The 72,089-nt window shown below is 39.7% G+C and overlaps 2 protein-coding genes across 5 annotated transcripts; both read right to left on the bottom strand.

Annotated features, from left to right (window-relative positions):
• Window positions 1-24,465: 24,465 nt before the first annotated feature.
• LOC131220798 (DEAD-box ATP-dependent RNA helicase 53, mitochondrial-like) lies at window positions 24,466-43,261 on the bottom strand. Of its 4 annotated transcripts, none has more exons than XM_058215644.1 (8): window positions 42,738-43,261; window positions 36,619-36,746; window positions 36,071-36,482; window positions 34,370-34,468; window positions 33,961-34,185; window positions 28,736-28,897; window positions 26,404-26,945; window positions 24,466-24,950 (listed from the first exon to the last, which is right to left on the bottom strand). In XM_058215644.1, exons 1-7 carry the CDS (start codon window positions 43,140-43,142, stop codon window positions 26,415-26,417), a joined length of 1,962 nt encoding a protein of 653 aa, XP_058071627.1. In that variant the 5' UTR covers window positions 43,143-43,261; the 3' UTR covers window positions 24,466-24,950; window positions 26,404-26,414. The 4 variants fall into 4 exon arrangements, with proteins under 4 accessions (XP_058071627.1, XP_058071624.1, XP_058071625.1 ...); XM_058215641.1 differs by lacking the exon at window positions 24,466-24,950 and adding an exon at window positions 25,057-25,360 and having other exon boundaries at window positions 42,738-43,259; XM_058215642.1 differs by lacking the exon at window positions 24,466-24,950 and adding an exon at window positions 25,368-25,501.
• Window positions 43,262-67,110: 23,849 nt separating this feature from the next.
• LOC131220797 (patatin-like protein 6) lies at window positions 67,111-69,688 on the bottom strand. The gene is made up of 3 exons (XM_058215640.1): window positions 68,658-69,688; window positions 68,269-68,331; window positions 67,111-67,753 (listed from the first exon to the last, which is right to left on the bottom strand). Exons 1-3 carry the CDS (start codon window positions 69,609-69,611, stop codon window positions 67,463-67,465), a joined length of 1,308 nt encoding a protein of 435 aa, XP_058071623.1. The 5' UTR covers window positions 69,612-69,688; the 3' UTR covers window positions 67,111-67,462.
• Between the last annotated feature and the right edge of the window lie 2,401 nt (window positions 69,689-72,089).

Here is a 72,089-nt window from a genome sequence, read left to right as displayed (position 1 = left end):
CTTATTTATTTCAAGCGTGCGAAGCTCCCTTATTCTGTTCGATCTCTATTCCTTTTTCCACATTGGCTGCACGTACCATACCTCCTGATTAATCTTTTGGAAATTTTAAACACAAAATTCCTCAGGAGTTGATATTTTACGAAATAACGCTTCAGCGATAAATAAACGGATAACTATAAGAAGGTACTTTTTGAGTAAGAAAATTACAAAAAAAAGTGCTCAAGAACTGTTTGTTTCTCAAATTAGTGAAAGGTGAGACGCATGGGCCCTCATGGTATGTGTATTACATCCAATCCATCTAACATATGCACCCAACCGCGGTGACCGCAGGAACTAAAATATAGGCCAATCGAATCATTAGATGGGCTGCACTTGAATTAGTGATGTATGTTATTTTTATAGATTGCCCACCTTGTGATCTGATATCCAATATTTTTGGTTGGCCTAATAATCATGTTGGTCTGCATCTGTTAGATGAATGGATTGGATGCTGCATATAAGTAAGCCCAATAATTATGGATTCTCCACTTTATAAAGAAAATAAAAATAAAATAAAAAATCAATGGCAGGAATATAATTTCTCATTTGAAAATAGAGTTGTACATGAGCAGAGTTAGCTCGGTAACTCGCTCGACTCGGCTCAAAAAAGCTCGATTTGACTCGGATCAAAACTCTGTTTGAATCAAGTCGAGCTATTTTTTGGGAGCTCGGAATATTTCGAGTCGAGTCCAGGCTGAACCTAGCTCGACTCAGCTCAGATCGAGTTTCAAGTGAATATATAAGAGTTTTTAAAAAAAACCCTCATTCACCCGACCCTAGTCATTTCGTCCAACCCAACAACCCTAACCCATTTCTCCCTCCCTTTCGCCCAAATCATCCGACCCTAACCCATTTCTTCCTATCTTTCGTCCAAATCAGTTGTCCATTCGCCCAATACTCTCGCCATTCTCCATCGCCCAGTGACATTCCTTCTTCCAACGTCTGTCTAGATCTCATCTTCCAAACTGAGTCATCTCTTCCACTCTCTCTATTTTTTTCGACGAGTAGTGTAACACCCCGGGTTTTCAGGGACCGTGTAGGAACTCGGCTCCCGAATTCTCAGGTGCCACGGGTGCCCTAATGGGCTTCAAATTTTAATTACATTTGGATGATCTCATAAACAATGGAGAGTTTAGCAAGGCATGAAACATAAGTAAGTCATAAAGCAATATCAAGTGTCACTAAATATAAAAATATCCAAACCACAAATCTCAAATCATCTAAATAGGGAACTAGTCTCACCCATACATGACCCAAAGTGACTAGAGCCCTGGCCCATACCCCGTGGTAGCCCGAACTCAGACTAAAAGGATCCGTCGAAATTCTGGAAGCAGGGAAGCTCCTCTTCCTTATCCATGCTCACCCCACTCGGCTCGTCGAGCTCCGCCTCACCTGCATCTGCTAAAGGGTCTAGTTGGTGTTTTAAAACACCGTCCCAGAGTGGGAGTAAGTAGCTAACTCAGTGGGTGTCATTAGCCATAAGTTACATTAAATAACAATTTCATGATGAATTTAATGAAAAACATAAATTCATAAATCACTAACTAGTCTTTATTAATGCGTATGCATGAGTTATGTATGATGCATGACCTCACCCGCAACACTCCCTCAAGCGACTTCGTCTCACGGTCGCGCATGACCAACACTCCCTCATGCGACCTCAACTGTCGAGTCACCAAATATTAACTAATGCGATACATGAATAATGTTAACCGAGTATTTAGTTAATTCCGTTCATCTAATAGGTTGGGGAAACGGGTACACCCTAACGATATCAATGCCCTCATCCATTTGCGAGGTCCGGACCCCTCAACGCGCGAGGCCATGACCCCGCGATCCTTGATCCCATCGGGGTCCTCACTCCCGATTGCAAGCACGTGAGGAGTGCTGAAAAGCAGGATCGCTCGCGGTCATTACGGGGAGGCTCGTCACCCCAGCGTAGACCGATAGCTAGGACACAGTATCCCATTCTACCATGTCTGGCTCACGAGACTGTGGATCAGTTTTCAGCTGTTGTCAGTAGCCGAAGAGTGTTCCAGGTTCCAAACATGTGTGAGCAAACATGGTTAACAAGCATATTTGGTCAGTCGGTGGACTAAACTGCCCAAGTTCAGGTGAACACGTAACGCACGATATTAAGTGCAAGCAACCCATGTAGTCCCACTACTGTCGCCCATTCGTGTCCGCCCAAATTAGTCAGTCTGGTCACAGGGCGATCCAACCAACGAATCCACCCTCACATTTCTCAGTTCCTGACCAACACAGGGAATGGGTTGTATTCAATATCACTTCAATAATTAAGAGTTCATCTTATAGCACAAGTGAAATCATGCGCACAATACATCGAGCATGACGTTTCAAGTTGTTAATATAAATACAACTACTCTTAATAGCATGAGTTAGACGTGTGTGCGTGTGGTGCTGGATTACCAAAGAGACCAAGGACAACACACCACTCATAGTACAAGAATACAACAAAAAATAGTACAATCATACATGTTATAGGGAAAATCATGTAAGAATCAAATATGAGATGATCATGCAACACCAATTTCATGCTAAAATATGTTGAAAACCAAACAAATAACAATTTATCATTGTATGGATGTTGGTGGACCTAATATGTAGGTTTCTAGCTAAATTTTTCTCAAATCACTCATGCACATCACTCTAGCATTCAAAATCATTAAATTTATTTTAAAATTGGTACTTGGCTACTTAGGGATAATGGTCCGCACCTTGTGACGAACCGCTCGATTCACGGTGCCTGTAGGGTTAGGGTGTTAGGAAATCATCTTTGAAAAACCTAAATAAGCATACAAGCTTGTAAGAATTGAAAGGAATTAAACACAAGACCTAAACCTACAAACATAATTCAATACTTACCTTCAATTATCGCTGAATCGACACCAATGAAGAATAATGTTGCTATAGAGGAAATGAGAGGCTGAAGGTGCACAAACCCTCATACTTCCAAGTTTTCCCTCTCTCTTTCTCCTCTTTTCTCCTCTTTCTCTTCTCCTTTTTTCTCTTGTTGAAATTCGTATGGGAGGAAAGGGTGCCCAAATGAAGCACTTATATAGTGCCAGATTTGGTGTAAATAGCCCCAAGGGCTAGGTTTTTACTATACTAGCCATATGAGAGGATCTTTCTAACCACTAGGGCCCACTCTGGGGCATACATATTAATATACACCGTAGGATGGTTAGCCTTAATGATGATCTACGTATGGACATGATCGGCCCGCCATTTGGATACGCCGATCAACAGATGTGATTAGAAGTCTGTTTAACGGTCACCGATGATCGATCGAGGCTACGGCTATACGGATATGAGTAGGGAAATATCCTTACTCTACATGTGAAGTTTGGTCGTAAATCGACGGTCCGAAATTCTCAACTGCGCGTAAGAGTGAACGACCCAATTCACTTAAATTTTAGCTTATTCCTTTAAGGTATTTGCACTTCTCATGCACTTGTTCTTCGGCTTAAGTTGATCGGTTCTGGACACTAGCCAGGTCTGACTCCCGCAATGGACATCGAGCCCAGTAAGACGGACATTATTCTATAATTTGGAACTAGTTGCCTACTAATGAGTGGTCTAGAACTTGTTCGAAAAATCGGGGCATTTCTGAAATGAATTAGGTATTGATATTTCTCGTGGGCAATGATCAAGGTTTGGATTAACTATGTTCACAGTGTGGCCTATTTATAACTAGTGAAAGTGAAGATTTTGTCATGATTACCCTAAACCGTCAGTTTTAGGCTAAAAGAGTAACGAGGTTGATTTGGTCTATTAGTCAAGATCCAAGCCTTACCTGATTCGGCTTCGGTTAAATCTTTAATTTAGTTATGATTGTCTTGATTGATTAACGATGGGTCGATTAGATTTGGGCCCTTTGTGAGTAAATCATGGGGCTAAACTTGATATTCAAGTGATCGGGCGGATTCGTTGGCTTCTTACGATTGATTAATCGGACTTGTGCAATTCTTTACTAGTATCACCCGTGTATAAACCAACATTGAGTGCTAATGGTTAGTAAATGATAATATAAGTTAATTACATTAAAAAAATTCAATGGGCCGTGTAGGAACTCGGCTCCCGAATTCCCAGGTGTTACGGGTGCCTTAATGGGCTTCAAATTTTAATTACATTTGGATGATCTCATAAATAATGGAGAGTTTAGCAAGCCATGAAGCATAAGTAAGTCATAAAGCAGTATCAAGTGCCATTAAATATAAAAATATTCAAATCATAAATCTCAAATCATCTAAATAGGGAACTAGTCTCACCCATACATGTCCCAAAGTGACTAGAGCCCTAGGCCATACCCCGCGGTAGCCCGAACTCAGACTAAAAGGATCATCCGAAAGTCTAGAAGCAGGGAAGCTCCTTTTCCTTATCCATGTTCACTCCGCTCGGCTCGTCGAGCTCCACCTCGCATGCATCTAGTAAAGGGTCTGGTTGGTGTTTTAAAACACCGTCCCAGAGTGGGAGTGAGTAGTTAACTCAGTGGGTGCCATTAGCCATAAGTTACATCAAATAACAATTTCATGATGAATTTAATGAAAAGCATAAATTCATAAATCACTAACTAGTCTTTGTTAATGCGTATGCATGAATTATGTATGATGCATGACCTCACCCACAACACTCCCTCGAGCGACTTCATCTCACGGTCGTGCATGACCAACACTCCTTCATTGCGACCTCAACTGCTGAGTCGTCAAATCCGAGCTAATGCGATACATAAATAATGTTAACTGAGTATATAGTTAATTCCATTCATTCAACAGGTTGGGAAAACTGGTACACCCCAACGATATCAATGCCCTCGTCCATTTGCGAGGCCCAAACCCCTCAATGCGCGAGGCCATGACCCCGCGATCCTTGATCCCATCGGGGTCCCCACCCCCGATTGCAAGAACGTGGGAAGCGCTGGAAAGCGGGATCACTCGCGGTCACTACGGGGAGGCTCGTCACCCTAGCGTAAACCGACAGCTCGAATATAGTGTCTCATTCCACCATGCCCAGCTCACGAGACTGTGGATCAGTTTTCGGCTATTGTCAGTGGGCGTTAGTAGGCGAGGGGTGTTCCACGTTCCAAACAAGCATGAGCAAACATGGTTAACAAGCATAGTTGGTCAGTCGGTGGACTAGACTACCCAAGTTCAAGCGAGCACGTAACGCAAGACGTCAGGTGCAAGCAACCCATGTAGTCCCACTACTGTCGCCCATTCATGTCCGCCCAAATCAGTCAGTCTGCTCACAGGGCGGTCCAACTAACGGATCCACCCTCACAATTCTCAGTTCCTGACCAACCCAAAGAATAGGTTGTATTCAATATCACTTTAATAATTAAGAGTTCATTTTCTAGCACAAGTGAAATCATGCGCACAATACATCGAGCATGAAGTTTCAGGTTGTTAATATAAATACAACTACTCTTAATAGCATGAGTTACATGTGTGTGCGTGTGGTGCTAGATTACCGTAGAGACCAAGGACAACACACCACTCATAGTACAAGAATACAACAAAAAATAGTACAATCATACATGTTATAGGGAAAATCCTATAAGAATCAAATATAAGATGATCATGCAACACCAATTTCATACTCAAACATGTTGAAAACCAAACAAATAGCAATTTATCATTGTATGGATGTTGGTGGACCTAATATGTAGGTTTCTAGCTAAGTTTTTCCCAGATCACTCATGCACATCACTCTAGCATTCAAAATCATTAAATTTATCTTAAAATAGGTACTTGGCCACCTAGGGATAATGGTCTGCACCTTGTGACGAACCGCTCGATTCACGGCGCCCGTAGGGTTAGGGTGTTAAGAAATCATCGTCGAAATACCTAAATAAGCATACAAGCTTATAAGAATTGAAAGGAATTAAACACAAGACCTAAACCTACAAACATAACTCAATACTTACCTTCAATTATCGCTGAATCGACACCAATGAAGAATAATGTTGCTATAGAGGAGATGGGAGGCTGAAGGTGCATAAACCCTCATGCTTCCAAGTTTTCCCTCTCTCTTTCTCCTCTTTTCTCCTCTTTCTCTTCTCCTTTTTTCTCTTGTTGAAATTCGTATGGGAGGAAAGGGTGCCCAAATGAAGCCCTTATATAGTGCCAGATTTGGTGTAAATAGCCCCAAGGGCTAGGTTTTTACTATACTAGCCATATGAGAGGGTCTTTCTAACCTCTAGGGCCCACTATGAGGCTTACATATTGATATACACCGTAGGATAGCTAGCCCTAATGATGATCTACGTATGGACATGATCGGCCCGCCATTTGGATGCGCCGATCGACAGATGTGATTAGAAGTCTGTTCAACGATCACCGATGTTCGATCGGGGCCGCAACTATATGGATATGAGTAGGGAAATATCCTTACTTTACGTGTGAAGTTTGGTCGTAAACCGACGGTCCGAAATTCTCAACTTCACGTAAGAGTGAACGACCCAATTCACTTAAGTTTCGGCTTATTCCTTTAGGATATTTATACTTCTCATGTACTCGTTCATCGGCTCAAGTTAAGCGGTTCTGGACACTACCCAAGTCCGACTCCCGCGATTAATTTCGAGCCCAGTAAGACGGATATTATTCTATAGTTTTGGAACTAGTGGCCCACTAACAAGCGGTTTAGAGCTTGTTCAGAAAATCGGAGCATTTCTGGAATGAATTAAGTATTGATATTTCTTATGGGTAATTATTAGGGTTTAGATTAACTATGTTCATAGTGTGGCTTATTTATAACTAGTGAAAGTGGAGATTTTGTCATGATTACTCTAAACCATCGGTTTTAGGATAAAAGAGTGACGGGGTTGATGTGGTCTATTAGTCAAGATCCGGGCCTTACCTGACTCAGCTTCAGTTAGATCTTTAATTTAGTTATAATTATCTTAATTAGTTAGCAATGGGTCGATTAGATTTAAGCCCTATGTGAGTAAATTATGGGGCTAAACTTGATGTTCAAGTGATCGAGCGGATTCGTTGGCTTCCTACGGTTGATTAATTAGACTTGTGTGATTCTTTACTGGTACCACCCATGTATAAACTAACATTGAGTGTTAATGGTTAGTAAGTGATAATATAAGTTAATTACATATAAAAAAAATTTAAGGATTTTCGAAAATCCAAAACAGTGAAAATACAAGACGTTACAACTAGCATCCGTCCGAGTAGTGGAACACATCCGACCAGCGACCACTGGCCGAACAAACCCATTCGATCAGCTCGACTCGAAAACTCAGCTCGAACTCAACTCGAAAACTCAGCTCCAACTTGGCTCGAAAACTCAGCTCGAACTCGGCTCGAACTCAGTTCGGACTAGACCGAGCTACTGGCCGAGCCGAGCACGAGCTGTTGTTCCAAGCTCGAAGGCCGACCCGAGCCAAGCACAAGCTAAGACTCAAGTTGTCTGAGTCGAGCACGAGCTAGGCAAAGCTCGGCTTGGCTCAACTCGTGTACACCTTTATTTGAAACTCACAAAAGGAGAAACTAGCTATTTGATAAAATCTAAACAATAAAAGCCTTTAAAAAAACCTTTATTCTTTATTTAGTGGATATTATGATATTATTATTATAAGTAGTGGACAATTAATTGGTGTGACCCACTTTTTGTAATTAAGAGACCACTATAACACTATGGAAGGAGGGGGATCAAGTGGCCAACCTCTAAAGTCCAAGAATATAGATTTTAAGGAAAAAGTACTATGAGGTCGACCTCATGGGAAGCTTCATATAAGGTTAAGCTCTATGGGCCCGTTAGGATTTCTCTTGGACATCCACCCCATCAATCAGATGCACCCTTCTATGGTGTACCACGGGCCTAAAAATCAGTCCATTCAATGACTTACGTGGGCCACTCCGAGACAACAATTGAGAGTAGATGCCCACCCATTGAAATCTTCATAATCATTTATAAGGCTCACTAAGTGTGGTTCCGACATCTGACCCATCTATTGTGTTTGTCCCACTTGAATGTGGGGTCGCACTAAGTTTCAATAATATTAAAAACTTAGGTGGGCGTCTTCAAGTTGAATTAGATTTTTTAGAGACAATTTCACATAGTTTAAGATGATATGTGTCTCACTTGAGTTTTGGATACAGCTGACTTTTCATATATCCCACAACCTAGAGGGGACCGGCAATTGCACCGGGTGGATGTTTAATATAGATTACAATGGTGCTTGCAGAGCTCGACCCCATGAGAGGCTCCCGTGAAGACTGATAATATCATTTCCCTAGATAATGATAGATAGAACTGCCATTCATTTAATGGACAATAGGCCCCAAAACCATAGTCGATTTCGACTTCCTAACCTTCTTCTTAGATAAACATCGATGCAACCCAAATCCTATGTGAGATTTCCGTCCATCACAAGTAAAAACATATCTTTTATCAAGATGCTTTCTTATTTAAAATAGTTCTTAGTTTCATTACAACTTTTTAAAATAATAGTTTCAATGATAAAATAATTAAATATTACAACTAACCGAAATGAATTTTCTATTGATATCATTACATAAAACCTTAGTAAAGCGTGTTAAAATCTCCCACTTGGCTATGATGGTGGAATACTTAACATGTTCAAATGAGCTAATACCAAAAATTATTGTTTTTCTCATGTTCGCCGCCGGCCATTATCGGAAATTGGTTTTCGACTCATGATGGTCGTTGAAAAGTTTACTCTTTTTCTTCATCAAAATACTCACACAAACATATTTTATTATTACGAGTTTTTACTCTATTGTGATTAATTCCATGTTGACGACCAACCACATGGACAACTCCCATTAATCACATGGTTTTCACGTGTAAACGCAGCTGCCTAACATTTGCTTGGCAATTTCTTAGCGGTGGCTTCCACTACTTCCAAATAATAATTAAAGACAAGTAGCTCTTGATGAATTAATTGGGAAAGGTACTAATGAGGTTGAACGTATGATACGCTTTCCATGAGGTTGAGCTATGTAGGCGGACATCAACCCCATCAATCAAATACATCCTTCATGGCTATAAATTTTTTGGGTCCTTGTTCTTGCTCGGGTGGTCGACTCTTAGGAGTTTCAACACCTGGTCAAAGGGTTAGCTTACCCATAGGTGGTGAAATCCCACTACTGCTTGAGGGTGTGGGCGGTGTGTGTATGTATATTATTAAAAATAAAATAAAATAATAATAAATAATAATAAAAAATACATTCTTCCATGATGGCCCACAGGCTTAAAAAAGCAAGTCAATCCATGACTCAAGTAAGCCACACTACAGACAATAGTCAAGAATGGATGCTTGCTTATTGAAACATCCATGATCATTAATATATTGCTTATTGGAACCTTCATGATCGTTTATAGTTTATTAATTTATGGATCAGATATTTAGTCTATCCATTGCATGTATCGCACTTATACGAGGGTTCACACCAAATTTCAACCGTATTCAAAACTCAAGTGGGCCCCACCAAGTTCTTTCGGATGTTTTAAGCATGATTTCACATGATTTCAAATGGTGTGACCCCACTTGAGTCCCAAATAAGGCTAATTTTTAGAATATCCGATAACCTAGAATGGACCCACTAAATTTACATTGTGGATGTCCAATACATATCACAGTAAGGTCCACAAAGCTCAACCTCATAGTATCATTTCTCTACTTAATTTTGTATCAACCATATCTTGAATATAATAATATTTAATGTCAATAGATTTTCGTCTTAAAATATTGGACTACTTTTATAGAAAGATAGTGGCTCAATTATCATCAAGCTAGCCTAGACTAGGTCATAATCCTACGTAAGAAAAAAGTAAAATAATCAATGGTTTAAAATAATAACAATCAAAGGCTTTGTTTGGCCGACACCTAAACTTGTATTTATCTCATTTTAGTTAACAATAATTATATCCGATAGCTCTTGGATTCACATACTTAACTATTGTTACATAAATATACAGGATAGTGGAGATCAAATCACTACTATAAAATTACTTTTAACAAAAATGAGATGAATTGCATTTTAGGTATTTGCCAAGCATGGTTTACAATTTTCCTTTTGTATTGGGTATATTTTTCAGTCGACGATGAGCCTATTACATGAACGGTTTGGATCATTGAACCAGGAGTTTGGATTCAATGATAACAAGTGTCTTTGAACTACACATGTACATTGAATGAGAGCCTCTTGGGATGTGTTTAAAGCATCCATTCTTTTTAAAGACGGTGGCCCACTTGATAATTCTACTTGGCAGGCATGCCAACCCATTCATCACTGTCCTAGATTTCAAGGCCGGGTCGTGCCCTGGGGTTGGAATCACAGCCGTTCGTTCTAAATCATTGATTTAATTTGCTGACTTCGGCTAGCATATCCGATGGTTGTTTTTACCTGAGGAAATTGTACAACACGTTCAATGGGGTGGTTTGGGTGGATCCCTAACTGTGGGGCCCACTGTGATGTATGTGTCATAAATCCCTACTGTCCATCCATTTTGACAGCTCATTTTATGATATGAGCCCAAAATGAAGCAGATCAAAATCTTAGGTGGACCATACCACAAGAAACAGTTATGATTGAATCCTCACCATTAAAAACTTCATGGGGCCATCTGAATGTTTATTTTCCATCCAACCTGTTGATATGGTCACAAAAACTTGGATGAAGAGACCACACAAATATCAGCTTAATATAAAACTTTTGTGGCCCACAAGAAGTTTTTAATGGTCAATTAGCACTGTTTCCTGTATTATGGTCCACTGAGATTTGGATCTTCTTCATTTTTTGAAATCGTGATCTAAAATGAGTTTTTAAAACGGATGGACGGCATGGATACAAGACACATGCATCACTGTGGGCCCCACGGTCAGGGACCCACCCACCTCTGTCACCTTCATGCATTTTGAATTGTATGAGTGTGGCTCATCTCATGGTTTAGTAATTTTTAAAATATTGAAATGATGGGACCCACATGGATGGCCCATTCATTGAAAATCTCCAAGATCAGAAAGATCCTAGCCATCGAATAAGTAGCCGGTTATTGGTGCAATGAAAATCGTTACTGCTTTTTCTTTCTTAACCGTTCATTTGTTTGGCCACCATTGAAAATTTTTAGGATTTTTCCAATACAAGAGATTTTTTGGTGCACCAACTGTTCACATCGGGCCTTAATATCAACGGTTCATATCATTTAATTAAAAATGGGCCTCGCTTGCACAAACGGGAGGACGCAACTTGCATGTAACCCAAACCTCTGTGGAGCCACCAGGATGTTTGTGTTATATCTGCTCCATCCACCCGTTTCGTTAACTAATTCTAGGGCATGACCCCAAATGCGAGAGAGATCCAAAACTCAAGTGGGCCACACAAGTGAGATTGAATTCCCACCGTTGAAACTTTAGTAGGGCCATAGAGATTTTATATTAGGGTTATATTTTGTGTTTTCCAATCATCCAGGTGTGAGTCACCTTATGAACCGTTTGGATGGCATCTAAACATCACGTGGAAGGATTCGAACATTTCATGTAGTGTGGCTTAAGAGTTTTGGATCTCACTTGCGTTTGGGCTCATGTCTTAAAATGAGATGAAAAAACAAATGTCCAAAGTAGATATATATAACACAAACACCATGGTGAACCCTACAGAGATTTGGGTTGGCATCTGATTGCAGTCCCAAATTAGGTATGACACTATCTCAGCTGTGTGCATTCAATTCTCATTATTTAGCTGACTTGGGTTTTGGATCTGCCTCATTTTCTAATTCATGTCCAAGCATGAGTTAAAAAAATAGACGCACATTGTAGATTTTTCACTAACATAATTCTCATCTAGCTTTTTACTACACAAGCTTTTTAGGGTAACATTGTAAACTTTTTCATAGAAGCTCTGTGGCCTCACAATAAAGTGTATGTTTTATCTATGCTGTCCATCTATTTTACCAACTCATTTTAAGGCATGAGCCCAAAAATGAGTCAATTCCAAATCTCAAGTGGACTACACAAGAAACAATGGCGATTAGTGGTGACTGAATGCCCATCATTAAAACTTCTAGGGCCCGCTATAATATTTATTTGCTATCAAATCCCTTAATTAGGTCACACAAATTTAAATGAAGGGAAAACATACATCAGCTCAATCAACTTTTGTAGCCCTAAGAAAGATTTCAATAGTTGGCTGTCATCACTATTTCCTATGGTGTAGTCAACTTAAGATTCGGATCTGCTTCATTTTTTGACTGATGTTGTGAAGTTAGTGTGGATGGATGGATGAAGGGGCCACAGAGTTTTGACAGTAGCATTAAACGATGGGGTAAGATGTGATTGAAAAGCATGTATGAAAGCTATTTTACCCGTATATAGGGGTGTACACAAACTGAGCTAGCTCAGTTAGCTCACTCAACTCGACTTGAAAAGCCTTGATTCGGCTTGGTTCAAAACTGTGTTCGAGTTGAGTCAAGCTGATTTTTTGAACTTGAAAATGAGTTCGAGCAGGCCCCAGCTCGACTCGACTCAGATTGAACCCAACTCGAATCGAACTAGTTCGGTGACTCGGTTACTTTGATATTGATGTTGCTCACCAAGTGTTTGATGAAATGACTCACAGAAGTGTAGCTGGTGGCAAGAAAGGTATGTATATGAAACAAACACCCTTTTTTTTCTTGATTTTTATGTTGCTTATAAGGTGTTTGATAAAATATTTGTAAAACCATTGCTACTATCTCAAATACATTGAGATTTTGAAAGTACAATCCATGTATTTATGAAAATATCTCAATTACGAACTCGGCTCGATCTTAGCTTAAACTCGGCCCAAGCTGCTAACCAAACCAAGCCAAGTTGGCCAGTCAAGCTCAAGGACCGAGCTGAGCCGAGTTCAAGCTGAGGCCAGCTAGTGGTCGAGCCAAGTCGAGCTTAGGCGAGCTCGACTCAATTCGGCTTGATGTACACCCCCTATCCGTATAAGCTTGACTTATCCTTCATTCCGGACAGCAGCCTGTAACCAAATTAAATATGAACGATAAATAGCTAAAAAATATCAACTACCCTGCCTTTCTTATTGAGAATGATATCAAGTCCACTTAATTGAACCTCAAGGTGTACGGTCCACCTTGTGGACAGCATCTAGCATATTAAGTTCATGTGAAATCTAATTTTTCCAATAGGTTGGTCCCACCATTTGAACCACCTGTCACAAAAAATAAAATATAAACCCACTCAGCAAGTGGGCCACGCCATAGGAAACAATGTCTACCCATTGATATATAGTAAAATGCAAGTGTACTGGTCCACTCAATGAACGGTATGGCTAATTTTGGAAAAGTCATCCTCGTAATAAGACTGACCTACTGGACGGGTTGGATGACATACAAACATGGAAGTTAGTAGTAACTAGCCAGGAGGACGTTAACTTACAATCCAGCCGGTTGGACCTGAGACCATGCGTTGGATTAGTTGAAGAACTGTACGTAGATGAATTACATCATTTTCTGGGATCCGCGTAACAGAACTTGGAAAATTAGGTCCGTCGAGGGACTTTTGCTACAATACATCCCCACCTATTGCAATAAAATGCCTAGGGACTTTGGCCTTCTCATCCTGATCCTTTTCAATGATCAAACCCGTTCATATGATGGGCCACATTGTAGATGAGGATAGTGAAAAACTATACCTTTTGTAATGAAAATTTCAACCCTTACGCTGTTGAAGGATTAAATAGACCGTTGATATTTAAATTAAAAGAATTAGATGATAATAGGGTTGAAATATTTTCAATTTAAGAGATTTATTTTTGTATCAACCATGCAATGTGAGGCCCATCATATAAGCAGTTTGGATCATGAAAATATGACCTCAAATCAAAAGGCTAAAGGCCCAATGTATCTTATAATTAACAATGCAAGGGTATGTATTCTAGCAAATATCTTTTTGACTGAGTATAAGCTTATTACTAGTGTAATTAAGGTTTGAAATTTTCTTCTTGGACATGACTTCAATGAACCCAGTGCACACAGAGAGTTGGTGCGCACGTATCCTTGCAGCAGTTGAATAAAATGACAATAAGATACATTGGGACTCTAGCCATTAGAATTGGGCTTTTTATTTTCCAATGATCTAAACCGTTTATTTGATGGGCCTGTCCTTGGATGGGGGATTCCCAAAGAAACTTAAATTGAGTAGTTCAGCCCTCAGATTATACAAGATTATGGTGACCGTTCATGTTCAAAGCAAAAGAGCTAAGTTACCCTAGGGTTGAAATAATCGAATTGAGAGCTTTAAATTATTAACATTTCCACCATAAAAAGCGAGCCTCATCATATGAACGGTTTGGATCATTCAAATGTGACTCAAAATTAAAAGTCAAAACTCTCTATGTATTGTGTTGCAATATGTAGGAACGTATTGGAGGCAGCAAACCTCATTTTTCCAAACCCATTTTAAATCGTAGCGGATTGCATTGACCGACACAGAGATATTCCTGTGGAGGGGTTGTGTGGGGCCCACATATGCCCTTGACAAATCCATTCCGTCCATCTGTTTTGAAATATCACAAAAGGACATAATTCTAAAAATCAGGCAGACACAAAACTCATGTGGGCCATACCACACGAAACAACGGGGATTGAACACCTGAGTGTGACAGAAATTTTGTATTAGGATGACATTTGCTCATGTAGTTTATCTGAGTGGTAATAACCCTCTGAATGATTTGGATGGCATATAAACATCATGGTCAGCTCTAGGAAGGTTTCAATAGTGGACTCTTCGAATCCTACCTTTTCATTAGTGTGGCCCACCTGAGTTTTGAATATTCTTTATTTTTAGAATCCTATCCTATTATAGTCTTTCAAAATAGATGGACCAAGTAGAATCTCTTTGGCCCACACAATCTCTAGTATAGTTATCTCTCTGTTCCCATGGTCACAAGCAATCCACTTTCATTTTAAGTGTGATAAAGTCCCACCATCATAAATGATTTATGTGCAAAGTCCACACATTTTTTTTAGAAGACTCTCTCTCTCTCTATCCATCTATCTCTATCTAATGAGGATCACACACCAAGAAAATTAGGTTGATCAAATCATCAAGTGGGCCATAGATGTGCTTTAGACGTTTTTTAGATGGCTTTTGTCAATTTGTTTTCATGCCTACTTTCAATGTATTTGGTCAGTTGTCCATTGTTTTCTATGGTATAGTTCAGCTGATGATTAGATTAGCTTGATTTTTCCACTAGGTGATTTTGATGATGGGGAGAACATACACCATGCATGGTTAAAAGGCTCGATAAATCAAATTAATTCATTCGGTTTTGAGACGAGTCGATCCAGATGGCTCAAGTCAAGCTCAGACGAGTTCGGTTGAATCACCTCCAGTCTCTCAATTTAGGCAACTATGGGGCTCATCGGGATGTCTTTGTCATCCACACCACTCATTTATAGCGTCCATGTTAGGATGTGAGCTAAAAAAATCAGGCACATTCAATAATCACATGAGCTAGCATGCCACATGAGTCCTATGTGCATTTCAGAAGGAGAAAATTTTGCATATGTGGTGAATAAGTAATTTAAATTAAACTGTCCAAATTGTGGGGTCCTGATTTACATCGTGATTTAAAATTAGAGAACTTGATTCAATTGCATATTCATTTAGACGGGCCAACTGACCTGACTCACCTTGATAGTTAATAACTAAATTTAAAATAGTAAGGACTGCATAAAGTATTTAAATTAGTTAATAAAATAAGAAAATAAACAAGCAATTGTTGCATGGGAGTGGATTAGGTGCACCCAGCCTTACACAAGATGGTGTGCCCCTTATAGTGGGGCCCACCATGATGTATGTATTCTATATCCATATTATTTATTTGTTTTTCTAGATCATTTTAGGGCATGAGACTGAAAATTAAGTAGATCCAAGTCTCAGAAGAACCATACTATAGGAAACGGTGGTGATTGAACATAGCACCATTAAAAACTTCCTAGGGCCCACCCATAATGTTTATTTTCATCCAACATGTTGATAAAGTCTTAATAACTTGGATGAATATCAGCATAATCTAAAACTTTTGTGGCCCGTAAGAATTTAATAATAGTCCATCACCACTTTTTCCTATGGTATGATTCACATGAGATTTGGATCTAGTTCAATTTTTTTTAGATCATGCCCTAAAGTTATATGGAAAAATGAATGGACAATATAGATATGAAATACTTATATCATAGTGGGCCCTACTGTATGCAACTGGGCCACACCTAATCCACTACCTTGTTGTATAGCCTATTGGATGAGAGCTTTAACTCTTTGGAGATTATTGCGTTGTTTGATATTGTCCATGTTTTTTTTTCCCTCACCTTTGGTCGTGTAGATGTTTAAGAATGCAAGCGGATCGGCCTAGGTTAGAGGGAGTCTTGTTGAATCAACTGAGTTAGTGAGTCGACTCAATGAGTTTCACTCTAACCACGCTGAGTCACTTTCAGATTTAAGTTTCATGGATATCATCGACATAATCCTAAATATCCGTATGCTTCATATTGTGAAAAATTATGGTCATCATCGAATTGCTCCTGCGTTCTTCCTACCGAACGGCATGACTTCATAGCATCCCCCATTGCGTTTGAGATCCTCCAAGGGTGGGAGGGCCCTCATCGATGTTGATTGAGAAAGAAATCTTAGAGTGAAAACCTATATCTAGAAGTGAGAACTCCTTGACGCGGATTATCCATCTCTAGACTCGGCTGGAAATCAGACCTATTCAAATTGACTTGGCAGACTTTAGAGTTGAGTCAGCCAGTTTTAGAAGTATGGTTTAGATATATCATGAAATGAACATTGAGTCAAGTAACACCTTAGTTGGATAGTTAAAATTTTGAAAAGGTCCTATGATTTTATTTCAAGATATAAATATTAAATATTAGGATTGTTCAACCAATTTGATTTTGGGACTGCAATGACTTCATGCCATTGGTTCCATAAGTCAGCCCATGCTTATCAAGCGTCATTCTCAACCAGAGTATCCTACCGCTTGGAGCGGGTTTGGTGTTGCCCGAGTAACACCTTAATGGGTATTACCCCTATTGTGGGGTTCACCTTGATGATTTGTCGTAAATCCACACTGTTCATCCGTTTTTCCAGTATTTTTTAGGACATGGTCCCAAAAATTAAGTAGATCTAAGTTTTAGATAGAGTACACCACAGGAAACAGTGGTGATTGAACGGTCACCATCAAAAGCTTCCTAAGGCCCACTGTAATGTTTATTTATCATCTAACCCATTAATTAGGTTAACCAATTACCTGATGGAGATGGAGGGATAATATAAATATTTGCTTAATATAAAACTTTTGTGACCCACAAAAAAATTTTAATAGTCGTTCACCACTATTTCTAGTGATATGGTCCAACTGAGATTTGGATATGCTATTTTCTTTTTTTAATATTACGTCTTAAAATGGGCTATAAAAAATGATGGACCGCATAGATATACAATACGTTCATCAAAGTGGGCCCCACATGGTAAGGGTAACACCTAATCTCCTCTCTCAACAACTGACACCACCGAACCTTTGTGGTGTGTTGATGCGCCATGATTTATGGGTTATATCCACACCGTCCATCCATTCTAAGGCCCACCTTGATGCTTATTTGCCATCCAATTGGTAAGGTTACCCAGACCTGGATGAAGGGAAAACATAAATATCAACTTGATTCAAAACTTATGTGGCCCCTCAAGAACTTCTCAATGGTAGGCATTTAATTCCCACTGCTTGGTGTGGTGTGGTCCAATTGAGGTTTGGACCTATGTCATTTTTGTTTTCATGCCCTAAAATGATATTGCAAGATAGATGGACGGTGTAGATATAACACTCACATTATAGTGGAGCCCACATAAATTTGCCACATCAACACACTACCGGCCTGGCACACACCACCCAATCTGCTTCCCAAGTAACTCCCTTTTAGGAGGGGAGCCAATTAAGTACGGATATTGATGCATGTATGCTGTATTCACGTAGTTTATGTGTTTTTTCATCTCATTTTAGAAAATGCTTCCAAAAAAATAAATACAAATTTCAGGTAGAATAAATTATAAAAAAATAATAATAACAGTGACTGACCATAACAATTTATAATGAACTACGAAAATTTTGGATCAAATTGATATTTATTTTTTAATTCACTCTGGTATATGACCTTATCAATGGGTTGGCATAATTATATAATATCAATGGGTTTGAGTTATTCAATCATCACTGCTTCCTATAGTATAATCTACCTGTGATCTGGATTGGCCTCATTTTTTGGCTCGTGCTCTAAAATGATCTGCCAAAATGGGTGAATTGATGGTGTGGATATACAAAACACATCATTAAGGTGGGCCCTATATTAGGTGTAACACCACTATGGTGTTACCTGGGTAACACATAATCCGTTGCCTCATGGAAGATGCTATAAAGTCAGGAAATGGATTGTGTGGACATCAATCATGCAATAATTGCATGGATAAAAAAATAAGGTAGATTTAAAGCTCAAGTGAACCGCATCATAAAAAAGCAATGTGGACAATGACATCCATGATTGAAATTTTATTGGGGGTCACAGAGATTTTGGATCAAGCTGATATTTTTGTTTTACCATTGTCCAGGTCGGCGTGACCTCATGGACAGGTTAGATGGCAAGTAAACATTATGGTGGGCCCTAGGAAGGTTTCAACATAGCATCATTGTTTTCACTGTTTTTCACCTTAGGGTCTGTTTTAAGCTTTGAATCTTTCTCATTTTGAGGCACATGTCAGGAAATAATCTTACATGAATATCACGTCTATATAACACATACATCATATCGGGGCCCACGCAACCTGATAACAGCAACACACCACTGAGGTGGGTGGTGTGTGGCACACGACGCAGTCCACTTTCCGCCACAGCATTAACAAATATTTGAAAGAGAAAAATCTAAAGGAGAGTTTTGAAAAGGCCCATTAACATGAGCTAGTTCTGGGCATGCCTTGACTTGAAAGCAAGACTTTAATAAGATGAGCTTCTAGAAAAATGAAAAAGGATAAAAAAAAAGTCTTACCAATCTAAAAATGGCAAATAACATTTTGACCAAAATGCTCTTAGGTTTTTTTTGTTTTTTTTTATTTTGAAAAAATAAAATAAAATAATTAACTATTAAATAGAGAATTTACATTCCACTACTTTTTCAAAAAGGGCTTTCAATAAGCTCCTTCTTGTTAGATTTCTTAACCATAAGCTCCTTCTTATTAGATTTCTTAACCACCGTTCGATTCATATGCAAGCAAATGGGTTGGCAGATCAGGTGGGCCCCACCCTAATGTTTGCATGAAATCCACCCTAATCACTAGGTTTTTCACTCCCAGTTAGGCCCAGGGTCCAAAACTCAGCTCTATTTGTGATTCAGGTGGACCACACAAACTATTTCCTTTAGTGTTACACACTTGAATTGAGTATGGGCCAGATTTTTGAGCCCTAGGCCTAAATTTTGGTGTGGCATTTAATGGTTAGAGTGGATTTCATATAATCATCACAGTAAGCCCTGTAAAATCAAGAGTAGACATCTCTCCCAACTAGTTCGTTCGATATGGCCCCCTTAAATAATGCATCAGCCTGATTTTTTGAGCCTACGCCTAACATAGAATTACACATCTAATAATCAGAGTGGATCTCACATACAAATCAAGGTGGCCCATAAAAAATCAAGGGTGGGTGGCTCATTATTTTTTCATAAATAGGTGGAAATATCTATTTTGTTGGTAACAGTACATGAGGAGGTACCAGCAACATCGATTTTTACAGGCCCACCTTGATGCCTTGATGTGCATGTGAAATCCACTCCGACCACTAGATGCATAATCCCACATTAGGCACATTTGTAAAAAATTCAGATTGTCTTGTGAATCATGTGGACCACACCAAATGAAATAGTTGGGTTGGGAGAGACATTCATCATTAAATAATTTTTAGAGGGTCCATTGTAATGATTATATGAAATCCACTCCAACCATTAATTGAGGAAAAAAAATTAGGCCCATATATGATTCAAGTGAGCGACACCAAACGAAACGGCTTAGATAGTGAGTTTTGGGCCATACACCGTTTCCAATCGGGACGCGGATTTCCTGCGAAAGCCTTTCGCAGGAAGTTCCTGCGCAAGTATATTGGGTGGGGCCCACTACAAAGTATGATAGAAATTCATTCCGTCCATCGGTTTTGAGAGCTCATTTTAAGATGTGGGACCAAAAATTAGGTGGATACAAAACTCAAATGGGTCACACCAGAGGGAAAATTGGGAAAAGAAATTCCTACCGTTGAAACCTTTCTGGACTCCATCTTAATGTTTATACGCTATCCAAACCGTTTATAATGTCATTCCGAATGTGATGAAGTGAAAACACCAAAAATATAGCTTGATATAGAACTTTTATGGCCAAAATAATGATTCAACGGTTCTCACTGAATACCCAATGTTTCCTCTCGTGTGGCCCATATGAGTGTTATATAAATCTATTTTTGGGCATCACGACCTAAAATGATCTCTCAAAACGAATGGACGGGGTGGATTTTACACAAACATCTCGGTGGGTCCCACGCAGCATCCTTGCGCAGGAACTTCGTGCGAAGGCCTTTCGCAGGAAACCCGCGTCCTTCCAATCGTATGATCATCTTAATCAAGGATGGAATTGAGTTTTGGAACTTGGATGTAACAAGGGCTAACGAACCTGATGGTTGCATAATTATCACAGTGGGCCCCACCAGAGCCGCTGACCCTTTACATGTCACAGGCAATTTTTGGTATTGATAAATGAACAATGTTTAAAACCTTGACTTGGACCATTATTTCAAAACTCAGTGTGTCAACTTGAGACTCTTGCTGGAGTAGACATGAAATGACAATGAGCCAACCGTATCCTTACCAACATGATGTATGTGTTAGATCCACACCGTCCATTCATTTTTCTGAATCAATTTAGGGCACAATCCAAAAACTAGAAAGATCCAAAGCTTAAGTGGACCACACCACATAAAGCCCAACATCATGATTATTTGCATGTAATCTGTTCATGAGGTCACATGGAATGGAAAGAAGGGAAAACACAAATATCAGATTGATCCGAGCCTTCTATTGCCTCAATAAGTTTTCAACAGGCGTACAATTACCACAGTTTTTAATGGTGTGGTCCACTTGAAACATGTTTATGGGCATGTGCTCTAAATTAAGCTGGAAAATTGATGGACAGGATGGATCTAACACATACATCATGGTGGGGCCAATGGAAATTCAACCAAGTCAAAACTTCCGGCGCATTCCATTTCGAGAGAGAGGAGAATTGGAAGTTTTGCTGCGTGGAATTTCGGTGGGCCCAACATGATGTATGTGTTACATCTACCCCATCCATCCAGCATGAGATCCAAAGCGAAGGTGAACTTGGCTACTTCTATCTCTCTCTCACTCTCGTCCGTCTCTCGTATTTTACCTATTTGTCTCCTTTCTTTAGTTTTCTTCTCTCGCCTTAATTTTCTCTCCAACAGTGTAACATGTGTTCATTTCTCCATTTATAAGAGAGGGGATCATGATCTTAGTAAGGGGAACGGATTGGCTCCTCCCCCTGCCACCTGCAAATGCCTGGTGGTCGGTGCTATGTGGACCCCACCATGATGTATGTATTTCATCCATGCCGTCCATCTATTTTTCTAGATCATTTTATGGTATGAGACCAAAAATGAGGTATATGCCAATTTAAAATGGACCACATTATAGGAAACAGTGTTGTATAAATGTCGACCATTAAAAACCTTTTGGGGGTCATAAAAGTTTTGGATCAAGATGATATTTGTTTTTTCCCTTCATCTGGATCTTTATGACCTAATCAACAGATTGGATGTCAAATAAACAGCACAGTGGGCCTTAGGGGGATTTTAACGGTGGATATCCAATCACTATTGTTTTCCTGTGGTGTGATCCACCTGAGATTTGTACCCCTCTCATTTTTGGGATCAAGCCCTAAAATGATATGTAAAAACGGATGAACGGAATGGATGAAACACATACATCATAGTGGGGCCCACATAGCACCGAGCTGGTGGCAGTGGGAGTAGCCACTAGCCAATCCGTTTCCCTTAGTAAGGTGAAAAGTAGGCCAGATGCCCATCTATTTCTCCCTTTCCTCCTCTCCCTGCTGTACTCAGGGGGTTCGTTTCTTCCTTAAGAGACTTGTTTCCTGGCCTAATTCAGGTCCACAAAATTCAAGATTGCCTGATCAAGACAATTAGGTATCTTTGGGATTAGCTTTTATTGATTCTTGGAGTGTTCAAGTGTAGTTTTATTAGGGTAATGTATGGGTGCAATTTTATTTTTTGCCCTGATTTGGGTTTCCAAGGTTGGAGATCTTTGGCAAAACAGATGAACTGCGTGGATATAAAACACATACATTACTGTGGGCCCCACAGACACGGATCCACGTCCAAACATACTTTGACTCGCATCATTCCCATGGGTGGGCCCCACCACGATGTTTATGTAAAATTCACCTCAACCACCAGATGTGTCACGTCATGTTAAGCCAAGAGCCCAAAAAATCACAACCATCCGTTATTTAGGTGGACCATATTATCGGAAACAGTGTACAGGACAACTATCTACCTCCAAACTATTTCCCTTTGTATGGCCCACTGAATACAGGTGGGAAGCAATGTACAGAACAACGGTTCACATCCAAACTGTTTCCCCTTGGCACGGTCCACCTAGAAAACAGATGGGCTGATCTTTCTTCCACAAGCCTAAATTTTGGTTTGTCATCCGATAGTTGGAGTAGATTTCACATAATCATCACAATGGGCTTCAGAGAAATCAAGGGTGGATCTCTTTCCCAATTATTTTCTTTGGTATGGCCCATTTAAATCACAAGTCAGCCAGAGTTATTGGGTATGGGCCTAATCTGCGATCACACAACTAATGGTTATAGTGGATTTCACAAACACATGGTGGGGCCCCCACCAAAAGTCAAGTTTTTAATGGAAGGAGCATTCAATCACCACTGTTTTCAATAGTATAGTCCACCTGAGATTTGGATCCGCTTCATTATTTGGCTCATACCATAAAATGATCTGCAAAACAGATTGATGGTGTGGATATAGAAGAACATACATTAAGGTGGGCCCCATGGCAATGGCCGTACCTTCTTGGGTGAGGCCGGAGAAGACCCTGTCCTTACATGCCGCCCTCAAGAAGGGAACGTCTAACAGACATTGATTGGGTACTGCACCCACCCATACCAGGCAGGGAAAGGTGGCAACGTGGCGGGTGATGGGTCCTGGTGCTCAACTGTTCAATTTTCAAACGTGCTTCCTCTGTCTCACAAAAACCTGCTGCTCAATCAAATCCTACCATATTTGCCACTTGTCTCTGTTATGTCCGAGTGGTGGTACCTGATTTGAGTCCCCATCTAACCACCATAATTTTATTATAAAATGGCATGCCTTGAACTTCCAAGTACTCTGGCATTGACTGTGTAATCTTGCCTATCAATTCCAAGGCCCTTCTCACCACTTCTATCTGGTCTTTTCAAGCCCTTCAACCCTATTCAATGTTTCACTCCTTAAGACGAGTCAAGCCCTGAGAAATATATTACTTGCCTGAACTTTGGGTTTTAAAAGGGAAACGTTGGAAGGAGTTTCCCATTATTTGGGTCCTTCAGATGTCTCCGTCTTCAACTCCACATAGCCCAAACCCATTCTCTCTTCTCTGCATGTAGCCCAAACACATTCTCTTCTATCTGCATGCAACCTGCATCCACCCTCTCTCTAAAGCCTGCACCCTCTATTCGAAAACTCTCCAATCTCTTCCTTCCGCCACCTGCAACATTGCACCCTCTATGCGGAAACTCTCTCCAATCTCTTCTTCCTCCTCCTGCAACACGGCACCTACTGTTCCCGTCACAACACAACTGGAAATATGGCGACATGTTCACTGCTGAAATTAGCTTCCAATATCTAATTTTTTGTTTCCTTATCAGTCTGTCTACATGGATTTGGCAAATGACAAACAGATGACTTGCATTGCATGGATGTGGCCAACGCAAACAGAAAAATTTTGGGCGACACCTTTTCCACCTCAGATGCAAATCAGGACCCTTCGCATTTCCAAATGCAACAAAGATCAACATGACCGTACTGCTCATCTACAGCTCAGACACCCTCGAAAGGGGCATTTGTGGCAGAAATGCTGTTTCAGCCAAAACCTGGTTTGTTTGTGCATTTGGATAAACTTCCACAAAACGTCTTCTGATCCCACAATCGATGAAATAAGCACTAAATGACCCACTCGCCAAAAAAGCGTGTCAACCAACAAAATTACAGGAAACCACCTTTCGCAGGCAACCCCTTGTTGTGGGAGTTGCATCCAAACAGGCCCTAATCATGTCCTCACAAAACCCAAGTAATAGATATTTCAAATTTCAGATTTCAAACCTCCAATTTTGGTAGAAAACTACTAAAATGCCACAAAAGCATTCAAAGACAGCCCACATCGTGATAATTGCCACTACCTAGCACAGAGAAATCCCTAGAAACAAATGGCCATCCGCAGCTAACCTTTCAATCGGAGTATTCAGCAGACTTCAAACGAAATGCCTTCCACAAGATGATGGTGACCATAGACTTCACCAACCTGCTCAAAAACAAATCTGCTTGGCGGGCCACAGTTCCTAGTGGATTGCGATACCCAACACCTAATCTTTTATGGCCATGATAGAGATTCTGAACATCTCCCCAATACTTTCTAGCACCCAACCTAAGCAAACCACAGTTTTCCACGACCAAGACTATACAAGTGAGGCCCATATTTATGTGATCCAGAACGTTCATTCAGTAGACCCCAACATCGAACTGCCATCCTCCAAAGATATCTATCAGACAGGTAAAAACACTCCGAAGAAGAAGAATACTAAAAATATATGGAGAGAGAAGCCGATTATACAAGGAAAATTCCAGAAAAAGAAGAAAATAAAGGAGCTGCTGCCAGAAACAAAAAATTACAAAGAAAGCCCCAAAGGCATATAAAGTGGACAGAACAACAGGGACTTATTCTTTTTTCTTTTCCTACTACTACATATACGACTAGCTCAGTACAACACCAGAGATCGTTATATACCTTGCTCTGTATTCAGTCCTATCTACCGCTTACCTTGGTCGAAATAGAAAATCAGAGATGAACTTCCTCAGCAAACTTTACATAGCAGAATGTGATTGTTGGTCTCTTGGTGCTCTTCCTCTAAAAGACGAGCACACCAAGCAACCTACATCCAGAAGGAAATGCATTTAAGAAAGTGGACCAGCTGATCAGAACCATGCACCATGCAGGTACCAACATGGATATGCAGAATGTGATTGTTGGTCTCTTGGTGCTCTTCCTCTAAAAGACGAGCAAACCCAGCAGCCTATATCCAAAAGGAAATGAATTGAAAAAAGTGGACCAGCTGATCAGAACCATACACCACATGGGTCCCAACATCGATATACAATGGATGGCAGTGCCTCTCCCTGCAAATGATCCTAAACATTCAAAATAATAGGGTTGTGAAACCAACTGCAATTCATGATATGAACTGTCCGCTGAGGTCAGGATTCTTTGTAGGGGGAGGTATTCCGCCAGCATCCTATCCATGAGGCCTGCCTTGAAGCAGTTTCAGTCGTCTATACGTGTGCCCAAGACAGGACAGAATTCAGTCAGTGCTCAGGCAGTGCAGGTTTTCCTATGCTTAACAGATATTCAAAGATCCAACAGTAACAGAAATGCATCTAGTTTAATCCTTCTCAACAAAATCAACAGGAGTATCAGAAATTCCAGGAAAATTTTGATGATGATGATGTGAAAAGAAAATTACACAAGTAACATCAGCAGGCTTGTGTCGTGGGTATGCATGTCTGTACCACGTCTGTACATGAGAATGTCTTATATATAAATAGATGGATGGATGGATAGACGGAATGGTTTGATAAAAGCCCATGAAGTAGAACATCTGTATAGATCAATTTGCACGCATGTTATGAAGGCATCAATGTGAAAATGGATGGATGGAGAAAGAGTGTATCCATTCCTACACAACATGTACCTGGGTATTAGGTAACAAGATGACAGGCACCAAGGCATGCACACACACGTGTGTATAAGCCCCACATGCATGTGTATGAATGCAACTCAAAACAGATGTAGAAGTAATAGCTACCACCCATCCAAAACCACCAAAGGATAAACCACCAGAATTCAATTCAACAATGCCATGCTTTGCATATTCATAAATGAAACGAATCCATGAGCTGAAGTGCAAAATGAGCTTACCTTGAACAAAGTCAAAATGATTTCCTCCCAGGCCGCCGATCATCAGCAGCACCATCATTGTCAGAGCCATCAAAACGACGAAAACGGCTCGAACGATTCGAACCGGAGTCACCAAAGCCACCTGAACGGCCTGAACCAGAATCTCCAAAGCCACTAGACCTCCCTGAACTGTAGTCCCCAAAACCGCTGGAACGCTTCGAACCAGATCCACCAAAACCACCAGAACTGCCTGAACCAAAGTCACCAAAACCACCAGAGCGGCTGGATCCAGAACCTCCAAAGCCACCAGAACGGCCTTGTCCGAAATCCCCAAACCCACCAGATCGACCCGAACCTGATCCACCAAAGGAACCAAAACGACCCGACCCAGATTCACCATATCCACCCATACGACCTGATGAACCACCACCAAAGCCGCCAGAGCGGCCAAATCCAGAACGACCAAAACCTGACTCACTCATACGCCCACCTCCATAGGAACCAAATCGGCCGCCACCCATGTCTCCGAACATGTCTTGACCTTCCACAGTAATCCTAGGGAGCTGAAGGTTTAAGAGGATAATTACGTCAGACGATCCACAAATCTATGAAAAAAAATGCTTACAGAATTTACCAAGTTGATTAAAAAATAAAATTTAAAAAATCTTAAGTACTTATAATCAACGACCAGACCTATTAACTTTCAGCATGGGAAAAGAAAGAGTTAAAGATCATGCATCTACCATTTGCAGGCTATCATCCCATACCATGAATCTAGAGTAAAACTAGGCTTTTAATAACATGCATTCTCAGTTTCATTGAACCAACGAGAGGAATGCTTTTAAGCATCCACAAATAATATGTATTCCTGCAAGTTATTACGAAAACAGCACAGGCTGAAAGCCTGACCAAAATTGCATTTATTTTTTGTTTTATTTTTTTGTCAGAAAGTTTGAGGATTCTAAATGAAGAAAATGCCTTACCCAGGAAGATGGATCCATGGGCCAGTCTGGCACATTAGATAGTCCTAGTGCTAGGGCTGCAAATGGGCCAGTCTGGCCCCTTGGATAGGGCTGTCAACAGGTAAGACAGATCCATCGATACCCAAGGTACTGGACCTATTTAAATGGGTATGGGTCCAAGTTTCAGAACTGTATTTTAAAAATCGGGTAGGGTCCAAGACCTCCGGATCCACCATCTTGGACCCAGTTAAAAGTCAGGTTATGGTCAGATAACTGGTTAACTTTAATAGTAACATTATATTATATTAATATAATGTGTATCTATTATTTACATTAATATGTATATGCACTATTTATCCTGGCAATTGAATGAGGTTTGCTAAGCCCACACACGTGTATAATAGAGCCCACCTACATGACACCCACATGTCATGTGGCAAGTGAGATCCATTAGATGGGTCCAACCGTTTAGATGCCCTTATCCAACCAGGTTTTCAGGCTCATCGAGCCTGAGGACCAGGCCTGGACCTAACATTCCATTTATTAATCGAGCTGGGCTGTGTTGTGTCTACATTCAGAAGCTTTAAAATTTACAAGCTCATTTTCGTAATGTTCTTCTCTTTTCTTTTTCTTTTTCTTTTGAGAGAGAGAGAAAGAGATGAATGAAATTTTATTAATGATTGGACTGGTACATATTGCATATGGCATCCAATAATTTGTAAATGTGTATCCCTATTGATTAATGGACTGGCCACGTTTTTGGGCCACATGCCACAGTACACACATGCCTGGATCTTCTATATAGTCGGTGAACGGCCTAGGCATAATCATATCGAGCCAGACTCGGGATGATTATCAAACCCTTAATTCATTATCCTATTACCCATATCTAACACCCTGATTTGGATCCTCACAATGCCCATATTGGCATATCCCCACGCTCAATCCCTCCATGCTCAACTTCCGCATCCAGTATCCAGATAATATAGCAACAAACAAACAACATTTTTTATTTTTTGGTTTATCAAAGATACACAGTAAAAAATAAGGAAAAAAATTGCTTCATGCACAGCTTGTGAACAGACTCCCATCAAGAAAGTGGTATATCACAACAAAAGTTTCTAAAAAGATAGATTCATTGAGAAAAAACAGCCAAAAGTTCCAAACAACTAACTGTAGTCATGGACAAATAAAATTCCATTAGCTAATATTAAAATAACATACAATCCATATAAACCAAATATTTGATAAGAAAAAAGGTCAGCTTTTAGCGCAGTAATAAAGGCCATCATTCTGTTAAGCTGTGTTGGCTGATCTATTGATCTAATAATAGGTTTGGCAAGAATAGTTGATCAGCATATCACAAAATGACATTGGAAGCAAGGGTATACCTCTTTAAACTTGCACCCAACATCACGCTCAATGACCCTGACAGCTCTGGTTTGTTGTTCTGTATAAATGAGAATTGCACTTCCTTTCTTACCAGCGCGTCCTGTTCGCCCAGATCTATGAACAAAGAGCTCAGAAGTGCTCGGAAGCTCGTAATGTATCACCTGAACATAGAATGAGGTGCGAATCAGAACTAAACAGCATACTGGCAGTATATCGGCACCAATACAAAAGCAAAGATACGTTAATAAAGGAAAGACATCATTCTGTGGCATTAACCATTTCTGCACCAAGGTGATGAACAGACCTCAAATTTTGCTCAAAAATCGAAGAAAAAATTAAAAGTCATATACCAACGACATAAAGAGAATCCAGACATCAAAACATGCATCCAAGATCAAAAACTAAAATGGAAAAAAAAATAATAATAATAAAATAAAAAATCATACAACCACTGAAGAGTCAATTAAAAAGGTGAAATGCCCCTCTATAAATAGGCCGGGCAGTGGGCCAGGCCTGGGGGGCTGGTTCAGGCCCAGATCTGAACTGATCGGGCCAGGCCAATTCAAAGTATTGATTTTTCCTGGCCCAAGCCCAACCCATTGCCAGCACTAATCATAGACAATGCCATCTCTGAGAAAGCAAAATAACAAACTGCTTATACGAGCTTACCAAAATTTAAAAACACAAAACAAAAGGTAAAAATATAAGTTATATAACTGCCTATGCAAGTGACCAAGAAGCTTGTAAAGTAAGAATTCCTCAAGCATTCAACCATATTCCTATGAGATGAGATATGAAAAGTGTATGCTACAAAAGAGAAACGAGCTACAAGCTGATTTAGTATCTAATTCTCCCTGGAAAAGGAACTTATACATGTATTAAACACTCCACCAGCTACTGATGGATAGTAAAAGCTAAGCATTTGGAAAGTGTAAGTTTTCAAATTCTCAACCCCTTTTCCAAACAAAGTGGAAAGCATAGCCAACTGTGTTATTAGGACATGGCACCAGTAGAACATGACTGACATCATATGAGGTTTTAACACTAAGAATTGCAGCATAAGAGTATGTGCATCAATGTTGAAGTACCGAAGGAAGAAGTAAGACTTGGTATGACAGTGGCAATCTCCGTCTATATTTGAGCCATTTGCAAGGGTCAATATTCTAGATCAAGCATCTTTATGACATCGCCCATGAGTTGTATGATGGGGTCAATAGATTCTCTCTTTATTCATTTTTTTGAGATACATCTGTTGATAGCTGCAGAACAATGACCTTTTCACACTAAAAGAAGCTATTTGTGCTGACCAGGTTGTAGAAAACTTCATGGATATACACAAAGCAAATTTAGGCCTTCCCCTTTGGTTTTTTTTCCCAGGGTCGTTTCCTTCCTCTTACTTAGGCCTTCCCCTTTGTACGGGAAACCCACTAAGCATCTTTAGGACACGGTCTTGGAAAGAATGGAGAGAAAGCTGAAGCAGGTTAGCATTAATCAAGTCGGCCCTTTCCAATCTCCCCCGTGTATGATATGTCTCTGTTTCACTACCCTAAATCAGTTATCCTCTGTACTGAGAAATTGCATAGAGACTTTCTACCGCAGGGTGGGGCCTCTAAGGGCAAGTTCCATCTGTTAGAGTAGGGGGAGGTCCGTAAGCCGACTAGGGAAGCAGAAGTGGGCATTAGCAGACTTGAGGAGATTAATTTGGCCCTCTTAGGGAAATGAGTTTGGAGGTTTGGATCCGAAGAGGAGAACCTTTGGAGAGCCGTTATCATGGGCAAGTATGGCATCTCAAGGAAGGGTTGGTAGACTAGGCAGTCCTCACTTTATTGTGCTTCCTACTGTTGGAAGTCTATTGCCAATTTGGCACCTTGGATCCTTAAGGGGATTGGGTTTTCCATTGGAGACGGGAAAAGAGTTAGCTTCTAGGATGATTTTTGGCGCAGGGATTCTTCCCTTCGATTGGATTTCCCCAATATTGCCAGCCTTTGACCTGTTAAGGATATTTCTGTGGCACGGTGTTTTTCAGATGGATTTTGGCTTCCCCTTTGCTAGCGGCATCTTTGGGATGATGAAGTGTTGGATTTTCTTTTCTTTTCTTTTCTTTTTCTTTTATTTTTCTTTTATTTTTTTTTGGAAAGATGATGAAGTGTTGGAATTATCGCACATTCTGTCACAATTAGAAGGTTATTGCCCGTCTATGGGATCTAAGAGGACTCTCTTTTGGCATCGTGACCGATTTGGGAACTTTTCAGTGTGTTCCCTTCTAAGATTGTTCTCCACCCACGCCTTCTCAGTCCAAGCGCCACATTGGGGCAGTATGGCATTACGGCGACCCATCTAAGGTGTCTCGCTTGCATGGCTATCTGGCCGCAGCAAGGTGCTAACCATAGACAACATTCGAATTGAGGCATGGTGTTGACGAATGGTTGTCTCTTGTGCAAAGTGGAAGGAATCGGTGGTGCTTTGCCTGTTCACATGAGAGCTGTGATCAGGCATCCTCTCAAATCTTCAAGATTTCTTGGGTGATGCCCAATTCCATGGAGGTTCGCTTCCTCTCATGGCACAAAGGTGGTCCTCAATGCAAGACAAGTCTAAGTGGAGGCTGGCGCTGCTTGCGGCACTCTAGTCCATATGGGGGGGAAAGAATAGCCGATGCTTCTATAATTGCAGCTCATAGTTGAGCAATGTTGTCAAAAGCGATCGTATAATCACATAATGCCATCCATATGGCATATGTGATGGTCACATATGCCATATGGATAGTATGTGATCGCATATTGCATAAAGCAGTTGCATAATGGTATATGTGATCTCATACTTACCTTTTTTCAATTTTTTTTCATTTTTAAAAAAAAAAATTCAAAAAAAAAAATGTTGTGTGGTCGCTTATGCAATTGTGCGATCGCATAAGCGATCAGGCATAAGCAATCACACAGGATTGCTTATACCAATTGATAACATTGTTGTCGAGCCAGGTGGTTTCAAAGGTGCTCTTGCTGGTTAGGGAGTGGGAGCCTCGAGGTCGCTGGGTGCTTAACTTGGCCAGTTGTTGTATTGTTTTTTTGAAAGATCACTGAAATTTCATTCAAAAAAGGGGAAAGAGAAAACAAAAGGGGGAAAGGGGAGAAGAAGAAGAAAGGACAAAATAAAACAACAGCAAAAGAAAGATAGAAAAATGGTCCGCTGAGAAGGCGGACCTTACAACGCCGAAAGAAAGAAAAAATCAGATTCCTTGAATCTGTCGTCAGCCGCTGCCCACTGAAGGAGCAAACGTTTGGCATTTGATCTGACCTTGTCCACTGGGTTTGAGATGTTGTCAAAGCATCTGCTGTTTCTCTCTGTCCACACGGCCCACCAAATAGCCAAAATCGACATTCTCCACAACCGCTTCAACACCTTGCCCAGACTGACACCATACCACACGTAAAGAAGAACATCAACTGAACCCGGATTGCACCAACTTATCCTAAAGCATTGCAGAAAATCAGACCAAATAGAAGTAATGAACGGCCAGTTGTTGTATTGTTTTTGGCCTTTGTGAGACAAATTGATTTTTCTGGAACGGGTATTTCACAGAAACTCCTTAACAGAAAAGAGGGGAAACCCATGCAATTTTTTGGAGATTCAAGAAGATTACAAAGATCTGAATGAAGGAAAATTCTCCAATCACAATTCAGAGTAATAAGGAACCTAAGAATGGCACGCCGTATGGAGTATGACAGTATGTTTTCTTGCCCTAAAGAGAGAATGCATAATTGCAAACACTTGAACCTGAAATTCAAATTTCTTTGACTTTTGTGGGGATAACCATCCAAAGCGTCTGAAGATATGAATTTAATTTTTTTTTAAAATAAATAAATAAATAAAATAGGAACCATTACCAAGACCAATCACAATCTCATATGAATCCGTAAATCACCCAAAAGAACATTCCATAGTCTGTTTAGGTTCAGAATATGCATCCCATCTTGAGCCAAGTAGCTTGAAGCAAGTAAACAAGCAACTGGAATGAAGTAATTTTCACCCCAGTAGCTGGTCTCATAGTGAAATTAGTCAAAATATAGACATGAACAGATAGATTACGTTGCAGGGGTAAGATTACATTGCAGGGGTACGACGCTTGCAACGCACGAGGAGAGAGTAGCGGAGAGAGAACAATGGAAAGGGTGCAGCTACATGCATGCGGGCCACATGCAAACAGAGAGAGAGAGAGAGAGAGAAGGGTTTCGACACTGGGCAACCCATGCCCACTTTTTCTGGTGCTGTGACCAACTTGAGCTTTATATCAATCTCATTTTGGGGATGACACCCTAACAGGAACTGGCACAACTGATGCATGGTGTGGATGCTACAGATTTATCATGGTGAACCCCATAGAGCCTTTGTCGAGCAGGCTCCCAAAAGCTACGTCTTCCATGTGGGATACAAGCAAAGAAGAGAGGCAGCTGCAGGCCATTCTCAGGAATGAATTCAAGGGGGGGGCGGCCTCAAGTTGAAGGGCTACAGGAATGAAAAAATAAAGAGGGAAGGTTTCTTACCTCTCAATGACTAATTGTAGGGACAAAAATGTCCAACATGTACTCTCATAATATATATAGTATAGATAGGTCCAAAGTGAGAAGAATGAGAAGAAATATCAAGTGCCTGTGATCAAACAACTTTCTTGTTATTCATTAATCTTGATGCTTTTTTCTCTCTCTTTTTTTTGGGGGGAAGGATATTAATTAGCCTAATGTTGGAGGACCTTTTTCCCATTTTCTATGATCCTCATCAAATAGGCATCGTATTTAATAATAGAAATAACACTACGAATATTTCCTCAACATTACCGCTTCAGGCCTACAATTCATGAAACTGCATTGTTCCATCCTGCAATAGATTAATCATGTACCAACCCATAGGTAACTCTCAAAACATTTAAGAAGCAAAAAGGCATATATCAGATAAAACAAGAAAGAATATCTTAAGGAAAAGAAAACGTATCAGATAAATAAATTTTTAAAAAAACATATTCTTACTGTCAATACGTACAATCTTAAGAATTCAATTCAAGCGTATAAGTTGAAGATGGCAATCAAACATTAGATGCAGAAAACACATGACGTGTCATATCAACTACAAAAAGGAGCACAGATATAGCATAATGATTCTTCTCAATCACCAACTGAACGTTGTTGTCCACCAAATTTTCTGAAAACATAAGTAGAATAAACAAATTCCTCACCAAGTCAACATTTGGTATATCCAGCCCACGGGCAGCAACATCTGTAGCAACTAATATATTGAAACGCCCATCTCGAAAGCCCAAAAGAGTCCTTTCCCTCTGATTCTGTGAGATGTCCCCATGTAAAGCTTCACAACTGTAACTGCGTCCCATAGAATATGCCAAGCGATCCGCATCACGTTTTGTTTGAGTGAAAACAATGCATTTCCCGCCTTTGGCATGTTCCTAACAAGTACATGCATGATGAACCAGAGCAGGAGAACAAAACAGGTCACAAAAGTAGTATAGCTAATTTAGTAGTTCTAACATTTGTGAAAGAATTATAAAGATGGATGCCAACCATCAAGCCATAAAATAATCACCGCATGAAACTGGAAAATGTTAAGAAAGAAGAATTTTAGATGCATACTGTTATTAGAGGCCCAATAATTGATGCCTTCCCATACATGTCTGATGCTACAGAGTACAAAGTGATTCCTTCTGGCAACTTCTGATCAGAATCACCAACCTATATTGCAGATTAACAGTGGGTAAGTTGACAAACATGCTGTACAATTCATGACAGTCATAAGAGTTTTCAGAACCAACAAAGGGTAAAAACTAACATTAAAGAAATCATATAACATCTAAGGAGACAGAGAGGGAGAGGGAGGTCAATGGCTTCAACAGATTGCAGAAGATTGGTGCTGCGTGTTCAACTTGCAACTTTCAAGATACCCCCAGAAAATACAATTACAATGCATGAAATGGATAAAAATTGCATGATAAGTTCAAACCAAAATATGGGATCACTGTACCATATGTAAAGCAAACAATCCAGTTCTTATCAATGAATGGCAGATCAGAAACACCAACACCATGCTCATGTTTCCATGATAGCATTTTTGTGTTTTCTACATTTTCGTATTTGAGGAATGGGAGATATAAGATACTCCATTCCTACCCTTGTTCATGTTATTCAACAAGAACTAGACAGAACGTCAAAAAATAGCAGGGGCATTCACCATTCCAGGTAATAATACTGCTTACCCTAGATACCTAGTGTCAAAATATCCTAAAGTGTCCAGCATGACAAACTCCAAAAATCTAGGTACAGGACACTTCCATGTACAAATAAAATAATTTTTAAACAAACAAATTGATAAATAGAATGTCAGGACATAGCAGTAGTATTAACTATGTCAGGTAATACTATTTTTATTTCTTATGGCTTACCCCAATGCAAACTACCATTTCCAAAAATAGAAACTTCATGTTTGCAAAGATTTTAATCATTTCAGAGACATCAGCATCATATGGGTGGTTCCTTAATCTTGCCAAGTCTAATAAAAATTTACCAAATGATAGAATGTTGCATCCCATTCATAGAATTCAATTGCAATCCAAATAACCTAAGGGCTCGTTTGGGAGCTCGTAAATGGAGATAAATGAGAAATGGAATTGGAAGTAAATGAATTGGGAGTAAATGGCTTACTCAATTGTGTTTGGATGGGAGTAAACAGGAGGAATTGGAATTCATTGTAATTTTTCAATATATTCATAGGAAAATATGTGATATCCCAAATCAGCGTTAATATCCCAAATTAGTGTACATATGTGATATTTACCAGAATGATTGTAATAAGCCCATTGAAATATATACTTTAGCTAAAAATGAGGAAATTTCAATCCTCAGGTGGGCCACAAACAAGCAACTTGCCAACGTTTTTTAACCGTCCATTTAGATGGCCAACCTTTGGACGGCTTAGAACATTCTATTACAGTAATTTAGTAATGCAGCCAATAATTGTATGGCGGGCATGTGCATAGTGACACCTTTGTTTACTCCAGTGACTATCCAAGGGAGCTCAAAAAGGCATTTCACCCCATTTACTTCCAAATCCTCTCTTTCATTCACAAGCCCATGTACTCCCATTTCATTTCATTTCCATGCATTTACACCCATCCAAACACTCCTCAAATGCCATTTATCCCCATTTACTACCAATTCCCCCCATTTACTTACATCCAAATGGCCCCTAAGCCATTTTATTTTGAGGACAGAAATGTAATGAGATTTATCTTGTGTTTGGAAAACAAAGGGGGAATATGAAATGAACTGCACGCTCACAAGATCAATAGTTAATGGATCTTTGAGGTACTTATGTGTTAGCTTTCTTATCCAGCTTGGCATTGTGGCTGAGAACAACATGCTCTGACGCTTCTGAGGTAACTTGTCCAAAATTATCTCGACATCTTCATCAAATCCGACAGCAAGCATCTGATCAGCCTCATCTAGAACGACAAATTGCACCTCTGACAAATTTAGAGCACCTCTCTTGAGCAGGTCAATAATGCGACCAGGCGTGCCAACAACTACATCAACACCATAATCAAGGGTGTTCATCTGAGATGATATGGGCACACCCCCATAAACGCATATTGTATCTAAGATTGAGGCAGATTCTCTGAATTCCTTCTCAACTTGCCGAGCAAGCTCTCTGGTGGGTGCCAATACCAATGCTAAAGGATTTCTTCCACGCCTGAAGATTTGAACAGAAAATTTAAAACTTGGTTTAAAATATGTTCTTCATCAATCACTAGACACCTGTATTACATACCAACATCAACAGTTAAAAACTTGTAAGCTGCATAATCAAAGTTTAGCCATAAACAAACCCATGCTTAGCATTGAACTGAATTATTCTGTCAATGATGGGGATTCCAAAAGCGAGAGTTTTCCCCGTTCCTGTTCTGGCCCGACCAATCATGTCACGCCCCTGCATTGCTGGTTCCAGCACCGCTCTCTACAATGTATAACAGGAACATTGTTTAGTACAATGGCCACAACTGATGGAAAAGATTCTGACTACTCAGCGATTAGGAAGTGGTTATTTTTTATTGGTAAAATTGTTATTCTGAAGCAACAAGATTGTGTATCTCAGGCAATAGCATCAAATGAAGATATTGAGGGATTTGAAACAGGGATTTACCCCCCCTCCCCCCCAAAAAAAGCAATCGGAAAATCCTTGTAATTTGTTTAGGGGCTCTTAGGGGTGAGGGATTTGGGGCAAGGACTTGTGAAATCCATGTTTCAAATCTCCCTTCTTTGTTTCTTGCCAGAGGTTTTCCAAATCCATGGATTTCCCAAATGTACACCTCCATAAATCCACGGATTTTGAACAAATCCAAATCCCCTCCACCGCAAAAACAAAAAACAAAAAAATGCAAATCCACAAAATTAGAGACTTTCTTAAAAGCAATAATAGAAATTATTGTGAGCTGCTTACAGGAGAGAATCTGTGACTCGATCATCTCCTTTTATCGTGAGCTGCTTACGGAAGAGATGGGGCCGGCCCACATTGGACAATCTTCAATTCAGTAATTCAGTCATTTACTGGAGGAAGACGCCGCTTTCCCTGAGAAACCATTTCGGGAAGAAGAGGTGAAAATGGCATCAGACTCAATGTGTGGAGATACGGTGCCGGGACCCAATAGCTTCCCGATGGCGTTCTTCCAAAAGTTTTGGAATATGGTGAAAAAAGAAGTGATGGACTTTGTGTTGGAATTCCATTTCTAAAGAGCCGGGGGCTTCCTTCGTAGTGTTGATTCCGAAAGTCGAAGGGGCAGAAAGATTGTACGACTTCCACCCGATCAGCCTCATTAGAGGGCCTTACAAGATCTTGCCTAAGCTTCTTGCCACCAGGTTCAAGGGGGTCCTCTTGAAGGTGATATCAAGAAATTAGGGTGCGTTTGTGGCACAAAGGCACAAATTGGACAACGCTTTAATTGCTCATGAATGCATTGACACTAAATACAAGATAAAAAAAAACAGTGGACTGGTATGTAAGCCTGACATTCACAAGGCCTATAATCATGTTAATTGGGGATTCCTAAATTATGTGCAAGAGAGGTTGGGCTGTGGCTGGAAGTGGAGGGAGTGGATTGGAACATATGTTAGGTCCGCTTCCTTTTCGGTGCTTGTTAACGGATCGCTGAAAGGATACTTCAGCACGCCTCGAGGTCTAAGACTGGGTGGCCCAATTTCCCCCCACTTATTCGTCGTAATTGGTGAAGCCCTTAGCATGATGTTGCAAAAATGGGAAGAAAACGGCTTGTTTTGCATATTCAAGGGGTCTTGCCAGGATGATCGCATTAGCCATCTTCAGTATGCCGACGACACATTACTGTCTTGCAAAGTGAAGGAAGAATTGGTGCACAATCTCCGTAAGATCCTAGTTTGCTTCGAGGCAGCTTCGGGGTGGAAGATTAACGTGGCCAAATCTGAAATGCTGGGAGTGCATGTCGAGAGTGGAGATCTTAATCACTTTGCAGGTATTTTGGGTTGCAAACCGGGAGCCTTTCCGTCTTCCTATATCGGCTTTCATCTATGTATTGGGAAGTCACCGAAGCACTTGTGGGATAGAGTGATTGAAAGAATTGAAAGGAAGTTGACCTCATGGAAATGCAAAACCATTTCTTTGGGAGGCCGGCTTCTTCTTCTCAAAACCGCATTATCTAACATGCCGGTGTACTTCACGTCTATGTTTAAATGTCCCAAATCAGTTTTGCATCATCTTGAGAAGCTTAGAAGAGATTTTTCTAAAAAGGCAATAATGAGGGGAGGAAATTCCATTTACTTAGGTGGGATGAGGTGTGCAGGCCGACTAAGGAGGGAGGAGTTGATCTCGGGCCATTGGCAGATATAATATTGTGTTGCTTGGAAAATGGATATGGAGATTTGGGCTAGAGGAGAGCAGCAAATGGAGAGAGTTAGTTGCTTCTAAATATGGCTACCAAGACAGGATGGTTTGTGAAAGCTTCTTCAATATATAAAGCGTCTGGGGCTTGGAAAGCTATAGCAAACACGGAACACTTGGTGCGCATAGGCATTGCCTTCGCTTTGGGAAACAGAAAGCGCATCAGATTCTGGGTTGACAAGTGGTGTGGTGATAGGGCATTGCAGGATATTTTCCCCACTTTAGCTCGCATGGCTCTTGATCGCTTTATCGTAGTGGCGAATTGCTTTTCCTCAAAAGGTGGCTCAAATAGTTGGGCCCCCCATGCCATAGGAATATGACAGATGAGGAAATTGCAGATTTTGTCAGCCTGATGGATCTTTTGCATAACCTGCCCTGATGCTCATTCTGAGGATCGGGTCATCTGGAAGTCTAACAAATATGGGCAGTTTTCTGTCAAGTCGCTTTGCAACATGCTTTCCAACTTGACCCAGAGATTGTCCATAGCTCATCCTTTCCATCACTGGTTCTATGGTGTCCCTCCTAGGGTCATAGTATTCACTTGGCTTGTGGGCAAGAAAAGAATTCTTACTATCGACAACCTTTAGAGAATGGCTCTTGTTCTCCCTAATGTTTGCTTGTTGTGCAGGGAAAATGACGAAACAATAGATCATCTATTTATTCATTGTTCCTTCGTTGTTAAGGTGTGGCATTATTTCCTATCAACCTCCAATGTGGCTTGGGTAATGCCAAAGACGGTGGAAGATTTGCTTTGGGCTTGGCACGTGGGAGGAATAGGGAATGATAGCAAAGTTGCATAGAGGCTTACCATCCTAGCGGTTTTCTAGGCTATCTGAGGAGTGAGAAATGGGAGATGCTTTCACAATGTGTGTGAATCTTGGAAATATCATCTTTAGGGTGAAGGGTATGGTGTGGGAGTAGGCTTTGTATGTAACAGGGGCACCGTCAGGCCCTTCTTCCTAGTTCTTTTTTCTTTTTTCTATGTGCTTTGGTATTGTTCTGTCTCGCTGCTCGCGAGCGTTAATAAAATTTCATTACTTTTCAAAAAATAAAAAAGTTATTCCATTGCAATAAATGCTCCCAAATCCATTTGTAGCTTAATTCCCAAACAGCAGACTTTGGGATTTATCAAATCCAAATCCAATGCAAATCCATGAATTTGACATGTTCATGGATCAACCAAAATCATATGCTCGTTTATCTAATCCCAAACAAATTGGTGGTTACAAAAAGCATGATTTTCATTTAGTTCCCACGAAGCTGTTAACCCAAAAGTGTTTTTTTTTTTTTAAGAATGTGAAAATGATATTATGAGAAAGGGACAGGCAGACCTGGAGAGGTCAAGGTGCTTCTTTGCACTACTCTCTTTCAGATCAAACAAAGCAAAGGGAGGTTGTCTGACAGCACTGAGATGGTCTTGTAAGGGCCCACACAAGGGGTTGCTCTCAACTGGTAGATAGGGAAAAACAAGGTATTTACAATCAAGGTGGTCAATAATGGCAATAGTGGCCACAAGGGCCAAAAAAAAAAAAAACACAATATTGGGCAGCAACAGGCCATTATGGCCCCTTTTTAATGGTGTTATGGCCCCATAACACATAACAGTGCCCACTCTAAGTCTGATACCGCTAAATAACTATTTTTGCATACTTGCTTATAGTAGATCACTTAAGAAGCAAATAGATGACATAGATGACATCCTCAGGCTCAAAGGCATCCCAACAACCGATGGGACTACAAAATGGCATGAAGAACTCCTCTGTTGCCACTTAAGATGCCTCTATGACGCTAATCCTTACCAAGGGAGGAAGATCAAAATTACACTTCCATATACTGGCAGGTGGGCATTACCACCTAAAGATGTATTCTTGCTTCCTAAGGGACAAGGGTGACCATCAACAATTGCTGCCCAATCTCTAAACATCTCTGAAGTTGAGATACCCCAGAATTCCTTACTGAAAAGAGCCCATTTGGTGAGACTACCACTGATTCTTAGAATGACCCCCCCAACCACCCACCCCTCAAAAAAATCATCAAGAATCTGGTTATTTCTCTCTTTCCAGATTTTACGACAGAGCACAAGGAAGCATGCGCAACAAGATCCTCTTTGTTTGGAAGTCCCTGATCCCAACTTTTAAACACTTCGTGCAATTTATTTTGGAAACCCACTGAATGTGAATATCAACATCATCATCTAAAGCTTATCCCAATTAATTGGTTTAGCTACACAAATCCTATTCCGCCGCTCCACTCTATCACGGACCACTGAATACGAAAACAAAATAGGAAAACACTACAAACAGAATTTTTAGCAATCAGAAAAATAATGGTCACCAATTATGTTAATTCTCCCATAAACTATGATGTTTATAGCAAACGAACAGCTATATGCTAAGTTCCTTATAGCCCATAACATGTCACAATCAGACTGTTATCCAACACTTTCAAAGAGCTATTGTACTCATGTCAGTATGAAAACTTCATTTTGAGTGCAAACATGAATCCACGAAGAACACATGCCTGCTGTACCTATGTAGCTTGGCATCTGAAAAACCCTGCTTTTCTGGCTCACAACTCAGTCTGCTAACTAAAACAATGTGAAGACAACACTAAAGCCTATCCAATGCGAAGATTCATCCCTTTGAAAGGCTTTTGAGAAGCTTGCAACAGATCCAGATTGATCACAGGAAAATGGAAGGATTTGCAAGCACTCATCAGACTGGAAATTCTCATTGAAGCACACATTCCAGATTCTTTCGCTTGTCGAGGGTGTTACTGTGCCATGTCCAGTGTGTGGAGTGCCACTGTTCCTCCTGGGGCGCAATCCTTCTCATGGTTATTATGAAAATATGATTCTCACTCTGGATAATTTAAAGAAGCGCCAGGTGGCATTCCCAAGTTGATGCTACATGTGTCTTATGGAGGAACAAAGCACGGATCACTTTCTACACAATTGCAGTGTAGTTAGGGAGATTTGTGGCCACGTCTTCATCTTATTTGAGATTTAAGGGCTCCCTTCCTCAAGTTATTAGTGGAGAGTGTCCACGGACGTTTACTATGAGAGGAATCATGTGGAGGATGCTGCCCTATGGTATCATGTGGGGCTTGTGGTTAGAGAGAAACAAAAGAATTTATAAAACAGGCAAGTGTCAATGCATTCTCTACAAAGAAACATTGCATTATTAGTGATTGGTTGAGCTCTCCAAAGACTGGAATTTAGGGGATGTGCTTCTGGGAAATTTTTGAGGAGCTGGAGTGGTCTTCCAAGATTGTGATGCTTAATCAGGGCTTGCTGTCATCTAGGAATCCTTCTTGCTTTTATTCATCTGTTTCATGTGTTGGAATGGCCAATGCTCAGCCACAAGACACCATACATGTACGCCAATCCAGAACTGCCCAACTTGTGCACCATAAAGTGGTCAGAACATAGCCCAAAATCACAGCCCAAGCAGTTGGCCAAAACGTGAATGGAACATGGCCCAAATCAGACTAATCGTATGATTATAACCATCCATCCAGACTGTCCCAAGTTTGTGTCCGCAAAGTGGATGTTTCCCACATTGACTGTACGATCATAACTGTCAATCTAGACAGTCTAAAGTGTTGGGCACACAGTTGATCACACTGATCATATGTTTACAACGATTTATTCAAACAATCTCAAGTTTTGAGTCCTGCAACAAACTGAACACAGCAGAAAAATAGATGAATTGGATGACCACAACCACCACTCCAGACTGTCTTAGTCATGGTTCATGCAGTTGATGTTGCATGAACCAAAGAGCTACACTGATTGAAGGATCATAACCATTGCTCGAGGAGTGGACCACGCAATTGAACACAACATGACCGGAAACTGAGACTGACAGAATGATCACAACTGTCCAATCACTGGCCCAGATGCAAATGGAAGTTACAACTAAAAAAACGATTTGGCACTCAAATGCAACTGTCAAATAATTCAGTCACCACCCACAACTATCAAAAACAATAAATTTTAAAAATAACGATGACAACAAGAAACCAAAAGAAAATCACCTGAATTGGGAAGAGCTTTGTAATCCCTTTCTTCGCCAACGCCGAGACAATCTCTTCAGCAATCCCGAGCTTGGCAATCTCAAGCCCCTCGTCTACATCTCCTGCAACCTTCCTCCCTTTCTCCTCATCCAAGAACTCATCGACCGCGTATTCCGCCCGAGCAACATCGGAAGCCTTGAAACCCAGCGCCCCGGCAGAGAAATGGAAATCTCTGCTGCGGGAACCGAAACCTAGCTTCTCGGAAGCCGCAAAGCCCGAAAGAGATCGAATATTTTCACCAGAAATGACGTTCACCGCCGCTTGAGAGGGAGAAAAATGAGTCGATTCGACTGAAATGAGCGCCGTGAGGGGATACCTCCATGGCATGGAAGCCATTGATGCGGATCTCCGGAAGAGGAGATTCATCTTGCTAGGGTTTTCGCTCTGAGTAAACCCAAGAAGAAATTAGGGTTTTCTGTCACAGAGAGGAGTGAGAGAGAGAGAGACTCTGCAGGGGGAGAGGGTTTTGGACAGAAGATAATAACGGTGTGGAAGCAGAAATGTTCAGATACACCGTTTGTATGAGAACTTCAACATACACCAGTTTTATTTTCTGCTAATGTATCGCTTCAATGGAATATCTGAGCCGTCAAAATTGTGGGCCATACAACGAAGATCATCCTGTACCACTAAAATGGAACCATTCATTCACGAGAAGGCCTCATGTCCAACCGGTTGGACTATAAGTTACAGTCCACCCAGTGGATAACTTTTAGCCTTTCATTTATGTTTGACATCCAGCCCGTCCAATAAGCGGGCCCTATACTGATAATTACCTAGGGAAGAAATAATCCATATCCGCTCGTTCAGTAGACCATATTTGTATTTTTACTATTTATCAACAGGTACATTTTTTAACAATGTGGTCCATCTGATATGTATATACGGCTGATTTTTTTCTATTATTGATCCTCATCATGGGACCCACCTATTGGAAGGGTTTGATTTTAAATTCGTTAATTAGATTAGAAGTTGTCAGCTGCATGAACGGTACCTTGGGGTCCAACCAGTTGGACCTGAGACCTCCTAATCATTCGTTTATTAGGTGGACCCAAGCGTATATCGATTTGGACCATCCGTGTACCTTGATTTCAACTGTGATGCTGCCTGATGAATGGACGGTCCTGGTTTTTCGCCCCTGGTGATCTTTACGATACGGCCCACCATTTCCACGTCTGGGATGTAACTAACGGTTGACAGTTTGGGGGAATGGAAGTGTTGTATGTTAGAGTTCCCATACAACATCGCATCTGAACATTTCTCGGGCGAATATACTGAGAGCGGATTGCATGTGCCCCCGGCACAGAGATACACCTGTGGCCGGAGCTGTGTGGGGTCCATAGAGATGTCCATATGTTTTTAAAGCCTAAAATCGGATAGGATTCTAAAAATCAAGAAGATCCAAAAGTCAGGTGGGCCATACCAACAGTTGGTATTGAACGCCTGGGCTGACAGAAGTTTTATATTAGGATGATATTTGAAACTACGGTTTATCTGAGTGGTAATAAGCATATGAACTGTTTGGATGGCATATAAACAACATGGTCAGTTCCAGGAAGGATTCAACAGTGGACGTTACTATTCACACTGTTTCGTTTATGCTGGCCCACCTGAGTTTTTGATCGATCTAATTTTTAGAATCCTAACCTACCGTTGTATTTAAAAACATATGGAGGGAGTGGATTTTTTCACATACACCTCTTTGGGCCCCACACATCCCTAGCACAGGTATACGTCTCTACCCTGGTCATAGGCAATCTGCTCTCGAATATGCTCCTTATAAGAGATAAAGCGATTCACGTGGGTAGAAATTGAAGATGTAAATCTCTACGCATGTGGCACAAACACACGTAGGATCCTGGCTACATACTAAGTGGAGCTTTATGCGAAACATGCGTTGTCCCAAAATTTAGGCTAATATTACTTAGGGTTGGACAGAAGTATGAAATAAATATATGTTGCAACTGGTTTTTTTTATTACCGTCCATTTTCCTAGTGTGATTATGCTCACCTGATTAGTAGATTTGTCTAATTCTTTTGTCAGATCATATCAATGGCAGTTATTAACTAATCAACGGTTCAAATTTCTCGATATTATGCCAATTTGGCAATATTTGCACCGTTATTCATCCAACCTGTCCAGGTGCAATGCACTGAGAGATCTCATAAATTACAGGGGCTCGAATTGCATAGTGTAGCACACACCACCGATATGTGTTGACATGGAAAAGCTATATGTGTTATATCAACGTCGTCCATTTACTTTCTGATCATTTTAGAGCATAAATCCAAAGATGAGGTAGATACAAATCTCAAGTGAACCACGCCACAATCATGGAGATATAACTCCTAGCATTGACAGCTTCTTCAACCTGTTCAAGTTTTGGATCAAGCTGATATTTACCATTAGGTTTCAAAGTAGTAGGTGTCATTGTAGTGTGGTCCACTTGAACTTTGGATTTGCCTCATTTTAGGCTCTCTTTTTTTTCTTTTTTATTTTTTTAAGGCACACACATCCAATAAACTCACGTCGTAGTGGGATTTCACCACCTATAGGTACTTGAACCCTTGACCAGGCATTGAAACTCGTAAGAGTCTACCACCAGTGCAAGAGTAAGGAGCCTCATTTTAGGCTTATACCCTAAAATGAACAAGCCAAATAAATAAGTACTATGGATATACCACATACTCTATAATAAGGCCCACAAAACTTTGCTATGTCAACACATCATTGAAGTCAATGGCATGTGCTGCACTATACAATCTAAGTCCCATGGGTGCTCATTTGTTGCTTAATCATCTTAAGCGCTACTTAACTATCTTAAGTGGGCCAATGGTTGAAGTATTAGGATCTTCTAATCTTGATAACATTTTGCAAAATGGTGAATCTCATTTTGTATTTTATGAGTTTCATATACAAAAATCAATGATTTTTATTCAAAGTTGACCATTGACTAATGCACACCAGTGTCAGTTTATCTTAACCACATGATTATATGTTAAAAGTACATTGCAATAATCTTTTCACAGTTAACTTATTTATTTTATTAGGAATAACAATAATATATAAAAGGTGATGTGTAGAGAATCTAATGTGTATGCATGTTAATAAATTAATAAATATCTTCATATAAAAAAATATTCTAATTTACACTAATATCTCCATCAAACTCAAGGTTCTACGAAATGAACAATTAAAGTTTGAAAAGTATACTAAATATTTAGTTAAAAAATCAAATGAATGGTTTAATAGTAAATAAATACCCCACAATTGTAGTGAGGCTTATTTGATGACTATATTGGTTGCACACACATAATACGGAAAATTGGAAGAGCATATATACATGAAGCACCCAAAAGGCTATGAAGTACAATGAGTGGAGAACAAGCTTTGCAGGTTAAATAGGTTGTTGTATGGCATAAAATAGTCACCTAGACAATGATATAAAAAGTTTGATTCTTTCATACTGAGTTATAAATTTACTATGAGTGAATACGATCCCCGTGTTTATTATCATATATTGAATGATGACAAATTCATCATCAAGGTATTGTATGATGATAACATATTGATCATTAGTCATAGCATGTCTGAAATGAATGTATTGAAAACTTGATTATCAGAGACATTCGATATAAAAGATCCGAATGCTACAAAGAGAGTTCTCGGTATAAATATTCATATAAACGAGAAGATGAGCAGGCTTTGGTTATCACAGGCATAATACCTTAAAAAGTATTGATCAAGTATAGGATAGACAAAGGTAAAGCCGGTAACGTTCCCTACACGGCTCACTTTAAGCTTTCCTCATAACAATGTCCAAAAACAGATAATGAAAATCATAATATGTTTCGTATGCCTTATTCAAATGCAGTTAGCAATTTAATGTATGTCATGATCTGTACTAAACTAGATATTTCATAGGCAGTTGGTGTTATAAGCAGAGACATGTCTAACCCCGGAAAGTAACACTGAGAAACGGCGAAATAACTACTTCGATATATTCGAGGTACAAAATATTATATCTTAACTTTTAAAAAGACAATAGCTAAGTTAGTTGGGTATGTAGATTCAGATTACGCGGACAGTGTGGAACTTCAGGTTGCTCATTTATGTTAGCGGGTGAAGTAATCGGTTGAATGTCTAAGCTTCAATATGTGGTGCTCTTTCCACAATTGAAATGGAGAATATGGCAGTAACGGAGGCATTCAAGGAAGGAATTTGGTTGAGAGGCATGATAAATCAGTTGGAGCTTCAGCAGAAGGCCATGCCGGTTAATTGTGACAACGAAAGTGTTATTAATTTGGCTAAAAATTCGGTTTGTTACTCACATACTAAACATATTGATGTTCGTTGCCATTTTTATTCGATGGGTGCTTAAGGAAGGAGGCATAATTCTAGATAAGATTCATATTAGCGTGAATCTAGTAGATATGCTCACCAAAGTGGTTTTTGTAGAAAAATTCAAGTTATATGCGACTTCTCTGGGTTTGACGAAGGCATAAAAGGAGGATGAAGTTTTATACGAGAAGCTATGATTGAACTATGATGCAGGGCAGAGATGACAGAATGGGTCAAGAAGCTACATGATTGAAGATTGAATACATGGTGAGAATTGTTATTTTTTGTCTTAAATCAATTCAGAAACAAGTTCTGTCAATACCATCGACAGACCATTTGATGCCATCGAATAACTGCTTGATCCCATCGAGAATTTTAGTATTTTTTCAAGTTGATTGTTAGACTAATTAGGTACTTGCTCGATGCCATCGAGACCCATCGAAGTGCAATTGAGGAAATATGATTTTTCATATTTTTATCTTTGGACTGTTTTGGTATTTTTTTAATGTCATCAAAGTGGCATTAATGTCATCAACGGTATGTCGATGTCCCATTGGAAGTGTCATTGAGCGTATTGCAAAATTACGCAAAATTGTGAATATGCAATATTTGTTTTCGATTTCGATTGTGATTATTCTTAAAGCTATATATAGGAGTGTAATCGGGATCGGGGTGTATCCAAGAACTTTTTAATTTGTTCCTGAGGTTTCAAGAGTGTAGCTTGGGTTGATTCGAGGTTGTTTGGATCGAGTATTCTCCAAACTCTTCTAATTTCTACTTTTATAGTGATTATATGTCGTTTTGTGCTGTGGTTTTTTTCTTGCAAAGGTTTTTCCACATTATATGTTTGTGCCGGGGGAACATGCAATATACTCTCGAATATGCTTCTTAGAAAAGATAAAGCGATTCGCGGCAATAGAACTTGAAGATGTAAATTTCCGCACATGTGGCACGAACACGTGTAGGATCCTGACTATGTACTAGGTGGGGCTCTATGCGAAGCATGTGTTGTTACAAAATTCAAGCTGGTAATAATTAGGGTTGGACAGAAGCGTGAAATAAATATAGGCTGTAGGTTATTTTCTTTATAACTGTCCATTTTCCTAGTATGGTTATGCTCACCTGATTAGTAAATTTGTCTAATTCTTTTGTCAAACCATATTCATGGTTGTTCCTAACTAACCAATGGTTCAAATTTCTCAAGATTATGCCAAATTGGCATTTGCACGGCTATTCATCCAACCTATCCAGGTACAATGCACCGAGAGATCTCATAAATTACATGGGAGTCGAATTGCATAGTGGAGCACACACCACCAATATGTGTTGACATGGAAAAGCCATATGTGTTATATCCACGTTGTCCATTCACTTTCTGATTTTAGAGCATAAATCTAAAGATGAGGCAGATCCAAACCTCAAGTGAACCACACCACAAAAATCATGGAGATTTAACTCGTAGCATTGACAACTTCTTCAACCCACCCAAGTTTTAGATCAAGTTGATATTTATATTTTTATTTCATCATGATTTTTTGTGACCTTAAGAACAAATTAGATAGTAAATAAATATTACGATAGACCATAATAAGGTTTCAAAAGTAGGTATCATTGTACTGTGGTACACTTGAACTTTAAATCTGCCTCATTTTAGGTTTTTTTTTTTCTAAACACGGGTACACCCCATAGACTCACGTCGTAGTGAGATTTCACCACCTATGGGTACTCGAACCCTTGACCAGGTGTTGAAACTCATAAGAGTCTACCACCAGAGCAAGAGTAAGTACCCTCCTCATTTTAGGCTTATACCCTGAATTGAACAAGCAAAATAGGTAGGCACCGTGGATATACCACATACTTTATAGTTGGGCCCACAAAACTTTGCTATGTCAACACATCATTGAAGTCAATGGTGTGTGATGCACTATACAATCTAAGTCCTATGAGTGCTCATTTGCTACTTAATCATCTTAAGCGCTACTTAACCATCTTAAGTGGGCCAATGGTTGAAGAGTTAAGATTTTCTAATATTGATAACATTTTGTGAAATTGTAAATCTCATCTTACATTTTATGAGTTTCATGTGCAAAAATCAATGATTTTTATTCAAAGTTGACCGTTGACTAATGCATACCGGTGCTAGTTTGTCTTAATCACATGATTATATATTAAAAGTAAATTGCAATAATCTTTTCACGGCTAACTTATTCATTTTATTATGAATAACAATAATATATAAAAGGTGATGTGTAAGGAATCTAATATATATACATGTTAATAAAATAATAAATATATTTGTATAAAAAAATATTATAATTTACTCTAATATCTCCATCAAACTTAAGGTTCTATGAAACAAATAATTTAAGTTTGAAAAGTATAGTAAATATTTATTAAAAAATCAAATGAATGTTTCAATAATAAATGAACACCCCCACAATCCCGGTAAAGCTCATTTGATGACTGTATTGGTTGCATACACATAATACGAATAATTGGAAGAGTATATATACATGAAGCAACCAAAAGGTTATGAAGTCCAAGAGGCAGAGAACAAACTTTGCAGGTTAAATATGTCGTTGTACGGCCTAAAATAGTTGCCTAAACAATGATATAAAAAGTTTGATTCTTTCATGTTGAGTCAAAAAATTACTATGAGTAGATACAGTAACTGTATTTATTATAGTACATTGAGTGATGACAAATTCATAATCATAGTATTGTATGATAATGACATATTGATCGTTGGTCATAGCATGTCTGAGATAAATGTACTGAAGACTCGGTTATCAGGGACATTTGAGATAAAAGATGTGAAGGCTACAAAGAGAGTTCTCAGCATAAATATTCATAGAGACGAGAAGATAAGCAGACTTTGGTTATCACAGACATATATAATACCTTAGGAAAATATTGATTAAGGCAAAGCCGGCTAGTGTTCCCTACGTTGCTCACGCCAAGCTTTCCTCATAACAATGTCCTAAAACAGATGATGAAAAACATGATATGTCTCATGTGCCTTATTCGAATGCGGTTAACAATTTAATGTATATCATGGTTTGTACTAGACTGGATATTTCATAAGTAGTTAGTGTTGTGAGCAGAGACATATCTAACTCCAAAAAGCAACATTGGGAAGCGATGAAATGACTACTTTAATACATTTAAGGTACAAAAGACTATGTCTTAACTTTTAAACAGAATAGGGCTAAGTTGTTAGGTATGTGGATTTAGATTACGCGGGCGGTATGGATTCTAAAAAGTTGACTTTAGGTTATTCATCTGTGCTAGCGGGTGGAGCAATCAATTGGATGTCTAAGGTTTAATATATGGTGACTCTTTCCACAATCGAAATAAAGAATATGGTAGTAACAGAAACATTCAAGAAAGATGTTTGGTTGAGAGGCATGATAAATCAGTTAGGGCTTCAGTAAGAGACCATGCCGGTTAATTGTGACAACGAAAGTGCTATCAATTTGGTTAAAAAATCGGTTTATCACTCACATACTAAACATATTGACGTTCGTCACAATTTTTATTCGACAGGTGCTTAAGGAATGAGTCGTGACTCTAGATAAGATTCACACCAGCGCGAATCTAATAGACATGCTCACCAAGGTGATTCTTGCAGAGAAATTCAAGTTATGTGTGACTTCTTTGGATTTGGCGAAGACATAAAAGGAGGACAAAGTTTTGCACGAGAAGCTATGATTGAACTCTAATGTAGGGCAGAGATGAGAGAAGAGGTTAAGAAGCTATAAGATTTAATATTAAAGACATGGCAGAGGTTTGTATATTTTTATGTCTTAAATCAGTTCATAAACAGGGTTTGTTAATACCATTGATAGACCATTCGATGTCATCGAGCATTGCTCGATGCCATCGAATAGTTGTTCGATTCCATTGAGAATTTTAGTATTTTTTTTTTCAAATTGATTGTTGGACTAATTAGGTACTCGTTCGATGCCATCGAGACCCATCGAAGTGCAATCGAGGAAATTTGTTTTTTCATGTTTTTGTCTCTAGAATGTTTTGATATTTTTTTAATGTCATCGACGGTATGTCGATGTACCATCGGAAGTGTCATCGAGCGTATTGTAGAGTTACGTAAAGTTGCGAATATACAAGATTTGTTTCCGATTTCAATTGTGATTATTACTAAAGCTATGTATAGGGGTGTAATCAGGATCGGGGTGTATCTAAGAGCTTTTTAATTTGTTCCTAAGGTTTTAAGGGTGTAGCTTGGGTTAATTCAAGGCTGTTCGGATTGACTATTCTCTAGAATCTTCAAATTTCTGCTTTTATAGTGATTATATGTCGTTTTGTATCGTGAGTTTTTTACAAGGGTTTTTCCATATTAAAATTCATTGTACCTAATTAGTGCGATTGAATTACTTCATTTTATTCATCTCTACGTGCTTCCGCGGTCCCATAATAATAATAAGTTCCTATATGATTTTTAGTAAAATTGGATAGTATTAATCACAAGTAAAATAGACAATTATTCCTTTAAAACCTTTAAGAGAATCTTACTAATAGAATACATAAGAATACTAAAACATATTATTTGTTGCCTTTCATAAGCAAAAAAGTGTAATAATAATGAGATATGATATAATGAGACCTAATTCCATAATTTATTAGCGTGTTTGGAACATAATAATATAACCCACCAATAAAATTTCAAAAAAATGAATAAATAAAAGGAGTTGCCACTAACAAAATGTCTCAAATATATAGAAGGTTAAAATCCATTTGACCACATAACTCAATGATTAAGATAAATAGTTTTATTCAAATAATTCCACCCATTTAACCTTCCAAATACTGATAAAAGGCCCTGGTTATGAAAAAGGAAAGTGTAAAGTATATTTTCTGCTTACACTTCTACATAATTTGTAGTCAGTGAGATTTATATTTTTGAGATTACAATTCCCACAAAAGAACACAATTTATTTAAAAGCACCAATGTATGATGCGATAATACATGTGAACGTGCTGCACTTGTTCAAGATCAAGGCCACCTACAAATGGGAGACAATCACATTCGTTCTACGAATTGTAATTGCTGTACTTTTTAGTCATGTAGGTCCCACAGCGATGTACATGCCATCAAACCGTCCATCAAATGATCTCAACTATGCATAGGTCTGATTCCCAAGCCTAATCATAACTAGGGTGGGCACATCATAGGAAACTACATGAGATGTTAGTTTCACACCATTTAAGATGGACGTGAATTGCTTGTGTCCCCAGCCACGTAAAGTTTATGTGGTCATCGGCTATGAGAAGCCGATTGCATGCTGAGTAAACTCTGTGGGTCCCACCGTCATTCATGCGTTGTATCAACTCTGTTCATCCGTTTTATCATATAATTTCAGGGCTTTAAATAATAATAAAAAAATCATATCCAAAGCTCCAATGGACCACACCACTTGAAACAGCATGAATTGAAGTCTACCATTGAAAAGTTCTTGGAGGCCCACATAAGTTTTAGATCAAGGTGATATTTTTGTTTTCCCTTCATCCATGTTTTTGTGATCTTATGAACAGTTTGGATGACAAATAAACATCACTAGGGCATTAGAAAGGTTTCAACGGTGGAAATCAATACTTCCACTGTTTCCTTTGGTATGGTCTAGTTGAGATTTTGATATACTTTAATTTTGGGCTCAACCCTTAAAATGATTTGCAAAAATGGATGGACGGCGTGGATAAACTGTAACACCCCTTTTTTATAATGGTGGGTTCCACCATATCCTTTGGTGTAGCCTACTTGAACCTTGGATCAACCTCATTATTGGGATAATGCCCTAACTTGATCTGGAAAAATAAATGGACAGAGTGGATTTTTCATAAACATCATGAGTGGGCCCGACTGTGTTTTTTTATTTTTAAATACAATAAAAAAATAAAACAAAAGTGACGTGCTTGTGCGCGTCACAAACCAATCCCACTTTCCAATTTTTTCTCTCATCTCATTCTTCTCCGTAATACAACTGTAAACCCAAACCTATCTTTGACCATCAACCCACCATTAGCTCCGGCATCAGATTTCAACTGAAAATAATGCCGACTCTTCTTCACACTTGACGAGAGATGTGTGACATTTGCAAGCTTCCAACCACAATACCCACCAACCAAGTTCATTGAAGCTTCAAAATCTACATTCCTTTAACCTCGTGGAAATCATCTGAGCCATCTAGAACAAAGGGCACATTGAGATCTATCTTATACAAGAATCCTCCATTGAAGACCGCGACATCTCCTTTGTCAAGTAGTCACCGCATGATCTACATGAAGCACTATTTCATATTCAAATCAGAAGTCATCTGGGCCGAAATGGACCGCATTTGTATCGATCTTAGATCTTCTCGCCTAATCCAGCCATATATGGGATATGTCACACTAAATTAGGTAGGTGATTTTCCTTATTGAAAACACTACATTATTATATACTTTCATTTTATTAATTATTTATTTCATATTGTTAATTAAAGACATTTAATTTTGGTTTTACATGATGTAGAATGCATATATTTGATTTCTAATATGTGGAAGAAATTCATTTGATTATTGTTAAATGCTTTTAATTATATTATGGGTGTTCTGCCCTGAAAGGACCATTATGTTATTTTGATACGGGTGCTCTGTCCAGGGTCATTCCCGAAAGGATCAGCACTGTATGGGTGCTTTGCCCAGGGTCATACTCAAAAGGATCGGCACGGGTGCTCTGCCCTGAGCAATTCTCTAAAACGATCAGCACACACGGGTGCTCTGCCCAGGGTCATACCCGAAAGGATCGGCGCGGGTGCTCTGCCCTGGGCAATTCCCTAAAACGATCAACACACGCGGGTGCTCTGCCTTGGGTATTTACCCTAAAAGTTTATTCACTAGGTGCTCTGCTGATGGTCATTCCCTAAAAGGATCAACACCGGTGCTCTGTCGAGGGTTATTCCCTAAAAGGATCAATACACATGGGTGCTCTGCCCTGGATTGACTCAAAAAGGATTTTAGATGACTTGTTATTGTTGTCATGTAAAATGTTGATTCAAAACTCGCAATTAATCCTATTTATTTTATTGCGTTGTATTTGTGTTAAAGTAAAATTTTCAATTTTGGGAATGATGTGACCCTACGAGCCGTCGCGCTCACACCTTTATAGATTATTTTGTAGGGTCTGTGTATGAAGAATCAATTGAACAAGATTGAAGACTCTTTTTTTTTGTTTATTTGGGAATTTCTTAAAATTCAATATATGTTGTTATTATTTATTTTTGAATGTCAATGTAATTGAAGATTCAAGGATTGATTAGTGGATAATATTTAATAACAATGATTAGTATCCTTTTAGTTGCACTGATTGTCTTGAAAATGCATGAAAATAATGTAAGTTATATCGCATATTTTATTTAAACTTGACTCACAGTCCTGAAATTCGGGTTCAGGCCTGGCCAACTCGGGTTCCGAATTTCGGGCGTGACATAAACCGCATGAATTTACAGTAGGCCTAACAAAGTTTACTCAGTATGATGAGAGCGTACCAATCAGATTTCTCAACTATGTAATGTGGGGCTAAAGATATGCCCATGAGAAATCCAGTCCGCACGTCAGTTGCTCATGCTCACAAAGGAGAGGAATAAAAAAAAATTCAAGCAAACCCGAAATTAACATGGGCCACAGATGGAGCCCATCATAAAATATCAATTGAAAATGCTAACTGGAAATACTCTGATGCTCTAAGTCATTGTAAAGTTATAGTGCTCCTAGCTTTAATGGGACATTTAGATAGTCCAATCCATTCGTCTAGACCATTCATCAACCCCAACACACGTTTCATGGTAACGTGACAAATATAAACACGGACTGTCAAAATCATCTGTACAAAAAATAATTCCAATCAACAGTCTAATCCATCTGATGTGCAAGGACCATCAAGGATGGGTTATGTTTTTTTAAAAAAAAAACGAGTATTGTCAAGCAATCGTAGCCATCCGATCCATGACTTGGGAAAAGGTACGGCTATATAAAATAAGGCCCAATCAAGCATGCATTAGCTCATTCCATGGTCCCTAACTAATAGTTGGACGGTCCAATAGTTCAATCTGAACTGTCTATTAAGTTTAGAATGTATTTTATGGGCAGCCCATCTGATGTGCATTTTAGATCATCCATGGATGTACACTGATGCGATGGTGAACTCCCAGCACATGACCCAGACCAGCTTCACTTCATATCTATTTACACAGCACATGCATCTTCCATGTAGAACATTGGTTTAAAATTTTAAAAATCTATTTCTTTGAGCATGTGGGGCCCACAGGATAAATGAATGGATTAGGAAGTGGGAATCAGGGATTTGATTAATTTTTGGGGTGTACCTGATTGGGACTGGGCCCAGCTAACTTTTTTGGGCTTGGGCCGTACATATTTGGGCCTATTGCATAATAGTGGGCCCCACCTAACTCACCCTCTAATCCTAGCCAAAGATTGTTCTAACCATCTTTTGTTCATTGATTCAGTGGTCTGGCTTGTCTATGAGTCATCAGTCTGATTTTTGACCCAGCTGATCTTCATGACCTGGCCCAACTTTTGGACGGCTCAGATGTTTTACACAAGTGACACATCCGCGGTAAGATAGGTTGGGTATGACATGGATTGCATTTGATCTACTTTCTAGTAAGTGAACAGAGCAAACTAAAATACACTTGGATCATCTTAGATTTAAAGGCCAGCTTTGATCAATGGCATTGGATCAACATGGGACGTTCATATTAGAAACCCAACATAAGGCAAGTGGGCCAGTGGGCCCAGGCCTTCCATTACTGGGTCCCATCTAGCTGGCCCAAGTTTGAAAAATCACACCCAAATAAATGGAAAATAGCAACAATTTTCATGGGTATTCTTTAGTAATCATGAATAATTATCATATTAAGAACTGACCGCCTGCATCAAGCTCGGCTCGGTGCAGCTTAGACACTAGGCCTAGATTTCAAACCTGGGCCCAGTTCTCGGGCTGATTTTAGGGACCAAGCTCTGGCCTACAGGGCTGGGCAACCCAACTTATCACCACCCCTCGTAATGGGTCAGGTGAACCACATGGCCTGATGAGCCCAACCCAGTTTTGGATTGGGCTTTTGAACCTATTGACTTAGCCCATGGGCTGGGCTTGGTGCATTCATGACCCTATCAGATTTTGGTCTGGGCTTGCACTCAAGTCACTTTAATCTGGTCTAGCTCAATGACCTGACTTCATATGTGTCTTGTAACCTAAAAAATATGCCATTCTAATCATTGGTAAACCCATGAATCTTGGATGTTGACAATTGACTTCCTCGTGCATGTGTGGCCCACTTGATCAACGGATAGATTAGGAACATTCAAGTAGGAAAAAAGGATTTTATCAATTTTCAGGCCCGTTATGATTTCTGGCCCAGCCAAACTTTTCATGCTTGGGCTTGGCCTGGCCTTGGAACCTAAGTGTTCGGTCGGTCTAACCCAACTCAAGCCCATAGCCATACCTAATCTTGAGTAGAGTTATACATGAGTTGAGTTAGCTTCGTCAGCTTCCTCGTCTTTACTTGGAAAAGCTCGACTCACCTCGGCTCGAAACTACATTCAAACTGAGTCGAGCTGGTTTTTAGAGTTCGGAAAATTTCAAGACGAGTTTGAGTTTGCTCGAGCTCAAACGCCAACTCGAATGAACTCGGATCAAATCAGCTTGGTGACTTGGTCATTTTGATTTTGATATTGCTCACCAAGTATTTGATGAAATACCTTAATGAAGTTTTGTTCTTTGGACTGCCCCTCATATCAGGGTATTATCAAAATGAGTATTTAAGAAAAGATTAAAGAGATAAATCCTTACACGCAAAAAAGCTTTGCATTATAGGATTGCCCTTGATTTTGACATTGCTTATTGAGTGTTTGATAAAATGCATGCAGGGCTCTCTTACTGATTTGCATTAAAGGCATAGAAAATTGAATATGCAATTTATGTATTCAAAAAAATGTCACACAGCCTCAAACTTGTCTTGAGCTGGCCTAAGCTGCTGATGGAACCGATCTGAACTGTCTTGTTAGGCTTGAGGACCAAGTTGAGCCAAGTTCAAATTGGGATTTGCTGCTGGTTGAGCCGAGCCAAGCCGTGCCAATCTCGACTCGATTCAACTAATATACAACTCTTATCTTGAATGGAGTTGCAACCTGGCCCAACTCGGCCGAGTCACCCCTATTTTCAATTTGAGTCAGACAACTGAGTCAACTCGGACTATATGCATCTGACTCGTAAAAATGAATCATCAATCAATGCACACCATCCTTTAAAGGGTAAACATAGAAATATAAATTCAGAAGGCATTGAAAAATGAGTAGTACCATACAACCGGTTGTAGGTGATAATTCTCTAACCGTCAGTGCACCCATATTTAAAGATGGTTGGCTTTGGCTATAGCCAAGCAGCATTTCAAATTTCAAAATTTCAAAAGTCCATTTTAAAATGAGTGTTAAGATTCCCGCCCGCCATCTAGAAACATAGATTTTAAAATTTCTCGGGGATAAAAGTGGAGATTGAACGCCTGCCATTGAAATTTTTTTTTTTTTGCTTCATCCCGTTCTGTGTGACCTTATCAATGGATTGGATGTAAAATAAACATGATGGTGGGCCGTAGGAAGGTTTCAACGGTGGATGTCAGTATCCTCTGTGGTGTGGTCCACATGAGCTTTGGATCTTCCTCATTTTTTGTCTTATGCTCTAAAATGAGCAGGAAAAACAGATGGACGGAATAGATAAAACACTGCATCACGGTGGGTGCTGCAGATTGATTCAGGCAATCCACGTCCGATCTTAAGGTGTGCCCTCGGATTGCGTCCTACTCCCTTCCGTCTATAGCCACGAACGGGCAGTTCTGTAGGTGGGCCCACCGTGATGTATCTGTTTATCCATGCCGTCCATCCCTTCTCTCATATTATTTTAAGGTATGAACACAAAAAACAAGGAAAATCCAACGCTCAAGTGGACCACACGACAGATGAATCTTGCATTTAATGTAACCCAATTTTATTATTTAGGTCCACTCGAGCTATGGATCTGCCTCATTTCTATACACATACCTTAAAATGAACTGAGAGAAGGGATGGACGGTGTGGATACATCACGGTCGACCCACCCAAAGAACTGCTCGTTCATTGCCAGAGACTGACAGGGTAAGACGCAATCCACGCCCTTGTTTGGGGCCCGAGTCACATAGGTGGGTCCCACCATTGGAACAGCAGAAGATGGTGCTCAAAACCTTCAAATTCACGTGTTGTGACTCACCTGACCTTTCGACTGGTCTGATTTTTTTGGGCATCCGTTCATTCAGGTGGTCCACACTTTTTTTTTTTTTTTCCTACATATATTTTTGGTAATGTGCTTTTGTAATAGAGGGATGAGAGAGATGGCTACTCCTTGAAGCTTCCTTCATGGACCACCAAAAAAAAGTAAATCAATGGACCACACCATCTTAAAATCAAAGATCTTACACTTTAATTCAAATGAAAACAACCACAAAAGGACAAAATCAAAGATGAAGTATTGGTGGGCCACCACCCCATGCGCGTGCATCTATGGTACATGCTGTGTACATTTATACAGAGGTGTGCTGATATGACACCAGCACCACCGATGTGGGGCCCACTTCAACTGGATCTACCCCATCCATCGTGTTATTCTCCTTATTTTCACCGTAAAACAAAAATTCAAGCTGACCTAAAACTTAGGTGGGCCGCAGGGAATGATGTAAAATCATGATTAAGAGTTCTAAATTCCAGTGGTGTGGCCCACCTGGGATTTTTACTGGCGTATTTTTTTTGTTGGTGTGTCCATTTATCCTAGTGGGTAGCGATGTATGGATTAGATTGCATAGACACAACACGTTGGCCCGAGTAACAGTGAGATGGCTTTTTTAGGTTGGGCGTTCGGTCCTAACCGTTCCTTGTGGCGTTGCCCACCTGAGTTTCTGTTGGGACTTTTTGTTTGCCCCCTGACATCAAAGGATGCATCTAATGGACGGGTTGGATCTGATGCACGGTTGATGTGGCTCCTTATAAGCTGGTTGTGGTATACAACTCATCTGCACCATTCAAAGTATGGGCCTCATGGCCCAAAAATCACATTAACTAGACCATCCATTGAATCAGGATAGTCGATGGTTTATAATCATTCATTTGATGACCATTGGATGGTTTGGATTGTTCGATGGATGGGGCTTTTGGACTGTTCTCATCTATGGCGTGACACAAAATGGACGGTCGAGATTGACTTGCATGCTAAAACATGATGATGGTGCCGGATCTTAATCCAAAAATCTTTTAGGGTGTTTGTGTAATTTGTGTTATTTGTCTTAGCTTTTAAATTACACAACCGCCAAAATCATTGCTAATAAAGAGAGAATTTAAAAGAATTCAAATGGAGAGATATAAAGATGAAAGCAAAACATTGGATGACACTTCAAAAAGGAAGATGGAAGATTTAAAGAAAAGAAAGCCCGAAAGGGTTAAAGTACGGTCAAAAGGTGTCCACATCATCATCTGGTCACTTCAACTTGTTGGGTCCATTTGGAGGAAAGGGCGCCAGAACTTTTCATAAATTAAGCTAGGTGGGGCCCAGCAATATGTATATGTGACATCCATTCCATTCATCATTTTCGCTAGATTATGCAAGAGTATGAGACTAAAAATGAAGTAAATTGAAAACTTAAATAAGCCACACCACAAGAAAGAGTGGAGATTGGTAATGGCCGCCATTAAATTCTTCTTACAGTCCGGCAAAATGTATATATGCCATCCAAACCATGGTCATATCTTTTTCCTAACTATCTTTTTGTGGGCCACTTAGTGAAGAATTGAGATTGTTTAACTTGGAAGACCTTCAAAAATTGGGGCCCATTAATTCATATATTTATCTTATCAACATGTAAGTTAATTCATGATTCACCTAAAAATTTAATGTATAGTTAATATAATATATATATATATATATATATATATATATATATATATATATATATATATATATATATATATAAAAGAAATCTACAACAAAATCATTGCACTACATGATAACAATCATGTGGTACTACAAATGGATGTGAATTGCTTGTTATGGGACCCAACATGATGTATGTGTTATATTCACCTTGTTCAGCTATTTCGCTGGCTCATTTTAGGACATGAACCCAAATATGATCCAAATCCAAAGCTCAAGTGGATCACACTTTGGAAAATAATAGGGAGTGATCAGTCAAAGGCCTAGAATTTTTTTGGATTAAGCTGATTTTTCCCCGCTTCATCCAAGTGGGAGTCACCTAATGAATGGGTTGGATTGCACATGAACATTGTAGAGGGCGCTAGTAACATTTCAATAAACTGCACCATTTCCCCCCACTATTGCTTGTGATATGGTCCTGGTTGTGATATAGTCCACTTGAGATTTGGATTTGCCTCATGTATGGCTCTTGTACCGAAATGATCGGACAAAATAAATAAATGGTATAGATATAACACATTCATTATGATGGGTTTCATGAAACTTAATGGGTGTTTAATTTTTCAATTCCTTAGTAAATATCAATAAATAGCTTATTATTTATATTTATTTCCATTGGATAATTAAAGAGTATTTTTACCTTGAAATTCGGTTGTAAAAGGTTGATTTAAATTTGTGAATTCTATTGTGATGTATGTGACATATCCACATTATATATCCATTTCACCTAAACATTTTAGGGCATGAGCTAAAAAATGAGATGGATCCAAAGCTCAGATGGCCCATATGATAATAAATCGCAGTCGTAAGAGGTTTTTAACAGGGTAGACGTTCAATTCACTGTTTCATGTGATATGGTCCACTTTGGCTTTGGATCTACCTCAATTTTGGATTCATGCCCTAAAATCATCCCATGAAATGGATGGATGGCATGTATGATCCACATATATTACGGTGGGCTTTACCTGAAATTCACACCCTCTTCAATTTTAATGTAAAAAAAGCAAGTCATCATTGCCAATATATATATATATATATATATATATATATATATATATATATTACATTGATAATTAATTATTAATCATTTACATGCATTTACCTGAGAATCTTCGTAGAGCATAACATTGTAGGTAAATAATATATGAAGAATAAAGTAACTATTGTCTAATAAATTTACTTTCATTTATATCCCAAATAAAACTTATAATGTGGAAACATATTTAATTTCCCACCTTAAAGATAAAAATAATTATTCTATGATAATTAAAAGAGTTTTAATTTAATTCCACGACTCAAATTTCTTATATCAAAGCATGCCAATCTATTTCTATGACATAAATATCTATCATTAGACAGAAAAAACCATCTAAACTATTAATTAGCCAAGTACATAAATGAACATGGCCACCACTAAAATCTTCAAAGTTAGGTTAGAAGATCTAAAACTTTTGATTAATGAACCAGAAAACAATGGTTGAGGATTAATGCTCCATATTCAAAGAAAAAGAGTTACATGGTTAATGGCCTGTTTGGCCGGACCGATCCCACGGTATTAGGAGGGGTGCGATCGCGATATCCCGAGATATGCATGACGAACCAACAGACCCGTGAACTTGTCCGGGAATATAAGCAATCCCATGGATCTTAAAACAATCCACTGACATCACCATCATTACCTTAAAATTGATCCCATCCCTTGGTTGGACGGATTGAAAGGTAAAATCCCGTGATATGCTGGGCGTGCCAAACAGACCCAATGAACTTGTCCTGGGATATGGCAATCCTATGGATTTTAAACCAATCCACTGACACCACCATCATTACCTTAAAATCCATCCCATCCCTCCTAATCCCATGGGATTCACTTGGCCAAACAGGCCCTAAAATACTAAAGTATTCCTATGCAAGAGTGTTATTATTGTTTATTTCCTATCCACATCCTCATCAATCATGTGAATGTCCGGTGTGGATGACGAAAATAGCTCTAGATCCATGAATATGGTCATAGAATGTCTTCAACGGGCAATAACACTTGAAGAACCTAAGCTATATGGGGCCCACCATGCAGTGTATGTAAATACACTCCACCCAGCACTTAAGAACCCTTCATTAGAAATTTAATTACAAAATATTATACTAGGATTCTCAAGGACTCCTCCGGTACTGGAAAAGCTTTATTGGTCCCACCTATTTATATATCCACGCGGTTCATCCCCGCCCATTTTCAGTTGGAAGTGTAGAAGTCAGGCAAATCTGACATGGCTTTATATACATGTTCATGGCAAATAGACATTGCAGTGGGCCCTAAGGAAGGTTTCAACGGAGGGCAACCATTGAAAATTCTTTGGGAGGAACGAAAGGTTTGGATCGAGTTGATATTTTTGTTTTCCCTTCGTCTAGGTTGACGTGGCTTTATAAACAATTCATGTGAAATAAACATTGTAGTGGGCCCAAAGGAAGAGGTTTCAACGGTTCAGTTTGGTCAACAACTAGTTCGATATAAGTTCAAGCCTATACAACATTTTCTCTAACACATTAAGTGTATTTTCAATTCTATAATGTATTTCATTGTACATTTGATGAGTAGCATTAAAATCAACATACGAGGGTAGTCTTAATATATATATATATATAATGGTTTGTTTTGTATCCATTTCTTACTGGCCACTGGTGAATCCCGTGGAAGATGTATGCACCCAAAAACAACGTTTTGTTTAGTCATTTCATCAAACACTTGGCAAGCAACATCAATTTCAAAATAACTTAGTCACAGGGCCCATTCAATTTGAGTTGATTCCAGTCGACGTTCAATCTAAGTGGAGTTGAGATCACGAAAGCTCAAACTTGACTCAAAATTTTTTCTAGCTCCAAAAATCCACCCTACTGCAGTGTGAATTTAATTTCAAGCCGAAGTGAGTCAAGCAAGCTAATTGAGCTAACTCAACTCATGTATTAGTCTAGGTATGGTTTACCTGAGTTTTGGATCAACTTCATTCTATAGCTATACCCTAAAATGAGTTGGCAAAATGTATAGGTGCACAGATAAAACACATATATCATGGTGGGGCCAACCGTGGGCCACTATTGAATCCCAGCTCCAAAATATTAGCATTATAGAAAACTTTGATTGCCCACACCAATTGGGAACAAGTTCACGTTGTGTGGCCCACCTGAGTTTTGGATCATGCTAATATTTGTATGGTCACTTCATCACGGTGAGTTACCTATGTTAGCGGCTTTGATGAAAGATACACACTAGGGTGGGCCCACACACAAACCTATGGCTGAGATCACATCCACATCCCCCCTAGAATTAAGGATACAACCTGATGGATGGACTAGATGCTACATATATAACATGGCCAGCCCAGAGTAATTAGGCGTTTAAGGCAGATAAATCTGGTCCGTACAAACATCATCCAACCTTAAATTGGAAGCGATATAACTTCACATCTGGTGATTCATGCCTGAAGTTGTGTCCCAACTCCATATAAAAATGTATTAATACTCAACATTTTTTACGTGTCCAACTTCATATAAAAAAGTATTAATATTCCACATTTTTTACTCCTTTTCTTACAAGAGTGGCCCACTTCCCCGTGATCCAAACCGTTGATATGAAGGACCTTACTCCGGATAGTCCATTGGCCAATCATCCCCCATAAAATGGTCTTCTATCTTCTATCTGTAGAATGTGGAATGTTTCCATATTTCGTTTCCTACAAGGGTCAGGATCTCTCCATCCAGAGAATTTTTTTAAATTTATTGTCCATTTATAGTGGGGCCCATAAATTCATCGGTTCGGATCACTGACCCATGTTCTTCACTTCCACAAGATGGAGCATGAACAGACAAACATTCGTCCAGAGCATTGTATAATTCCACCTATTTAGTTCTTTTAAGTAAAAGTACGACGGTCCACTTATGAAGCTTCTCAACCACTCCTTGCTTTTATTTATATATATCTTTGCTAAGCCCACGCACGTGTAAACCTCAGCTCACGCACACGCCAGCAAATAAACTATCGTAGCACACGATTGCAACATCCAAGCCATCCATTGGAAGGGAACCATTATATAGATTCATTGTACCAGGAACCAGATCGGTCCACTATACAGGTGGGCCACAATTAATTGAAAAAAATACAATTGTGAAAAAAATCAACTGAAGTTTTATAAAACGTCCATTTATTTCTGACATCGTGGCCCACCAAATGAGTGGATCACCTTTTTATATTTATATAAGAATATATACGGTGAGATCTACATGATGAATGGACTGGATTTATTTTATCTATATGCCATGCTGTCATACATGGTGGCTTATGCACTAAATGAGTTGTACACGCGTGTCGGCTTAACAAAGCTCTTTTTTATGGGTACATTCATATTGTATTAATTATAAATAAATAAAAGGCATTTAAATGAATTTATTATAATTATTATAATATTAATCAATTAAAAGGTGTAGCTAAAGAGTGTCAGCTACTCCTTATGGATGCCTTTAAGTGGGGCTACACTCCCAAAAGGTTCATCTACAGTGGGCCCCACTCCACCAATCACAAAAGATCAGGACATTGATACTGCTCTGTCAGATTGTGACCATCCATATGCATGCTTTACGGAATCGGTACACGTGTCATTAGATGGAGCACTTATAGTGCTCCTCGTTGCATCTATCACTTAGACAGTCTAATCGTCAGATCTGAACCGTCTATTAAGTCCAAAGCACGTTTTAATGGTTAGTAATAAAAAATACACTGATCAGATGATCAAATCCATCCCTGACTGGTAGTTATTTTTGTAGCTCTCCTTCTTCCGATCCATGGATCAGATGGTTAGGATTGTATAAAAAAAAGTGATTCTTTAGAATCATAAGCAATCTATGATGGGCCCTAACAAATAGATTGATCAAATTGTTGATTGGACCTATTCTTGTGTAGATGATCTTGACCGTCCATATTAAAGCCCAACAATCTGATGGTTATGATTGTCGCGTTGGTATGATATTTTCATGGTAGCCCTTGAAATATATGGTGGACGCAATGGACAGTCTAGATCAATCGACTGGAGCATTTCTCTGTTAAAAAAATCTCTCTTTTTTAAATTTTAAATATCTAAATGCACACCCACTACTGAAATCCGGACGTACGCACGTGCCAAAACACGTGTGAGATCAAAGCATATTTAAATCTGCTGCCTCAAAAATCAGACAGTTTCCCTCCTCTGGTGGGGACACAACGTACAAACTGACATCTAAAACAACTTTTTCTGACCGTCCATATGTTGTGGCCCACCTGAGAAGTGAAAAGTCCTTTATTTTACGCCAGAATATCTAAACAGTAAGAACGTATCATGCAAAAGCATTCCATATCGGCTCGTGTGCTGTGTGTGGATAGGCAGGTTTCTTACAAACATGGGTGGAATCAAAATCTGACAATTTCACTTCTTGGGTGGGCCATAATGTCCACATGAACTACTAAAATAGCTTTTTCTAGCCGTCCGTTTGTCTTGTATGTAATCCTTATGGCAATTTTAGTGGTATTATTAAATCCAATGGACAAATGTCCGTCTATCCAAGGGCTGTGATTCAATGATGGGCCAGCAAAATAGGCAATATATGTGTTTGAGATTAGAACAGACAGCACACGTGTTAGAGATTTGGGTCATTTATTAAGTAGTTAATAAAAGGTAATAATTTATTGCGTGAGCCAGGCATGTACATTAAATTAAAATAGCTTGACTTATATATATATATATATAGCGTTAATTTTTAGTGGCCCCAACGAGAAGTTATGGGGCCCACTATGATGTCCGTGTGATATCCTTTTCAATCATTGATTATATGCTTAAGTTAGGACATGAGCACAAAAATAAAAGTAGATCCAAAACTCTGGTGGGTCATGCCAGGAGATAGAGGGGGACATAACAACCACCATTGAAACCTTAACTCAGAGCTTTATAGAAGCTTGGGTCAACATAATATCTGTATTTACAATTCATCCTCATGGGAATAACCTTATTAAGGGTTTATATGGCATTTAAACGTTATAATGAACCCTTAGATGGCTTGGACAATGGGCATTTCCATCTTTAATGTTTCATGTCAGGGGAGTCACTTGAGTTTCAAATTTACTTTTTTTTTTGAGATTTATATCCTAACATGAGTTGACGCAACTAATGTCACACAAATATTATAGTAGCCCCCACGTATCTTCCAATAATAAGAAACTCATTAAATTATAACTCTAGGACCTTTTTAAAGAGCAAAGTTATCCTTTCCTTGTGAAAGTTAACCTTGTGTTGAAACTCTTGAAAGCCTGCCATTGAGGCACGAGAATAAGTGTATAAAAATTAAAACATAAACCTACTACGAGATAATCTCATTAATTGAAATTCTCATATAAAAGCTTGTTAAACTTCAAAATTGTCCACATCATGACCATGAGCACCTTAAGCAAACGTTATCCTTAATAGCTGTATGTTACAAAGATGTCACTGGTGATAAGATGAGAAACCTAAGGTTCCAATTGGGTGGTCCAATTCTGGTGGACCCCACACCCACCATGTAGGATTTGCCATATGCTAAAATGGTACTTTCCTCCAAATAAATGCAATTTATAGTATTTCATGTTTTTATATGGAACTTTAGTAATTTTACTTATTGGGAGGAAAACACCATTTTAGGACAAAATTGAAAGCGAAAGCTATGGGACCTGCCAAAATCAAAATTAGACTCAAGCTTACCAACCATTCACTTTAAATTGGTTTGTTGGAAATGGAGAAAAGTATTAGAAAGTGACTGAAAGTGGCTCTTCTGCGTGAATGCAACTGTAATTACCCACCATTGGTCTAAGAAAAGGAATTTGTCCTACCTTTCGAAGTCTTTCAAGCCTTAGTCAATTGACATTTCCACATCAACAAAGGAGTGATAACAAGCCCAACCACATTACCATATTCACATATCTATCAATCTCATTTATAAATTTCAATTATAATTATCTTAATAAAAGCTCACCCAGTTCTAGCTCCATGAGCGGCAAGCAAAAGAGAGAAACACAAAGGTGGGCCCTACTTTCATCAACACCTTTGATAAGAAAAGGATTTTATCCAATTTTCGAAGTCTTTCAAGAACTTGTTTTAGTCAATTGACATTTTCACATCATCAAGGGTGTAACAAGCTCAACTACATTAGCATAATCACATATTTCACAATCTCATTTACAAATTTCAAGTATAATTATCTTAATAAGAACTCGCTCAGCTCTTGCTCTACGAGCGGCGAGCAAAAGAGAGAGAGGTGGGCCCATTCCCATTAACATGGCGACAAGGTCGATGATGAAGTTCTCGGGGTCGCTCCTTGTTTGATCATGACCGTTGGAAGACCACTCGATCTCCTCCGTCTATCTTCCTTGATCAGCTCCTTTGCAGCCCACTCGAGCTTATCCATGTTCGTTTTCTCCACAATCTTCTTCCCGCGAAACAGGATCGACTCGACATTCCTCTGCATTAGCATCTCGTCCGCCATCGACAAAATCCTCCTCATCTCACCGGAATCCAAGCTCTTCGATGCCCCCGGTGATCTCATGGCATTGAAACTGTTTGCCTGTAATTTTCATGCAAAATATTATTTAGAATCTTAATTTATATATATATATATAAAATTTTAAATCTCAAGTAGACCACACCATAGGAAGCAGTGATGATTGAAAGTTCTCTTAGAAACTCTGTGGGGGGTTACAAAAGTTTTGGATAAAGCTGGTATTTGTGTTTTCCCTTAGTTGCGTGACCTTATAAATTAGTTGGATGGCTAATAAAAATTACAATGAGCCTTAAGAAGGTTTCAAGGCATCATTATCCCCATTGTTTCCAGTGGTCGGATTTGCTTTATTTTGGAGCTCATGCCCTAAAATGATCTGGGAAACCAGATGGACGGTGTGATACACAACAGATACATCACGGTGGGCCCCACAGCGCCCAACACCACCCAGCTAGTGTTAGTGTCACCACCCAATCAGCTTCTAACTCAACCCCATCTTTTACATGATGAAAAACTAACCTAAAGTTTATACACTTGTGAAATGACTAAAATATCCTTAAATTGTTTCAAGGTAAATATACCTGAATACGAATGTAATTGCTCGACCGCAGATCTCCAAATGCCATGGACACTGCTTGATCAACCTGTTAGAAAACAAATTAAAAATTAAAATCTCAGCCCTTGATCGACTGCCCAATATGCAGTTTGGACCGTTGGATCACCCAAGGTACATGAGCCCACTCAACGATCAGAAACCTACGTTTAGTGGGCCCCACAAGGATGGCCCAGATTGCAAAAACCCGGCTGTGAGTAAAACCAGTGGGGCATACATCACAAATTACATTTTTCTTTGGCCCCAGAACGAACGGTTTAGATCACCAACGTGGCCCACCACTATCTAGAAATTCCAGGTCTAACCCCGAGGGCATTTTGGTCATCTTAAAAATCAAATTCGGAAATGCCATCATACCATGTCCGAGACGCCTTCTCCGGCGATCCTGACAAACTGCTCCCTCCCGGGCGTCATACTCCGGCGACCGTACAACCCGGAATCTGACTCTCCGTTCCCCAATGACACCACTATCAGATCCTCCACTCCACGACAGAACGGGAACTCCTGCTTGTTGTTCAGCACGTGCGTGATCGCTGCAGCCGTCGGATTGCTCATCGCCACCCCTCCATCAACGGCCACGATCTTCGTCCTCCCATCCAGGCTCCTCATCTCCACCGCGGCCCCGGCCACTGACGTGGCGCGGCACACCTCCTTCATCTTGAAATCGTAACCGTCTGTTTCCAGCGCGTCCGCGCGCGAGAACAGGAACGGCGCCCCCGTCAATACATCGTAGCAGGGTATAAGCACTGGCTTCAACGTATCTTTAAGCGTATACTCCGAAAACGTCTTCCGGTATATGCGCTCAGATCTCGAACCGCCAGGGCGGAAAATCCGCCTTAGTAGTCCCGGCTTCGCCGGAGATCGGTTCTCGGCCAGGAACCTCAGGGCTCCGTCGGCGGTGAAGAGAGGCCGGCCAGACTTGGATCGCGTGAGTAGGAGAGCGGCGAGGATCCCGCCGGCACCGGCGCCGGCGACGACGTCGAAGAAGTCGGCGATCCGGGCGTCGGGGTCGCCGGATATCTTGCGGAGGGAGGATTCGAGAAGGGAGAGGGATTTCGCGGCGAGGATTCCGTCGGTGGAGCCGCCGGCGTCGATGGAGAGAATGCGGACCTTGCCGCCTCCGGTGACGGCGCCAGCGGCAGTGTTGCCATGTTTTGGAATTCCGGAGGCTGGAGAAGGGGATTTTCCGGCGTGGAAGAGATGGGGATCCGAGGGAAAGAGGAATTTCTCTTCGAGAATGGAGAAGATCTCGTACGTGAGCTTGTCTAGGTCGAGGCTCGGCTCGAGCGGAACTGCGGCTACGGCTGCCATCGATGAGAGAGAGAGGACTTTGGCGCGGAGCCTTCTAAGCCGTTTAGCTAAGCTGTTTTGGAGAGAGAGAGAGATGCTCAGAGAGTAGGAGGTTAGATGCTCGTTTGCATTTTATAGCGGGAAATCACGGAGGTGCGCACGTTAGAGCAGACCCGTGGCTTTGAGAATGAGAGGGAGATAGTTAGATAGGTCGTGGGGCGAGGAATCGGCGGCTTGTCGTTATTCGAAAGGGGAGCAATGGGTCGGGTCCTTCCGCGGGTCAATCCGCCCGACGTGCTTTCAAATCGGGTTCGGGCCAAGACATGTCGGGCTTGGAAAGAGGGGAAAAAAGTAGCCAGTTTTCAAATTAATGGATTAGGCTTGGTTTTAGCCCTGTTGGCCCACCGCGCCCATGTATTGAATTAATGGGTTCGGCCAAATGGCTGGACCAAACCAGACCCATGACCTGAAATTAAAGCTCCCAATAATCACGTGTGATTGTTTTATTCAGGTTTGCAGATGACATGAAGCAAGAATGTAACTCCTGTAAGAATTTAATATGAATTTATTGTAGTTAAATAGCTCTTATCTTAAACCACCGTGATATAATTATAAGTCACAATAAACTTGGATCAACCTTAAGTATTATAAATTCAAATATGATATCACCATCATTCATGCGTTTTGTATAAGCATGTTCAATAAAGATAGAACAATCACAATAACTATAATAATTAAAAATTAAGCAAGCAAATACAAAACACAATGATAAATGTAACGTTATAAATTTTCACTGTTTTAGATTTTCAAAAATTCTTAAAATTTTTTATTAATTAACTTATAATATCACTTAATGACCATTAGCACTCAATGTTAATTTATATAGGGGTGGTACCAGTAAAGAACTGCACAAGTCCAATTAATCAACCGTAGGAAGCCAATGAATCCACCAGATCACTTGAACATCAGGTGTAACCCCATGATTTTCTCACATAGGACCCAAATCTAACCGACACATCGCTAAATAATCAAGACAATCATGACTAAATTAAAGATTTAGCTGAGGCTAAGTCAGATAAAGCCCGAATTTTGACTAATAGACCAAATCAACCCCGTTACTCTTTTACCTTAAGACAGACGGTTTTAGAGTAATCATGACCAAATCTTCACTTTCACTAATTATAAATAAGCTACACTATGAACATAGTTAATCCAAACCCTAATCATTGCCCACGAGAAATATCAATACCATATTCATTTAAGAAATGCCCCGATTTCCCGAACCAGCTCTAGACCGCTCGTTGGTAGGCCACTAGTTCCAAAATTATAAAATAATGTCCGTCTTATTGAGCTTGACGTCCATCGGGGGAGTCGGACCTGGGTATTGTCCAGAACTGCTTAACTTGAGCCAAAGGACAAGTGCATGAGAAGTGCAAATACCCTAAAGGAAGAAGCTGAAACTTAAGTGAATTGGGTCATCTACTTTTATGCAAAGTTGAGGATTTCGGACCGTCGGTTTACTACCAAACTTCTCGCGTGGAGTAAAGATATTTTCTTACTCATATCCGTATAGTCGCGGCCCTGATCGACTATCGGTGACCGTTGAACATACTTCTAATCATATCTGTCGATCGGCGCATCCAAATGGCGGGCCGAATATGTCCACACGTAGATCGTCATTAGGGCTAATTATCCCGTGGTGTATATCAATATGTACACCGCGTAGTGGGCCCTAACTCTTAGAAAGACCCTCCCAGAGGGCTAGTATAGTAAAAATCTAGCCCTTGGGGTCATTTACACCAAACCTGACATTATAAAAGGGCCCCATTTGAGCACCCCCTCTCCCCATACGAATTTGCCCTAGAAGAAAGAAAGGGAGAAAGAAAGAAAGAGGAAGAGAGAGAGGAAGAGAAGAAGAGAGAGTAGGGTGGGGGAGGCTTTAGTGCTCCCCTTCATCGGTCTCCTCCAATCAAGCCTTAGCGTCGATCATTTTCCTCCGCCAAATCTGTTTCATTCGTGATTGGAAGATAAGAAACAAAACCTACTTCTCAACCTAGGTTTTTCTAAAATAAATTGAATGAATCTTACCTAATTGCTTATAAATTGGTATATGAATCATTTTCTCTAATTTTCTAACCCAAGGAGCAACATGAGTTGAGCGAAACGTTATAAGGTGCAGACTATTATTCTTAGGTGGCCTAGCACCAATTTTAGTATGAGTTTAATGATTTTGATTGTTTGGATGATGTATTTGAAGGACCTAGATAAAACCTAAGCAAGACCTTACATTTTAAATCCTCTCAACAAACATGGATTGATTATGGCATGTTTGTTGATCCCCAACTTGATTGGGCATAAATTTGGTGAATGCATGTTCATTGTTGCTTGATTCTCGTATGATCATCCCTTCTAGCTTGTATGTTACATTAATCCTTGTTGCATATTTGTGCTTGCATAAGTCCTCAATGTATGTTATGCTAGCATTAATCCTTGTTGCAT

Source organism: Magnolia sinica, chromosome 12, assembly GCF_029962835.1.
Source record: "Magnolia sinica isolate HGM2019 chromosome 12, MsV1, whole genome shotgun sequence".
Lineage (NCBI taxonomy): Eukaryota > Viridiplantae > Streptophyta > Magnoliopsida > Magnoliales > Magnoliaceae > Magnolia > Magnolia sinica.
This window is presented reverse-complemented; position numbering and strand designations above follow the sequence as displayed.

Bases quoted from the DNA above. Each gene is read 5' to 3' on its own strand.
- LOC131220798 (XM_058215644.1), bottom strand. From the start codon at position 43,142: ATGAATCTCCTCTTCCGGAGATCCGCATCAATGGCTTCCATGCCATGG. The intron at 28,898-33,960 runs GTGAGGAATTTG...TTCTATGTTCAG, and splicing joins ATATACCAAATGTTGACTTG to GTGATACATTACGAGCTTCC. The intron at 26,946-28,735 runs GTATACCCTTGC...TTAAACCTTCAG, and splicing joins TTGGGTGCAAGTTTAAAGAG to CTCCCTAGGATTACTGTGGA.
- LOC131220797 (XM_058215640.1), bottom strand. From the start codon at position 69,611: ATGGCAGCCGTAGCCGCAGTTCCGCTCGAGCCGAGCCTCGACCTAGAC. The intron at 68,332-68,657 runs GTATGATGGCAT...GTTTTCTAACAG, and splicing joins GAGAAGGCGTCTCGGACATG to GTTGATCAAGCAGTGTCCAT. The intron at 67,754-68,268 runs GTATATTTACCT...TGAAAATTACAG, and splicing joins GCAATTACATTCGTATTCAG to GCAAACAGTTTCAATGCCAT.